This window comes from Neoarius graeffei, chromosome 5, assembly GCF_027579695.1.
Source record: "Neoarius graeffei isolate fNeoGra1 chromosome 5, fNeoGra1.pri, whole genome shotgun sequence".
Lineage (NCBI taxonomy): Eukaryota > Metazoa > Chordata > Actinopteri > Siluriformes > Ariidae > Neoarius > Neoarius graeffei.
In genome coordinates, this window is record NC_083573.1 from 104645449 (window position 1) to 104717537 (window position 72089).

Below are 72089 nucleotides of genomic sequence, written 5' to 3' on the forward strand. Positions count from 1 at the left end.
TATAACTTCAACAAAACAAACTTCATGTCAAAACTATAATGAATTTCTTGGTTACACAGTTGTACTTTATTGTCATGCTCCGCCCCGGACATCCACTCCGGAGATTACGGATCTCTCACACCAGTGCCGATCCGGATCCAGGAGAGGAATTCCGCCAGAACGTTTTGTTTGCTACTCTAGCTGGTTCTGTGCCGCTCTTGCTTCTCATGTTTTTTTTTTTTTTTTTGGTGTTGTTGTCTCTAGTTACTTATCTTGTTCATGTTTTTTGCACTAAGGGTTTTTTCTTGTTCATGGTGTTTTACACTAGCGTTTTTGTCTTTGCCTGTCTCGTGTTTTTGTCAAGTTGTTTGTCTCTTTTTGCCCTGACTATTTTTGCCATTTGTTTATTGTCCTGTTTGTTTACTTTTTTGCCACGCCCTTTCTTCTCTAGTTTAAATCATTGGATTCATTGGATTACTGTCTGTGTTCTGCTTTTGGATCCTAATTCCACCAATCCTAACACTTTATGACTCTATAGGACACAGTTATAGAAGTGAATTATTTATAATCAAACTATCTGTTATCACCCAGATGAGGATTTTGAGTCCAGATGAAGATTTTGAGTCACCACTTTTGGGTCCACATGAGGATTCTGAGTCACCCATTTTGAGTCCACATGAGGATTTTGAGTCACCCCTTTTGAGTCCAGATGAGGATTTTGAGTCAGAAATTTGAGTCCAGATGAGGATTTTTCATTACCCCTTTTGAGTCCAGATGAGGATTTTGAGTCACCTCTTTGGGTCCAAATGAGGATTTTGAGTCACCCCTTTTGAGTCCAGATGAGGATTTTGAATCACCCCTTTTGAGTCCAGATGAGGATTTTGAGTCACCCCTTTTGAGTCCAGATGAGGATTTTGAGTCACCTCTTTGGGTCCAGATGAGGATTTTGAGTCACCTCTTTGGGTCCACATGAGGATTTTGAGTCACCCCTTTTGAGTCCAGATGAGGATTTTGAGTCACCTCTTTGGGTCCAAATGAGGATTTTGAGTCACCCCTTTTGAGTCCAGATGAGGATTTTGAATCACCCCTTTTGAGTCCAGATGAGGATTTTGAGTCACCTCTTTGGGTCCAGATGAGGATTTTGAGTCACCCCCTTTTGAGTCCAGATGAGGATTTTGAGTCAGAAATTTGAGTCCAGATGAGGATTTTTCATTACCCCTTTTGAGTCCAGATGAGGATTTTGAGTCACCTCTTTGGGTCCAAATGAGGATTTTGAGTCACCCCTTTTGAGTCCAGATGAGGATTTTGAATCACCCCTTTTGAGTCCAGATGAGGATTTTGAGTCACCCCTTTTGAGTCCAGATGAGGATTTTGAGTCACCTCTTTGGGTCCAGATGAGGATTTTGAGTCACCTCTTTGGGTCCACATGAGGATTTTGAGTCACCCCTTTTGAGTCCAGATGAGGATTTTGAGTCGCCCCCTTTGAGTCCAGATGAGGATTTTGAGTTGCCCTCTTTGGGTCCAGATGAGGATTTTGAGTCACCCCCTTTGAGTCCAGATGAGGATTTTGAGTCACCTCGTTGGGTCCACATGAGGATTTTGAGTCACCCCTTTTGAGTCCAGATGAGGATTTTGAGTTGCCCTCTTTGGGTCCAGATGAGGATTTTGAGTCACCCCCTTTGAGTCCAGATGAGGATTTTGAGTCACCTCTTTGGGTCCATATGAGGATTTTGAGTCACCCCTTTTGAGTCCAGATGATGAGTTTGAGTCACCCCTTTTGAGTCCAGATGAGGATTTTGAGTCACCCCTTTTGAGTCCAGATGAGGATTTTGAGTCAGAAATTTGAGTCCAGATGAGGATTTTGCATTACTCCTTTTAAGTCCAGATGAGGATTTTGAGTCACCTCTTTGGGTCCAGATGATGATTTTGAGTTGCCCCCTTTGAGTCCAGATGAGGATTTTGGGTCACCCCCACAGACATGTGGAGAACATGCAAACTCCACACAGAAAGGCCCCCATTGGCCACTGGGCTCAAACCCAGAACCTTCTTGCTGTGAAGTGACAGTGCAAACCACTACACCATCATGCCACCCAGGACATTACCTCTTGACAATATGGATTTAAAATAACATCACCACAGTTCTTGAAGGGAAACTAATCAGCAGTTTGGGAGCTGAGAGACTTCATGTAGTGTGCACTACCTAGCGATGTCCTGTTTGTACTGATCCTGGGTCTGACTTTGGATTTTACATGAATGCAGCTGAGAGCTTTACAGTAAAATAAACAAGCATTTTTGAACAATTTCCAATTTTTTTTTCACCTGACGTGACTTAACTATTAGCACTGAGATGTGTGTGTGTGTGTGTGTGTTCAGAATAAAACACAAGCACTGTGTCATGATAAACAGCAAGTGTTTTATTCCTCTTATACCTCAGCAAATTGACTCAGAGTAAAATTCTTTCTTTGTTAAAAAAAGTATACTGTCCATTTTATCTGTTTATAGTTACATTTGATGTCACAGCTATAAACAGTCCTTTCCTCACCAGCCTCACCTTTTTCTCTCTTTTAAAGTGAATGTAATGCTTTGTTGTAATTGTCAGATGCACAAGGGAGGTGGATGTAGGTGCAGAAGTGTTTGTTAAAATACAGTGCGATATATACATGAAGTGCATCAAACACACCCAAAAGCAAACAGTCCAAAGCAGCAGGCAAGGTCATAAATGAGAAAACAGACAAAGGGTCAATCGAGGCGCAAACAGGATGTCAGAGGTAAAATGGGAATGAGAACTAGAACCAGGAACAGGAGTCGAGAAACCAGGAAAATCACAAACACGGGAAACAAGGCTCGGTAATGCGCACTGAACGTGACGTAATACTTTGCGTCGCATTACCATCAGTGTAGTCCTTAAATAGCCCAACACTTTGTTCACGAATTGAGAACAGGTGCGCCTTGTTCATGGCACGTGTGCCGGAGCTTACTCAGCACGCGCAGCCCGAGGCAAGCCTTTTGGTGCATGCGCCACAGCGCACAGGACCAACAGTAATGCTTTAAAATGAGTATATATCATTAGTAATGACCACTATTAATTAATAAAGTGGGGGGGAATAATATTAATTATTTGTTATTTTATTATCAAGCACAAAACTATTGATAAATCACAGCTTCCGGATCCCAGAAAAAGGCAGCCTTGCTTCAGGGCTAATCTCTCATGATGTCACACATCGAACCCCGGTTATTCAGGTCATTTCCGTTCATCTGACTCCGTGCTTATTTACTCGCTGAAATTGGATATCTTTGCTGGAATATTACAAAAATAACGATGTGAAAGAAAGCACTGTGTTGTGTTTGAATGTTCAAATCCATATACAGCAGGACATTCAGGTCACGAATTTCCGAGAAATGACACAAAGCTAAAGCGACAGTGGGTGAAGTTTGTGCAAATGAAGCGGGCAGATTTCATGTTGCCTACTAATAATATAATAAATCTGATTTATCAAGTGTTCATCACCACCAGAATGACCACATGGGAATTATTAGAGCAAAAAAGAAACCCATTTATTTAATAAATGACATTTGATCTGCTATTTGGACAGTTTGTGGGTTCCCCTATTATCGCCCACTTCATACTTTCTTTCAGTTATTACACTGAATAAGTGTAAAAATTATATTTCTCCCCTCCTAGAACTGCCACCTTATTGTGGTGGAGGGGTTTGTGTGCTTGAATGATCCTAGGAGCTATGTTGTCGGGGGCATTATGCCCCTGTTAGGGTTTCCCAAGGCAGACAGGTCCTAGGTGACAGGCCAGACCAAGAGCAGTTCACCAAAAAAAAAAAACCCCTATGGAGAAAAAATCCAGGACCGTGACGTCGCCCGGTAGGACGCAGCCGGGGCCCCACCCTGGAGCCAGGCCCGGGGTTGGGGCTCGTATGCGAGCGCTTGGTGGCCGGGCCTTTGCCCATGGGGCCCGGCCGGGCTCAGCCCGAAGAGGTGACGTGGGCCCGACCTCCTGTGGGTTCACCACCCACAGAGGTAGCAGTAGGGGTTTGGTGCAGTGTGGATTGGGTGGCAGTCGAAGGCAGGGGCCTCGACGACCTGATCCCCGGACACAGCGGCTGGCTGTTGGGACATGGAATGTCACTTCGCTGGGGGGGAAGGAGCCTGAGCTTGTGCGGGAGGTTGAGAGGTACCGGCTAGAGATAGTCGGGCTCACCTCCACGCACAGCTTGGGCTCTGGAACCCAGCTCCTCGAGAGGGGCTGGACTTTCCACTTCTCTGGAGTCGCCCGTGGTGAGCGGCGGCGGGCTGGTGTGGGCTTCCTTATAGCTCCCCAGCTCAGCCGCCATGTGTTGGAGTTTACCCCAGTGAACGAGAGGGTCGCCTCTCTGCGCCTTCGGATTGGGGAGAGGGCTCTTGCTGTTGTTTGTGCCTACGGGCCAAATAGCAGTATAGAGTATCCAGCCTTCTTGGAGTCCCTGGGAGAGGTACTGAGGGGTGCTCAGACTGGGGACTCCATTGTGTTACTGGGGGACTTCAATGCTCACGTGGGTGATGACAGTGACACCTGGAGGGGCGTGGTTGGGAGGAACGGCCTCCCCGATCTGAACCCGAGTGGTGTTTTGTTATTGGACTTCTGTGCTAGTCACAGTTTGTCCATAACGAACACCATGTTCGAGCATAGGGGGGTCCATAAGTGCACGTGGCACCAGGACACCTTAGGTCGGAGGTCGATGATCGACTTTGTAGTCGTGTCATCTGATCTCCGACCCTATGTCTTGGACACTCGGGTGAAGAGAGGGGCTGAGTTGTCAACTGATCACCACCTGGTGGTGAGTTGGATCCGCTGGCGGAGGAGGAAGCTGGACAGACCTGGCAGGCCCAAACGTATGGTGAGGGTCTGCTGGGAACGTCTGGCCGAGCACTCTGTTGGGGAGGTCTTTAACTCCCACCTCCGGGAGAGCTTTTCCCAGCTTCCGAGGGAGGCGGGGGACATTGAGTCTGAGTGGACCATGTTCTCTACCTCCATTGTGGATGCAGCTGTTCGGAGCTGTGGCCGCAAGGTCTCCGGTGCCTGTCGTGGCGGCAATCCCCGAACCCGGTGGTGGACACCGGAAGTAAGGGATGCCGTCAAGCTGAAGAAGGAGTCCTATCGGGCCATGTTGACCTCCAGGACTCCTGAGGCAGCCGACGGGTATCGGCAGGCCAGGCGTGCTGCAGCTCGGGCAGTTGCGGAGGCAAAAACTCGGAACTGGGAGGAGTTCGGGGAGGCCATGGAGAAGGACTATCGGTCGGCCTCGAAGAAATTCTGGCAAACCGTCCGGCGCCTCAGGAGGGGGAAGCAGTACTCTGCCAACACTGTTTACAGTGCGGGTGGGGAGCTGTTGACCTCGATTGGGGACATTGTCGGGCGGTGGAAGGAATACTTTGAGGATCTCCTCAATCCCACCGTCATGTCTTCCACTGAGGAGACTGAGGCTGATGACTCAGAGGTGGACTCGTCCATTACCCAAGCCGAAGTCACTGAGGTGGTTTGCAAGCTCCTCGGTGGCAAGGCACCAGGGGTGGATGAGATCCGCCCTGAGTATCTCAAGTCTCTGGATGTTGTGGGGCTGTCTTGGTTGACACGCCTCTGCAACATCGCGTGGCGGTCGGGGACAGTGCCTCTGGAGTGGCAGACTGGGGTGGTGGTCCCTCTTTTTAAGAAAGGGGACCGGAGAGTGTGCTCCAATTATAGGGGAATCACACTTCTCAGCCTCCCAGGGAAAGTTTACTCCAGGGTACTGGAGAGGAGAATTCGACCAATAGTCGAACCTCGGATCCAGGAGGAACAATGCGGTTTTCGTCCTGGTCGCGGAACACTGGACCAGCTCTATACCCTTCATAGGGTGCTCGAGGGTTCATGGGAGTTTGCCCAACCAGTCCACATGTGCTTTGTGGATCTGGAGAAGGCATTCGACCGTGTCCCCCGTGGTATTCTGTGGGGGGTGCTTCGGGAGTATGGGGTTCGGGGCTCTTTGCTAAGGGCTGTCCGGTCCCTGTACGAACGGAGCAGGAGTCTGGTTCGCATTGCCGGCAGTAAGTCAGACCTGTTCCCGGTGCATGTTGGACTCCGTCAGGGCTGCCCTTTGTCACCGGTTCTGTTCATAATTTTTATGGACAGAATTTCTAGGCGCAGCCAGGGGCCGGAAGGAATCCTGTTTGGGAACCACAGGATTTCATCTCTGCTTTTTGCGGATGATGTTGTCCTGTTGGCTTCTTCAAACCAGGACCTTCAGCATGCACTGGGGCGGTTTGCAGTCGAGTGTGAAGCGGCTGGGATGAGAATCAGCACCTCCAAGTCCGAGGCCATGGTTCTCGACCGGAAAAGGGTGGCTTGCCCTCTCCAGGTTGGTGGAGAAGTCCTGCCTCAAGTGGAGGAGTTTAAGTATCTCGGGATCTTGTTCACGAGTGAGGGAAGGATGGAGCGTGAGATCGACAGGCGGATCGGTGCAGCCTCCGCAGTGATGCGGTCACTTTACCGGTCCGTCGTGGTGAAGAAGGAGCTGAGCCAAAAGGCGAAGCTCTCAATTTACCGGTCGATCTACGTTCCGACTCTCACCTATGGTCATGAGCTTTGGGTAATGACAGAAAGAACAAGATCACGGATACAAGCGGCTGAAATGAGTTTCCTTCGCAGGGTGGCTGGGCGCTCCCTTAGAGATAGGGTGAGAAGCACAGTCACTCGGGAGGAGCTCGGAGTAGAGCCGCTGCTCCTCCACATCGAGAGGAACCAGCTGAGGTGGCTCGGGCATCTTTTTCGGATGCCTCCTGGACGCCTCCCTGGGGAGGTGTTCCAGGCATGTCCCCCCGGGAGGAGGCCCCAGGGAAGACCCAGGACACGCTGGAGGGACTATGTCTCTCGGCTGGCCTGGGAACGCCTCGGTGTTCTTCCCGAGGAGCTGGCCGAGGTGTCTGGGGAAAGGGAAGTTTGGGCTTCCATGCTTAGACTGCTGCCTCCGCGACCCGGTCCTGGATAAGCGGAAGAAGACGAGACGAATTATATTTCTGCATTTATTGAGGTACATGTAAATGTTTTCCCTATATTTTGCAGCAGCCAGCTTAAAATAAAAATCCACAGTTTACAATTCTCTCTGGCTGGTGGTGCACTATCGGCAGTGAGCAGGACTGTCGTGAACTGAGTGAACCAACATCTATTTCTCATCTTGGGAGCTTGAAAAGATAACCATTTACTCTGGAATATCCTTGAGAATCATCTGCCCCTTCAGCCGACATATCTCATCTCATCATCTCTAGCCGCTTTATCCTGTTCTACAGGGTCACAGGCAAGCTGGAGCCTATCCCAACTGACTACGGGCGAAAGGCGGGGTACACCCTGGACAAGTCGCCAGGTCATCACAGGGCTGACACAGACACACAACCATTCACACTCACATTCACATCTACGGTCAATTTAGAGTCACCAGTTAACCTAACCTGCATGTCTTTGGACTGTGGGGGAAACCGGAGCACCCAGAGGAAACCCATGCAGACACGGGGAGAACATGCAAACTCCACACAGAAAGGCCCTCGCTGGCCATGGGGCTCGAACCAGGACCTTCTTGCTGTGAGGCGACAACGCTAACCACTACGCCACCGTGCCGCCCCTCATCCTTCTTCTTCTTATCCTTTTTACGTCTGTTTGAAACACTACTAGTGCATCAGACGGTGCATGTGAGTTTGTAGCCACCTCCTCCAATAGTTTCTATCTAGAGTGTCACTGGCCAAAAGGCCCCAGTCCTTCAAATTGGCAACCACTAACTCCTTCCATGACTTTCTCGGTCAGCCCTTCTTCCATTTCCCAGCCACTTGCAGGTTTGTGATGTCTTTGATGGTTTGGGAGCTGTGATGGACATGGCCAAACCATTGAAGGCGCCTGTATCTGATCTCCGAGAAGAGATCAGCCAGGCCCAACTTCTGGCGAAGGTCTTCACTACTGGTGTTAACACCCAGCTTAATGTGGCACATCCAATGCAGCATAGCTCTTTCATTATGCTCCAGGCACCTAAGATCCTCCTTTTTAATCGGCCAGCACGCATAGGCATATAGCATTGCGCTACGAATGTAGGAGTTGTAGACTCTGCCACAAATGCTCCAAGATACACTCCGAGATGACAGGAGGGGCAGGAGCTCTCTGAATTTCTTCCAGGCTGACCTAGTTCGCATTATAGTGGCAAGCTCACAGCCACTGCCAGCACATAGATTGTCACCAAGGTAACAGAAAGAATATAACATATAAGAATTCTAATCACTATCAGAATTCTGTCCAAAATGTGATTCCATATCGAGACTTGTCTAACAACTACTGTGCATGGGAACAAAATTGAAACCTGGATTGTTAAGCGTGTGATGTCATGCACCCTTTCAGGATCTTCTGGTTCAGTCTCAGCAGATTTCATGAAAACCGGCTGGTTTTATTGATTTTCCATTAATTTATGGCCTTTTGGATCAGCTATGGTATGAAAACACATGATCAATCAACATAATGATTGTTGCTTTGTACAAGGAAAAAAAAATGTGGTTTAGGGGCATTACATTCACTTCAATAAGACAAAAAATGCAAATTGTCATGTTGCCAAGAAACCAAAGAAGTGTAAATTCACTTGTTTTTTTTTTTTTACTTTTTTTTTAACTAAAGCTTGAACATTTCACATTCAAATGCAATGCTTCTGCTGTTTTCTGTTTTTACATTCAAAATAAAACAATTAACTTCCTGTCTCGTCTCGTCTTCTTCCGCTTATCCGGGGCCGGGTCGCAGAGGCAGCAGTCTGAGCATGGAAGCACAAATTTCCCTTTCCCCAGACACCTCGGCCAGCTCCTCGGGAAGAACACCGAGGCGTTCCCAGGCCAGCCGAGAGACATAGTCCCTCCAGCATGTCCTGGGTCTTCCCCAGGGCCTCCTCCCGGGGGGACATGCCTGGAACACCTCCCCAGGGAGGTGTCCAGGAGGCATCTGAAAGAGATGCCCTAGCCACCTCAGCTGATTCCTCTCGATGTGGAGGAGCAGTGGCTCTACTCCAAGCTCCTCCCGAGTGACTGTGCTTCTCACCCTATCTCTCAGGGAGCACCCAGCCACCCTGCGAAGGAAACTCATTTTGGCCGCTTGTATCCGTGATCTTGTTCTTTCGGTCATTACCCAAAGCTCATGACCATAGGTGAGAGTCGGAACGCAGATCGACCGGTAAATCGAGAGCTTCGCCTTTTGGCTCAGCTCCTTCACCACAATGGACCGGTAAAGTGACCGCATCACTGCGGAGGCCACACCGATCCGCCTGTCGATCTCATGCTCTATCCTTCCCTCACTCGTGAACAAGATTCTGAGATACTTAAACTCCTCCACTTGAGGCAGGACTTCTCCACCAACCTGGAGAGGGCAAGCCACCCTTTTCCGGTCAAGAACCATGGCTTTGGACTTGGAGGTGCTGATTCTCATCTCAGCCGCTTCACACTCGACTGCAAACTGCCCCAGTGCATGCTGAAGGTCCTGGTTTGAAGAAGCCAACAGGACAACATCAACTGCAAAAAGCAGAGATGAAATCCTGTGGTTCCCAAAGAGGATTCCTTCCAGCCCCTGGCTGCACCTAGAAATTCTGTCCATAAAGATTATGAACAGAACTGATGACAAAGGGCAGTCCTGCCGGAGTCCAACATGCACTGGGAACAGGTCTGACTTACTGCCGGGAATGTGAACCAGACTCCTGCTCCATTCGTACAGGGACCGGACAGCACTTAGCAAAGAGCCCTGAACCCCATACTCCCAAAGCACCCCCCACAGAATACCACAAGGGACAAAGTCGAATGCCTTCTCCAGATCCACAAAGCACATGTGGACTGGTTGGGCAAACTCCCATGAACCCTAGAGCACCCTATGAAGGATATAGAGCTGGTCCAGTGTTCTGCGACCAGGACAAAAACCACATTGTTCCTCCTGGATCTGAGGTTCAACTATTGACTGAATTCTCCTCTCCAGTACCCTGGAGTAAACCTTCCCTGGGAGGCTGAGAAGTGTGATTCCCCGATAATTGGAGAACACTCTCTGGTCCCCTTTCTTAAAAAGAGGGACCACCACCCCAGTCTGCCACTCTAGAGGCACTGTCCCCGACCACCACACGATGTTGCAGAGGCGTGTCAGCCAAGACAGCCCCACAACATCCAGAGACTTGAGATACTTGGGGCAGATCTTGCCACCAAGGAGCTTGCTAACCACCTCAGTGAGTTCGGCTTGGGTAATGGACGAGTCCACCTCTGAGTCATCAGCCTCCACTTCCTCAATGGAAGATGTCCTCGAAGCATTCCTTCCACCACCCGACAATATCCCCAGTCGAAGTCAACAGCTCCCCACCAGCACTGTAAACAATGTTGGTAGAGTACTGCTTCCCCCTCCTGAGGCGCCGGACAGTTTGCCAGAATTTCTTAGAGGCTGACCGATAGTCCTCCTCCATGGCCTCAACGAACTCCTCCCAGTTCCGAGTTTTTGCCTCCGCAACTGCCCGAGCTGCGGCACGCCTGGCCTGCCGATACCCATCAGCTGCCTCAGGAGTCCCGGAGGCCAACATGGTCTGATAGGACTCCTTCTTCAGCTTGACGGCATCCCTTACTTCCAGTGTCCACCACCGGGTTCGGGGATTGCCGCCACGACAGGCACCGGAGACCTTGCGGCCACAGCTCTGAACAGCCGCGTCGACAATGGAGGCAGAGAACATGGTCCACTCAGACTCAATGTCCCCCGCCTCCCTCGGAAGCTGGGAGAAGCTCTCCCGGAGGTGGGAGTTAAAGACCTCCCCGACAGAGTGCTCGGCCAGACGTTCCCAGCAGACCCTCACCATACGTTTGGGCCTGCCAGGTCTGTCCGGCTTCCTCCTCTGCCAGCGGATCCAACTCACCACCAGGTGGTGATCAGTTGACAACTCAGCCCCTCTCTTCACCCAAGTGTCCAAGACATAGGGCCGGAGATCAGATGAAACGACTACAAAGTCGATCATCGACCTCCGACCTAAGGTGTCCTGGTGCCACGTGCACTTATGGACACCCCTATGCTCGAACATGGTGTTCGTTATGGACAAACCGTGACTAGCACAGAAGTCCAATAACAAAACACCACTCGGGTTCAGATCGGGGAGGCCGTTCCTCCCAACCACGCCCCTCCAGGTGTCACTGTCATCTCCCACGTGAGCATTGAAGTCCCCCAGTAACACAATGGAGTCCCCAGTCTGAGCACTCCTCAGTACCTCTCCCAGGGACTCCAAGAAGGCCGGATACTCTATACTGCTATTCAGCCCATAGGCACAAACAACAGCAAGAGCCCTCTCCCCGATCCGAAGGCACAGAGAGGCGACCCTCTCATTCACTAGGGTAAAATCCAACACATGGCGGCTGAGCTGGGGAGCCCACACCAGCTCGCCGCTGTTCACCATGGGCGACTCCAGAGAAGTGGAGAGTCCAGCCCCTCTTGAGGAGCTGGGTTCTGGAGCCCAAGCTGTGCGTGGAGGTGAGCCCGACTATCTCTAGCCAGTACTGCTCAACCTCCCGCACAAGCTCAGGCTCTTTCCCCCCCAGCAAAGTGACATTCCATGTCCCAACAGCTAGTCGTTGTGTTCGGGGATCAGGTCATCGAGGCCCCTGCCTTCGACTGCCGCCCAATCCACACTGCACCAGTCCTCTATGGCTACCTCTGTGGGTGGTGAACCCACAGGAGGTCGGGCCCATGTCACCACTTCGGGCTGAGCCCGGCCGGGCCCCGTGGGCAAAGGCCCAGCCACCAAGCGCTCACATACGAGCCCCAACCCCGGGCCTGGCTCCAGGGTGGGGCCCCAGCTGTGCCATACCGGGTGACGTCACGGTCCTTGATCGATTGTTATCCATAAGGGGTTTTGGTGAACTGCTCTTAGTCTGGCCTGTCACCTAGGAACTGTCTGCCTTGGGAGACCCTAACAGGGGCGTAATGCCCCCGACAACATAGCTCCTAGGATCATTCAAGCACACAAACCCCTCCACCACAATAAGGTGGCAGTTCTAGGAGGGGTAACTTCCCACCGATAGTTATTAATATTTTGAATGAATGAATAAATAAGTATATAAAAAAGAGGAGGGGGAAGGGTGTGTATGGTGTATATGTACATAGAGTGGTAGATGAGTTTAGTTGTGCAGAAGAAATCTAATCACTTGCTGTGAGAGTAGAGTGATGGGTATCAGGACCCCAGCTTTTGAGAAATATGTGTCCCTGAAGTCTCAGAGAGTACATTATCATTTCTATCTGCAAAATTCCCCAGATCCTCTCAATCCATATGATGTGTTGGGGGTCTGGATTCAATCACTTAATTGTAATACATTTGATTACTGCTGTTAATCATATTAGCAGGTGGTTTTTTTTTTCTCTACTCTCAAAACCAGCTGGGGATAAGCCCAGTCATGCCACCTTTGGATCTCTTGTGAGATTCTGATGAAATATTAAACTTCTGATTCTGTAGATATCAGAAACCTTAAAGTCACAGCTTCTCCTCTGACTGTTACAAAGTGCTGACACTGGAGACTCCTTCCACATGTTACATCAATAAACATCTCTATACTTTGAGAAAACTTCTCCACATCAATGATTTAACAATAACATTGTGGGTGGCATGGACGTGTAGTGGTTATCACTGTCTACTCACAGCAAGAAGGTTCCAGATTTGAACCTCTGTGTGGGTTTCGTCCGGGTGCTCCGGTTTCCTCTACAGTACAAAGACATGTAGATTAGGTAATATACCCAGCCACTGGGGGTGTACAAGACAGTGCATACTTAGTGCCAGTCCCAAGCCTGGATAGATCGGGGAGGGCTCCGTCAGGAAGCGCATCTGGTGTAAAACCTACGCCAAATTTGAAGACCCAGTGTTAGATTAGTGTGAGCTAAACTGATAATTAACCTTCCTATAATAAAGTAAATTATTAACATATAAAACCAAACACATTAATTATAGATAACCTGCGATTTGGAGTTGCACTAATATCAGAGCTGCTGTTCTCGAAAATGAATCAACACCTTCTCTTCTGACCAATCACAATCCATAATAAAACAGCGCTGTGGTGTAAATGTTATTGAGCACTGAAACAGTTTTGTCAAAACAGTGAGAAATTTGTAAGAAAATTGCAAATATTTTATTGTGATTAATAGATTTCAGTCTCAACAACAACAACATGTGAAACTCCATTTCTAGACCATTGTGACCTTCAGTTAAAAACAAAAACATCTGAAAGAAAACTTTCAGAAAATCTGAAACATCTGATAAGTGATTACGCTGTACAAAAACAACCTTTCTGGCCTTCACTCTCATTGGTCGGAGCATCTCATTTGCATAAAATTCAATTCTGCTGAACTTCTCCATAATTCCGGCCACTTTACTCGGCTGGTGTTATTTCACCTCATCATTCTCAGAACTGCTGGACAGACATCGTCTCTGTAGCGTAAATAGATAGATAGATAGATAGATAGATAGATAGATAGATAGATAGATAGATAGAGTTAGGTCCATAAATATTTGGACAGAGGCGACATTTTTCTAATTTTGGTTCTGTACATTACTACAATGAATTGTGAACAAAACAATTCAGATGCAGTTGAAGTTCAGACTTTCAGCTTTAATTCAGTGGGTTGAACAAAATGATTGCATAAAAATGTGAGGAACTAAAGCATTTTTTAAAACACAATCCCTTCATTTAAGGGGCTCAAAAGTAATTGGACAAATTAAATAATTGTAAATAAAATGTTCATTTCTAATACTTGGTTGAAAACCCTTTGTTGGCAATGACTGCCTGAAGTCTTGAACTCATGGACATCACCAGACGCTGTGTTTCCTCCTTTTTAATGCCCTGCCAGGCCTTTACTGCACCGGTTTTCAGTTGCTGTCTGTTTGTGGGCCTTTCTGTCTGAAGTTTAGTCTTTAACAAGTGAAATGCATGCTCAATTGGGTTGAGATCAGGTGACTGACTTGGCCATTCAAGAATATTCCACTTCTTTGCTTTAATAAACTCCTGGGTTGCTTTGGCTTTATGTTTTGGGTCATTGTCCATCTGTATTATGAAACACCGACCAATCAGTTTGGCTGGATTTGAGCACACAGTATGTCTCTGAATACCTCAGAATTCATCCGGCTGCTTCTGTCCTGTGTCACATCATCAATAAACACTAGTGACCCAGTGCCACTGGCAGCCATGCATGCCCAAGCCATCACACTGCCTCCGCCGTGTTTTACAGATGATGTGATATGCTTTGGATCATGAGCTGTACCACGCCTTCGCCATACTTTTTTCTTTCCATCATTCTGGTAGAGGTTGATCTTGGTTTCACCTGTCCAAAGAATGTTCTTCCAGAACTGTGCTGGCTTTTTTAGATGTTTTTTTTAGCAAAGTCCAATCTAGCCTTTTTATTCTTGAGGCTTATGAGTGGCTTGCACCGTGCAGTGAATCCTCTGTATTTACTTTCATACAGTCTTCTCTTTATGGTAGATTTGGATATTGATACGCCTACCTCCTGGAGAGTGTTGTTCACTTGGTTGGCTGTTGTGAAGGGGTTTCTCTTCACCATGGAAATTATTCTGTGATCATCCACCACTGTTGTCTTCTGTGAGTGTCCAGGTCTTTTTGCATTGATGAGTTCACCAGTGCTTTCTTTCTTTCTTTCTCAGGATGTACCAAACTGTAGATTTTGCCACTCCTAATATTGTAGCAATTTCTCGGATGGGTTTTTTCTGTTTTCGCAGCTTAAGGATGGCTTGTTTCACCTGCATGGAGAGCTCCTTTGACTGCATGTTTTCTTCACAGCAAAATCTTCCAAATGCAAGCACCTCACCTCAAATCAACTCCAGGCCTTTTATCTGCTTAACTGAGAATGACATAACGAAGGAATTGCCCACACCTGCCCATGAAATAACCTTTGAGTCAATTGTCCAATTACTTTTGGTCCCTTTAAAAACAGGGTGGCACATGTTAAGGAGCTGAAACTCCTAAACCCTTCATCCAATTTCAATATGGATACCCTCAAATGAAAGCTGAAAGTCTGGACTTTATGCCCATGTCCATTATATAACTATAACTTGAATATGTTTCAGTAAACAGGTAAAAAAAAACCAAAATTTGTGTCAGTGTCCAAATATATATGGACCTAACTGTAGATAGATAGATAGATAGATAGATAGATAGATAGATAGATAGATAGATAGATAGATAGATAGATAGATAGAGTTATAGGTTTTATATATATTTGAGAAACTGATGAAGTTTCATGTTGTGAAAAAAATCATGTTTGGTGATGGTGAGATTTCGAGCATTGTTCTGTTTTAATCAGGAGGTGGGTATCTCTCATATCTCTCAGTGTTAACCGCAGGCTCTCCAATTAGCACACAGCTCATAACGAAGAAGAGAGAAGCACCTCAGGCACCCTTACATCTGCACAGTCATTTACACGACAGTTTTTGAAAGCTTTTAATATTTTGCACACACACACACACACACACACACACACACACGCCTACCACTTTCATAGGAACTTGTTGATTTTAAGATCCCTGTTCTTGGCTATAGGAGTGGAACCTAGTGTGTTTTTCTGCTGTTGCATGCTGAGATGCTTTTCTGCTCACCACGGTTGTAAACAGCGATTATATGAGTTACTATATCCTTCCTGGCAAAAATGTTCTTCTGACCTCTCTTATCAGCAAGGCATTTGTTTACTTTCCACCCACAGAACTGCCGCTCAGTCACGCAATGTTTTTTGTTTTTCACACCATTTTTTTCTGTCTAAACTCTTGAGACTGTTGTGTGTGAAAACCCCAGGAGATCAACAGTTTCTGAAATACTCAAACCAGTCTATCTGAATTACTCAAACCAACACCCATGCCACAGTGAAAGAAAGCCACACTTTGAGATCAGAGTTTTTCCCATTCTGATGTTTGAACATCGTGAACATTAACTGAAGCTCTTGATTTGTATCTGCGTGATTTGATGCACCGTGCTGCTGTCGAGGGATCGGCTCATTAGGGAACTGCAGAAAAGAATGGGTGGATGGATGGGTGTTCCTAATAAAGTGGCCAGTGTGTGATTATAGTTCATATGAAATTCATTTTGATGATATTCACTTACGTAAGAGTTAAAGTCTTGTGTTTTTGTTGCACTGCCCAGAGACAGAGTGAGGTGGACCTTATTGTCCGTTCTCATTGAAATGCATGTTGTGTGTGTGTGTGTGTGTGTGTGTGTGTGTGTGTGTGTGTGCATTCTGCAGGGATGCTTCGGGATGAGATCAAGGCATTCGAGGAAAAAACAATTAATTCTCTGAACAACCTGCAGGGAAAATTCAAAAATTGAACTAATGTTTGATTAGGTACACTATACAGCCAAAAGTATGTGCACCCTGACCACATAATTGTCTATAATACTGTATCTTTGGACAGGACCCAAGGCTGTTCCAGCATGACAATGCTCCTGTGCACAAAACGAAGGTGTGTTAAGGTTGAAGTGAAGAACCTGAGTGTCCTGCACAGAGCCCTGACTGAACCCAACCCCACTGAACACCTTTGGGATGAACTGGAACTGGAACTGGAGCCTTTTCAGCTAACATCAGCACCTGACCTCAGTAATGCTCTTGTAGCTGAACTAAATGATCACAAATCCCCAAAGCCACGCCCCAAAATCTAGTCAAAAGCCTTCCCAGACCTCAGAATGGAGCGCATTAGAACAGCAATGGAATGAGATGTCCAACAAGGACATAATGGGTATGATGGTTATGTGTCCACAAGCTTCTGACCATATAGTGTATAATGATGTCTGATTATAGTGTTTAATTACTAAACACATTTTCATCTCCCTAGTGAGAAAGGTTCATGAAATGTCTGAAATGCATTTACACCACGGCGCTGTTTTATTCTGGATTGTAATTGGGTCAGAAGAGAAGGTGTTGATTAATTTTCGATAACAGCAGCTCTGACAGTAGTGCAGCTCCAAATCGCAGGTTTATTTATAATTAATGTGCTCATTCTAATGTGTTATTGTTTCCATAGTAACAGCTCGTTCGGAGGATGTTTATTTATGTTACATTTCTGGAAGGAGTCTCCAGTATCAGAGGTAAAGCTGTAACTTTAAGTTTTCCGACATCTTCAGAATCAGAACAGACGAGTTTACACTTCTTGCACTTTCTTAGGAATGTGACAAGCTGTGTTTTGTTGTTGTTGTTTGTTTGTTTGTTTGTTTGTTTGTTTGACTTATTCACTTCAAGAGCAAATAAAGAGAAGCTGGTGAAGGAACTACCTTTTATAACTGCTATAACATAAACGAGGACAGGCACAGAACTTTAATTGTAACTAGAAACAGATAAAAATTGTGATGTGTCGTTCTTAATACAGTAATAGGAAATATGTTGTAGGACATGAGGAGTAAAATACTCAGGAACATGCTTTTATTTGGAAAATTATAGAAAAACAAATGTCAAGCTGGTAGCGATAACTCCGCTTCATCAAACCACACTGTCACTGATGATTTTCCTGGAACAGCACAACACTGAGTGTTTTATTTCTTATATATCTGAGCTAAAATTAAACCTAGAGTAAAACTGAACTCACTAGTAACCCGAGCTAATTGATCTGTGCTCTTTAAAAAGCCTGGATGGGATTTCTGCAGAGAAAAAATAATTGTTTATTAAAATTATTAATATTGCATTTGATTGACTCCATAAATGAATCCATTTTAAAAAGGACTTATTTCTGATGGGGATTTGAGAGAAATTCAGAGAAACGGAGACATTTGGCTGCTTGATGTTTTCTCCTCAAATCCTGACCTGCTTCCTGTGAGAGTGCTGTTCCCTCAGTGGGGTTCATCTGGACTGACGTCGCCGTCATGGAGACGGATTCACACGTCAGATGTGCCGCTCAATGCTCTGCACAGATACAACCCTGATTCCAAAAAAGTTGGGACAAAGTACAAATTGTAAATAAAAAACGGAATGCAATGATGTGGAAGTTTCAAAATTCCATATTTTATTCAGAATAGAACATAGAGGACATATCAAATGTTTAAACTGAGAAAATGTATCATTTAAAGAAAAAATTAGGTGATTTTAAATTTCATGACAACAACACATCTCAAAAAAGTTGGGACAAGGCCATGTTTCCCACTGTGAGACATCCCCTTTTCTCTTTACAACAGTCTGTAAACGTCTGGGGACTGAGGAGACAAGTTGCTCAAGTTTAGGGATAGGAATGTTAACCCATTCTTGTCTAATGTAGGATTCTAGTTGCTCAACTGTCTTAGGTCTTTTTTGTCGTATCTTCTGTTTTATGATGCGCCAAATGTTTTCTATGGGTGAAAGATCTGGACTGCAGGCTGGCCAGTTCAGTACCCAGACCCTTCTTCTACACAGCCATGATGCTGTGATTGATGCAGTCTGTTGTTTGGCATTGTCATGTTGGTAAATGCAAGGTCTTCCCTGAAAGAGACGTCATCTGGATGGGAACATATGTTGCTCTAGAAGCTGGATATACCTTTCAGCATTGATGGTGTCTTTCCAGATGTGTAAGCTGCCCATGCCACACGCACTAATGCAACCCCATACCATCAGAGATGCAGGCTTCTGAACTGAGCGCTGATAACAACTTGGGTCATCCTTCTCCTCTTTAGTCCGAATGACACGGCGTCCCTGATTTCCATAAAGAACTTCAAATTTTGATTTGTCTGACCACAGAACAGTTTTCCACTTTGCCACAGTCCATTTTAAATGAGCCTTGGCCCAGAGAAGACGTCTGCACTTCTGGATCATGTTTAGATACGGCTTCTTCTTTGAACTATAGAGTTTTAGCTGGCAACGGCCGATGGCACGGTGAATTGTGTTCACAGATAATGTTCTCTGGAAATATTCCTGAGCCCATTTTGTGATTTCCAATATAAGCATGCCTGTATGTGATGCAGTGCCGTCTAAGGGCCCGAAGATCACGGGCACCCAGTATGGTTTTCCGGCCTTGACCCTTACGCACAGAGATTCTTCCAGATTCTCTGAATCTTTTGATGATATTATGCACTGTAGATGATGATATGTTCAAACTCTTTGCAATTTTACACTGTCAAACTCCTTTCTGATATTGCTCCACTATTTTTCGGCGCATAATTAGGGGGATTGGTGATCCTCTTCCCATCTTTACTTCTGAGAGCCACTGCCACTCCAAGATGCTCTTTTTATACCCAGTCATGTTAATGACCTATTGCCAATTGACCTAATGAGTTGCAATTTGGTCCTCCAGCTGTTCCTTTTTTGTACCTTTAACTTTTCCAGCCTCTTATTGCCCCTGTCCCAACTTTTTTGAGATGTGTTGCTGTCATGAAATTTCAAATGAGCCAATATTTGGCATGAAATTTCAAAATGTCTCACTTTCAACATTTGATATGTTGTCTATGTTCTATTGTGAATACAATATCAGTTTTTGAGATTTGTAAACTATTGCATTCTGCTTTTATTTACAATTTGTACTTTGTCCCAACTTTTTTGGAATCGGGGTTGTATATCAATGTTGTTCATTTTAAACTTTTTATACAATATATTAATGCAGCGGGCGGCATGGTGGTGTAGTGGTTAACGCTGTCGCCTCACAGCAAGAAGGTCTGGGTTCGAGCCCCGTGGCCGGCGAGGGCCTTTCTGTGCGGAGTTTGCATGTTCTCCCCGTGTCCACGTGGGTTTCCTCCGGGTGCTCCGGTTTCCCCCACAGTCCAAAGACATGCAGGTTAGGTTAACTGGTGACTCTAAATTGACCGTAGGTGTGAATGTGAGTGTGAATGGTTGTCTGTGTCTATGTGCCAGCCCTGTGATGACCTGGCGACTTGTCCAGGGTGTACCCCGCCTTTCGCCCGTAGTCAGCTGGGATAGGCTCCAGCTTGCCTGCGACCCTGTAGAACAGGATAAAGCGGCTAGAGATAATGAGATGAGATATTAATGCAGCATTTTTCATTCAGTGCAGTAAAACATGAACGATTCTGGTCATTTAAACACAGGAGGGTCGACATTAAAGAAAAACTTTCAACAAAAAACACAAACCATAAAGATAATGATTCAAACCTATCAGGATGAATGAGTGCTTCCTGTGACCTTGATCTGACCTCAGTATACGACTACTGTATGGTCAAGTTCACATTAGTGATGATGAGAGGTCCGATTTTCCTGAACATCAGTTTAGCGATCAGATTTTCTTGAAAATTAGTTTAGAGATCAGATTTTCCTGAATGTTAGTTTTAAAGATCAGATTTTCCTGAACGTCAGTTTAGAGATCAGATTTTCCTGAACGTTAGGTTAGAGATCAGATATTCAGGAACATTAGTTTAGAGATCAGATGTTCTTGAAAATTTGTTTTTACTTCAGCCAACACCTTTTCGGACATGTAAACTCAAAACGGCTTAGCTCGTCCTTGTTTGTATCTTTGTTTTGTTTTCTTTTGGTTTGATTTTGATATTATATTATTATTACCAATATTATTTATGGTTTATTTTCTAATTTAGTGGCTTTTTACATGTTCTTGTCGCAAATGCTGTTTTGCTTTTCTTGTTTTCTGTTTATTTATTCATTGTTTGTTTACATGTTCGAAATAAACTATCATCAAATCAAATCAAATCAGATTTTCCTGAAGATCAGTTAAGAGATCAGACTTTCCTGAAGATCAGTTAAGAGATCAGATTTTCCTGAAGATCAGTTTAGAGATCAGATTTTCTTGAAAATTCGTTTAGAGATCTGATTTTCCTGAATGTTAGGTTAGAGATCAGATATTCAGGAACATTAGTTTAAAGATCAGATTTTCCTATTCATTAGTTTAGAGATCAGATTTTCTTGAAATTTAATTTAGAGATCAGATTTTCTTGAATGTTAATTTAGAGGTCAGATTTTCCTGATCATTAGTTTAGAGATCAGACTTTCTTGAACATCAGTTTTGAGATCAGATTTTCCTGAAAGTTAGTTTAGAGGTCTGATTTTCCTGAACATTAGTTTAGAGATCAGATTTTCTTGAAAGTTATTTTAGGGGTCAGATTTTCTTGAACAGTAGTTTGGAAATCTGCTTTTTTCCCTGAATGTTATTTTAGCGGTCTGATTTTCCTGAACATTTATTTTGAGCTCAGATTTTCCTGAACATTAGTTTATAGATCAGATTTTCCTGAAAGTTAGTTTAGAGATCAGATTTTCTTGAACATTAATTTGGATATCTGTTTTTCCTGAACATTAGTTTTGAAATCAGAATTTCCTGAACATTAGTTTGGAGATCTGATTTCCTGAATATTAGTTTAGAGATCAGATTTTCCAGAACATTCATTTAGAGAGCTGATTTTTCTTGAAAACTGGTTTAGAGATCAGATTTTTCCTGAACATTAGTTTAGAGATCAGATTTTCTTGAATATTAGTTTAGAGATCAGAATTTTCTGAACACTAGTTTAGACATCAGATTTTCCTGAACAGTAGTTTAGAGAGCTGATTTTCCTTAATGTTAGTTTAGAGATCAGATTTTTTTTTTCCTGAATATTAGTTTAGAGATCAGATTTTCCTGAACATTCATTTAGAGAGCTGATTTTTCTTGAAAACTGGTTTAGAGATCAGATTTTTTTCCCTGAACATTAGTTTAGAGATCAGATTTTCTTGAACATTAGGTTAGAGATCAGATTTTCCTGAACACTAGTTTAGAGATCAGATTTTCCTGAACACTAGTTTAGACATCAGATTTTCCTGAACACTAGTTTAGACATCAGATTTTCCTGAACACTAGTTTAGACATCAGATTTTCCTGAACATCAGTTTAGAGAGCTGATTTTCATTAACATTAGTTTAGAGATCAGATTTTCCCTGAACATTAGTTTCAAGATTAGATTTTCTTGAACATTAGTTTAGAGATCAGATTTTCTTGAACATTAGTTTAGAGATCAGATTTTGTGAGCACACTCTGCACCTCCCTCTGTGTGCATTTCCGTGGTGTCCATGTAGCTGAGACAGATATGTCTCTGTTTAATGATGGTACATGTCTCTGTTTTTTTTCTCCAGTCCACACAGATGAGAGTTTCCTTGGTGACACGGTGAATCATTAAAAAATGCATTTTATTCTAATCAATACATCTGACAAAATAGAACGTTTCATATCAGATTCCATCACCCGTGGTTTTTTGCTCCAATAAAAAGTACTCTGTGTGTATGCGTGTGTGTGTGAGAATTGTGCTGCACTTTAGAGTTGCTATCACTACCAGCTGGTAATTTCAACTATGTGTCGAGTGTGAAGCTCGTTTCTATCATTAAAGAAAAGCTTAACACTCCTGATGATAAATTAGCACTGTGGTTCCTGTTAGCGTCCACTCACTGCTACACATATAGTGGATATAAAAAGTGTAAAATGATTGGTTTTTCTGATGTAAAAAAATGAGATCACGATAAACAATTTCAAAACTTTTCCCACCTTTAATGTAACCTATAACGTGTACAATTCAATTGAAAAAGAAATACATCTGTTAGGGCGGAAAAACAAAAAATAAAAAACATACAATAAGCTGGTTGCATAAGTGCACACCCTTAAACTAATACTTTGTTGAAGCACCTTTTCATTTATTTAGAACATTCAGCCTTTTGGGGTTCATACCTGCTATCAATTAAAATGACTCTGATTAACCACAAATAAAGTTCAGACATTTACTGTACTCAGTTGCATCCTCCAGTAAAAGCCATGTGAGCTTACAAAGCATCAAAGGGATCTCATTGTTGAAAGCTATCAGTCAGGAGAAGGGTAGAAAAAAAATTCCATGGCATTAGATATACCATGGAGCACAGTGAAGACCGTCATCAAGAAGTGGAGAAAATATGGGACAACAGTGACATTACCGAGAACTGGACGTCCCTCCAAACTTGATGAAAAGACAAGACAAAAACTGGTCAGGGAGGCTGCCGAGAGGCCTACAGCAACACTGAAGGAGCCGCAGGAATTTCTGGCAAGTACTGGTTGTGTACTACATGTGACAACAATCTCCCGTATTCTCCATATGTCTGGACGATGAGGTAGGGTCAAAGAAAAACATCCAGGCCCAGCTAAATTTTGCAAAAAAACAAAAAAACATCAACTCTCCCGAAAGCATATGGGAAAATGTGTTATGGTCTGATGAAACCGAGGTTGAACATTTTGGCCACAATTCCTAAAGGTATGTTTGGCGCAAAAACAACACTGCACATCACCAAAGAACACCATACCCACGGTAAAGCATGGTGGTGGCAGCATCCACGGGCGCAGATAGAGGGGGGACGGGGGGGATTCGTCCCACCCAAATTTAAATTCACCTCGTTCGGTCCCCCCCACTTATAGGGAGGAAAAAATGTCTATGCTGTCTTTCTTTGCATAAGGCAAACCTCACGGAAAAATCAAAAGACTAATTACCATTCGGTTTATTGAGGTGCACAGCAGTACATACATAGTTGCAACTGCGCAGACTGCACAGGTTGCGAGCTCGAGCTTGGTTGCTATGGTTACCCACAACAAGTTTGACAGGCATATCGGGGACAGCTCCTCCTAGTTCAGGACCCCAACACTGCATGATGAAGGGTGCCAAAAGGCAGAAAATGATTGCATCATTTTTTTCAAAAAAAAAAAAAACGACTGTAAGTAAACTGTGCCTTACTTTATCATATCACCTTGCAATTTTTTGATAGTCTGTTCAAAGTAATGTCGTAGTGAAAGTAAAATTGTACGGAGTAGAGAAGCCTTTCTGGTAGCCTCCTTCTTTCGGTGGCAGCCTGTAGATACAGTGCTCAGAAGGCAGTTTTAATGTTTAATCTGGCGTTCCCTGCCATAATTTCAGTGAGCATATTGTTTCATAAGGAAACTTTGCGAAGAGTTGTTGACTGACTGCCACTCACGCAACACACAGGCATAGTTAGAAAGTCAGGATGCACTGGTTTACACTTTACACACACACACGTAGCCCAGCCTCTCGCTATGTTTAACAGTTGGAACTTAGCGGTTTTAAAACTAGTTTTGCAGTTTTGCAATTTCTGTGCGTGATGATAATGTGTAAACTTTGGATTTCCATAGGCTATGTTAAAATGTTATCATTGTCCTGGCCTGCAGGTAGTTCCTGGTGATGGCAGTGAGGGAGGTGAAATAACATGTATACACACTACCGTTCAAAAGTTTGGGGTCACCCAGACAATTTTGTGTTTCCCATGAAAAGTCACACTTTTATTTACCACCATAAGTTGTAAAATGAATAGAAAATATAGTCAAGACATTTTTCTGGCCATTTTGAGCATTTAATCGACTCCACAAAAGTGATGCTCCAGAAACTCAATCTGCTCAAAGGAAGGTCAGTTTTATAGCTTCTCTAAAGAGCTCAACTGTTTTCAGCTGTGCTAACATGATTGTACAAGGGTTTTCTAATCATCCATTAGCCTTCTGAGGCAATGAGCAAACACATTGTACCATTAGAACACTGGAGTGATAGTTGCTGGAAATGGGCCTCTATACATCTATGGAGATATTGCACCAAAAACCAGACATTTGCAGCTAGAATAGTCATTTACCACATTAGCAATGTATAGAGTGGATTTCTGATTAGTTTAAAGTGATCTTCATTGAAAAGAACAGTGCTTTTCTTTCAAAAATAAGGACATTTCAAAGTGACCCCAAACTTTTGAACGGTAGTGTGTGTGTATATATATATATATATATATATATATATATATATATATATATATATATATATATATATATATACACACAAAATAGAATCATTTGCTGACAGTTCAGTCCCCCCCAGTTCAAAAATCCTATCTGCGCCCCTGGCAGCATCATGTTTTTGGTTGCTTTTCTTTAGCTGGAACAGTGGCTTTAGTCAAGGTGGAGGGAATTATGAACAGTTCTAAATACCAGTCAATTTTGGCCCAAAACCTTCAGGTGTCTGCTAGAAAGATGAAGATGAAGAGGAATTTCATCTTTCAGCACAACAATGACTCCACAAAAGTTTTGGAGTGGCTCAGCCAGAGTCCAGACCTAAATCCAATTGAAAATCTGTGGGGTGACCTGAAGAGGGCTGTGCACAAGAGATGCCCTCACAATCTGACAGATTTAGAGCGCTTTTGCAAGGAAGAGTGGGCAAATATTGCCAAGTCTAGATGTGGCAGGCTGGTAGACTCTGACCCAAAAAGACTGAATGCTGTAAATAAATCAAAAGGTGCTTCAACAAAATATCAGTTTAAGGGTGTGCACACTTATCCAACCAGCTTATTGTATGTTTTTTTTTTTTTTAATGTTTTTCCCCCTCTCAGCCCTGTGATGACCTGGCGACTTGTCCAGGGTGTACCCCGCCTTTTGCCCATAGTCAGCTGGGATAGGCTCCAGCTTGCCTGCAACCCTGTAGAACAGGATAAAATGGCTAGAGATAATGAGATGAGATGAGATGAGATGAGATATCTTTTTCCCACCAAACAGATTTGTTTGTTTTTCAATTTAACTGTACAGGTTATAGGTCACATGAAAGTCAGGAAATTTTTGAAATTATTTATCATGCTCTCATATTTTTACATCAGAAAAACATCATTTTTACAGGGTGTGTACACTTTTTATATCCACTGTATGTACAGTATTAGCATTTTTAACTGAATCAGCATCTTTGTAAGAATGTTTATATACTATTTAAAAGATTCACAATGTAATTGAAGTAGATTTTTCTCCATATGTTTTATATTACTGCAAAACACGTTAACCTGTGAGTATGAATTCATCTTCCTCAGGTTAAACCATGCAAATTTATTCTTTTTAGCTTTGTACAGACATCAAATCATCAGCAAATTAGCAAGTTGAAAATACTTCTCATTAGCTCTAATTTATTTTTCGCCATACTGTTACAGGAAAATAATCAGCTTTATGTTGGTAACAGTAACTTTATCACAACACCCTATAATAGTTTGAACAAGACTGTGTTTTTTCCTTACACAAGTAATGTTAAGAAAGTAGCAACCTGAGCAAGAGTTACTCAGAGTAACATTGTAGAGGTGTTTAAATTAGTGAAGGCGATGTCCAATGCTGTAGTATGCTCTGGTCCCATCCCAATGTGATGTGGTGATGTAGCTTACAGCAGGTTATGGTCGCTGAACTTCTCAGTTCAGAAAACAATGTGGGCTTTATAGATAATTGGTGTAGTTTTGAAGGCAATGCTGGCTTGTTAGGGCGGGACGCTATCCATCCCGCTCAGGAAGGTGCTGCTCTCATTTCTCAGAGAATAGCTGATAGTCTCAGACCAGGCTGAGTTAACTTGTGACAATCCAGAGCTAAGACTAGGGAGAAGACAAACAAGCTAAACTGACCATCTGCTAGCTGCACAGAGTCATCACTCAGATTCTACTATATTGAGATTGTGTCTGTTCCCTGAGCTAAACAAAAATGTAGAAAGCTTTTTCTAATTAACATAAAATTAGCTCATACTGAATGTACAACCAGCACATTTGATCTGAAACTAGACTGTTAAACTAAAACTCTTATTGTTAATGACATTATTCCTAATCAGGAGTTTAATGTACTGTGTTTAACAAAAATGTGGATCAATTCAAATGAATATTAAATGAAGCTACACCTGCTGGATAGTTATGTACACCAGCCTCATCGAACTGGCAGAGGAGGAGTTGTATGTTTCTGCAAAGCCAGATGACAGACATTGCTATCAGTTTGTTGATGTAAATGGTGATTTTTCTATGCATACTAAGGTAAAGTTTGGTGTTATCAGATCAATTATCAGATCTTATAAGATCCAAGAAAAAAAATCTGTGGCACAGCAATTATACGCATATCTACATAGGGACAACGTTCATGAAATGTATCAGTCAGGATTTGGACCTCATTATAACACAGAGACAGCATTGGTTAAAGTAGTAAATGACCTACTATTGGCATCTGATCAGGGCTGTGTGTCCCTGCTTGTGTTGCTTGACCTTAGTGCAGCCTTTGCCACCACTGATCCTACCATTCTTCTTGATAGACTAGAAAATGTTGTTGGAGTTAAGGGAACAGCCCTCTCCTGACTCAGGTCTTATTCATATGATTGTTATCAGATTGTTAATGTAAATTGTGATTTTTTTTCCCCAGATGCATACTAAGGTAATGCATGGTGTTCCACAAGGTTCTGTCTTAGGCCCACCACTTTTTCCTTTATATACTAGTGCATCTCAAAAAACTAGAATACCATGAAAAAGTTCCTTTTTTTCATAATTTAATTCAAAAAGGTAAACTTTCATATATTCTATATTCATTACATGTAAAGTGAAATATTTAAAGTCTTTTTTTGTTTTAATTTTGATGATTATGGCTTATAGCTCATGAAAATCAGAAATCCAGTATCTCAAATTATTAGAATATTCCCTAAGATCAATCAAAAAAAGGATTTACAATACAGAAATGTCCAACTTCTGAAAAGTATATTCATTTCTACACTCAATACTTGGTTGGGGCTCCTTTACCATTAATTACTGTATCAATGCGGTGTGGCATGGAGGTGATCAGTCTGTGGCACTGCTGAGGTGTTATTGAAGCCCAGGTTGCTTTGATAGTGGCCTTCAGCGTATCTGTATTTTTGGGTCGGGTGTTTCTCATCTTTCTCTTGACAATACCCCATAGATTCTCTATGGGGTTCAGGTCAGACAAGTTGGCTGGCCAATCAAACACAGTAATATCATGGTCAGCAAACCATTTGGTAGTAGTTTTGGCACTGTGGGTAGGTGCTAAGTCTTGCTGGAAAAGGAAATCAGCATCTCCAAAAAGCTCGTCAGCAGATGGAAGCATGAACTGCTCTAAAATCTCCTGGTAGATGGCAGTGTTGACTTTGGACTTGATAAAATACAGTGGACCAACACCAGCAGATGACATGGCACCCCAAATCATCACAGACTGTGGAAACTTCACACTGGGCTTCAAACACCTTGGATTCTGTGCCTCTCCACTCTTCCTCCAGACTCTAGAACCGTGATTTCCAAATTAAATGTAAAATGTACTTTCATCTGAAAAGAGGACTTTGGACCACTGAGCAACAGTCCATTTATTTCTCTCCTTAGCCCAGATAAGACACTTCTGACATTGTCTCTGGCTCAGGAGTAGCTTGATATTAGGAATGCAAAAGTTGTATCCCCTTTCTTGAAGATGTCTGTTTGTGATGGGTCTTGATACACTGACACCAGCCTCAGTCCACTCCTTGTGAAGCTCTCCCAAGTTCTTGAATCAACTTTTCTTGACAATCCTCTCAAGACTGCGGCCATCCCTGTTGCTTGTGCACCTTTTCCAGCCACCCTTTTCAGCAATGACCTTTTGTGGCTTACCCTCCTTGTGGAGGGCATCAGTGATCATCTTCTGGACAACAGTCAAGTCAGCAGTCTTCCCCATGATTGTGGTTGTGTGTACTGAACTAGACCGAGAGATACACTGTGTTCATACTGTTTTACTCAAACTCGAAATGAAATATTCTAATATTTTGAGATTTTTTTATGTTTTTGTACTGTATGCCATATGGATTAAAATTAAAATAGAAAAATGCTTGAAACATTTTAGTTTATGTGTAATGAGTCTATAATATATAACATTTTCACTTTCTTAAATAACTGATGGAAAATATTGAACTTTTTCACAATATTCTAATTTTTTGAGATGCACTAGTATGTTACCTCTACTGTAGGTGATATTATTTGTAAGTATGGTATTAGCTTCCACTGTTATGCTGATGACACACAGTTGTATGTTTCTGCAAAACCAGATGAGAGACTTAGACTTAGACTTTCTTTATTGTCATTCAGATTTGCATTAAACAATACACATCAGAATGAGATTTCGTTGCTTTGGCTCAGTGTAGTACAGAACGAAACAGCAGCAAGTATATTACCTAAAAAAAAAAAATATATATATATATATATATATATATATATATATATATATATATATATGCTATAGATCCATTTTGATTGTTTTCAGAAAAATGACATTTATTTGCCCAGACCCATAAATTTTGCAAATATTTAATTTATCCTGTTATAATAGACAGCTGGTTCAGTCTGAACATTTTCAACAATAATTGACAAATCTAACAACAATGTTATTGATTATAAATCCAAAGTTTATTATATATTTTTTTCAAAACGCTATAAATCCATTCATTTTTTCTGTCTTTCTGTTTTTAAAACAAGAGAACATGCTGTAAATATATAATATCAGGAACTTTCATCGTACAATTTATAATAAAATCAAATAAATTATCTCATCTCATTATCTCTAGCCGCTTTATCCTTCTACAGGGTCGCAGGCAAGCTGGAGCCTATCCCAGCTGACTACGGGCGAAAGGCGGGGTACACCCTGGACAAGTCGCCAGGTCATCACAGGGCTGACACATAGACACAGACAACCATTCACACTCACATTCACACCTATGGTCAATTTAGAGTCATCAGTTAACCTAACCTGCATGTCTTTGGACTGTGGGGGAAACCGGAGCACCCGGAGGAAACCCACGCGGACACGGGGAGAACATGCAAACTCCACACAGAAAGGCCCTCGCCGGCCCCGGGGCTCGAACCCAGGACCTTCTTGCTGTGAGGCGACAGCGCTAACCACTACACCACCGTGCCGCCCCAAATAAATTATATAAACACTTAAATAACATTCATTCATTTATGTTTAATCTTACATTTTAAGACTGTCCACCACAGAAAACAACTAACTAAATAACGAATGGCCAGTTAGTTCAATTTTTTAAATGCAATCCATTCAAAGTGCCACCTTAAATAACATGACAAAACCACTAATTAAATAACAATAATCAACACTGATAAAAATACAGTAGAGCCCTGTCCTGTTCAACCTTACCAGGTTTGTCATAAAATTTCTCAAAATTCATGACTACCGTAGGTCATCGGGTGTTAATTTATCTGCATGGCAAAAGTTTTTGGCAGCAGTGTGCTTACATCCAACGGCAGGAATCAGCCCGCCACCAGAATTGTGAATTTTCTTAGTTTGCTCTCGTTCATGGTTATCTTTGTTGAAACGATGTCTTCTACCACCTGGTGTAGGTCTCATAGGTTCTTCAGAACCATCAAAAGTATTAACAACCACCATTTACAAAAGTTATTTGTGCTCAAGAAGCTACACAAGCAAACAAAACTCCTCGCTTCAGGGCACCGCCATATGGGATAGTGTAGAACACTGACCGAACTCTGATTGGTCTAGAGGAAATGTCGCACTCAGCCAAAAAACAGGTGTAGCACTTATCGGGTTTTGGAGAGAAACTACAATTTGTAGCACATATAAACAAGGAAATATGGTGATTTGGCATGAAACATTAATGGAGCAGTGAATAGGCTCAGTACACAGCAGAATAGCGTGACGAACTCGTTTTTTTTTTAATTTGGCGTTTATCGCATTTTGGAAAAGAGCTCTTCATATTATATATATATATATATATATATATATATATATATATATATATATATCACGGGCGATTGCTCTAAGACAACGAGGGAGGCTCAGCCTCCTCTAAAAATGACGAACATCGTGTAGGATGAATTGCGCTAGGCTTATGTTATAGCCGACCTTATAACATTGCTATTTCAGATCCAGAATCATAAAAATATATGTGCTCAACCCAGTACAGTGCGAAATCATTCCCTTATAACGTTAATGTGCGCGTGAGTTTTTCCCCCTCGTGACAACGCAATGCAGCCCAGCCTCAGTGCACTTCAATGGCATTTGGAGCTCTGCGCTTTTCAATCTCAAAATGCAAGACGATTATTGGACAAATACTGTGAAAATGCCCGCCCACTGAGTCTCACGGACTCCCAGCCTCAGTGGACTTCAATGGCATTTGGGAGCTCTGCGCTTTTCAATCTCAAAATGCAAGACGGTTATTGGACAAATACTGCAAAAATGCCCGCCTACGGACTCCCAGCCTCACAGTGGGAGGGACATGGCAGTTTCCGCGAGGAGACTGGTGATTGGTGAAAGCGGACGGATATTTTCTTTGATTGACAGCTCGTTTCAAATATAGACAGGCAGCGGTGAATTTCAGTTCAGTCCCATGCGGATTCGCAAGTGCTGTGGTGTATTGTAAGAGATCAGCTTACATTTCGATTTCATTCATTACATATGGTTTCTACCAGCTTTTTTAGTTTGTATATATTTTCATTGTAAATAAAGTGTAAATATAGTGTTGTCAAGTTTGCTATCTTAGTTCCAGAAATTTCGTTTATTTGAGTGACTGAACTTGAACTTGATGGGGCTAGTCAGCTAGCAAGAAAGCTGCGCATGGATGCCAAGCATTGCTGATTTAATTTTGGCGAAGCCATTTGCCAGTCTTCCTTTCGAGGAAAAAATTAAAATTAAAGAGCAGGGTAGACCAACGCCTCAAATTGACTTGGTGAAAAAGGTAGGGAATAATACTCGTTCCTTTCAGCTCTCCTGGTACGAGAAAGTGAATTGGCTAACAGCAAGTGACCCACATCAACAACAGTAAATAGGCTACTTTAGTAATATGTCATGGATGGACCAAAAATATAGAATCTATTTAAAATGTCTATACTGAGTATATTATATTGGAATATATATTTTTCTGGATATGAATTAAACACAGCTACAATTTGGAAAACATTTTTAAACAAAAACGCAGCCGAGAACATTTCACACTACAGACCTGGATTAAAAGTGAAGGGTTATCAAAATTGTCAATAAAACATTTCTCAGTCAAAATAAGTAAAATATAGGGAAAGTGTCATTGAATGAAATGTGTGGCACCCAGCTCTACTGCTGAGGTTCCTGACAAAGAGCTGCTTTCAATAATGATCAATTTTTAAACAACATGCCACAATTTTAAAATATAAAATGTTAAAATATCCCCCCCCCCAACATCACCATCATGTATATTGGACAGTAGGCTAATGGGCCAAAAGAACCTGTTATTTCACAGTTTGTGACGCTGCCAACAATCAGCCAGATCAAAGGCAAGAGTATGGGCAAAATTGATGTTTTTTCTTTTAAAATCTGGAAATATCGTAACCGACCAGCCTCCCCTGTTTGAAAGACTACCAGCCACCACTGATATATATATATATATATATATATATATATATATATATATATATAAGAAAACTGTGTATAAAATCCTATATACAATATAAAGTGTATTGCCTGAAGATAAAGTATATTGCCTAGGTGGTTGTGGGGGGATTAATTTGGTTCAATAATCTTATGGCATGTGGGAAAAAGCTGTTGTAGAACCTGGCTGTTCTACTCCGGAGGCTGCATAGGCTCTTTCCAGAAACCAGCAGTGAGAACAGTCCATAGTGGGGGTGAGAGGTGTCTCTGCTGATGTTGCGAGCCCTGGTCAGGCAGCGTTTTTCTGCAATATCCTGTATCGGAGGAAGTGAAGTCGCGATGATTTTCTCTGCTGTCTTCACCACCCTCTGCAGGGACTTCCAGTCAGAGGCCCTGCAGGCTCCTGACCAGACAGAGATGCAGCAAGTCAGTATACTCTCTATAGTGACTCTCTAGAAGGTGGTGAGAATTGGAGGGGGGAGATGTGCCTTCTTCATCCAGTGCAGAAAGTGCATGCACTTCTGAGCCCTCTTTACAAGGGCCCCGGTGTGATAGGACCAGGTCAAAGTGTCTGTTATCTGCACCCCCAGGAACTTTGTGCTGCTGACTCTCTCCACTGCTGTGTCATTGATGATGAGTGGTGTGTGAGTGGGCCGGCTCCTCCTGAAGTTGATGATGTTCTCCTTGGTTTTGGTGACATTCAGGACCAGGTTGTTGGTTTTGCACCAGTCCACTAGGTGTATCATCTCCTCTCTGTAGGCCACGTCATTGTCACCCTGGATAAGGCCCACTACTGTTGTGTTGTCTGCAAACTTCACGATATGGTTAGTAGTGGACCTGGGACAGCAGTCATGGGTCATCAGGGTGAACAGCAGCAGGCTCAGGGCACAGCCCTGAGGGGACCCGGTGCTCAGGGAGATGGCACTGGAGGTGTTGTTGCCCACCTGCACAGACTGACATCTGTTGGTGAGAAAGTCAAGCAACCAGTTATACAGGGGGGAGCTGAAACCAAGAGGGGCCAGTTTGCTCAACAGGTGTTGTGGGATGATAGTATTGAACACCGAGCTGAAGTCCAAAAACAACATCTGCACATGTGTGTCCTTCCTTTCCAGATGTTCTAAGCTCAGATGGAGTACAGAGGAGATGGCGTCCTCTGTGGAGCGATTAGGGCAATAAGCAAACTGGTACGGGTCGAATGGGGGGGGGGGGGGAGTCTGGAGACAATGTGGTCCTTTACCAGCCTTTTGAAGCATTTCATCATTATACGGGTGAGTGCTACAGGGTGGTAATAATTGAGGGAGGAGATTATGGGTTTTTTAGGCACCGGGATGATTGTAGCAGTCTTTATACATGTTGGTACCACAGCCTGGATCAGCGAGGTGTTGAAGATGTCTGTGAGAACCCCAGCCAGCTGATTAGCACATTCTTTGAGCACCCATCCTAGTATGCCATCAGGACTGGCTGCTTTCCATGTGTTCACTCTCCTCAGGGTTCTGTGGACATTAGCTGTGTCCAGACTGATCGGCTGCTCATCAGGGGGAGGAATAAATTTCCTCACAGGAGTGGTGTTGAGTGCCTCAAACCTCCCAAAGAAGTTATTGAGTTTGTTGAGAAAGTTGATGTTGTTGTCGCAGGGGGGAGGAGTAGCTTTGTAGTCTGTGATGACTTGGATACCCTGCCACATTCATCTGGTGTTTGTGGGGTCATGGAAGAAGTCTTGCACTTTCTGGCCATGGGCATGCTTTGCAGCTCTTATGGCATGGTTCAGGTTGGCTCTAGGTGTTCTGAGTGCCACCATGTCGCCAGATTTAAAAGTGTCATTCCATGCTTTCAGCATTGTGCATACCTCTCTGGTCATCCAGGGTTTCTCGTTGGCCCATGATAAATAAAAGGGCCTGCATTTAACAGTCAGTAGTTCTACATCAGTAGAGCAGTGACTTGAGACTATCTTCCTGTTGTTGCACCAGTTATTGTTGGTGTATATGCAAACACCGCCACCCCAGGATTTACCCGTAAGAGAGCAGCATCTGTCTGACCGGAATGTTGTCTCTATGCTAACGGCGGCGTCTGGGATGGATGGTTTTAACCATGTCTCTGTGAGAATTATGGCGCAGCAGTCTCTCACCTCCCGTTTTGTTGTTAATTCCAGCTTCAGGTAGTCCAGTTTGTTCTCTAAAGAGTGGACATTAAACAGCAGGGTGGAAGGAATCAGCATTCTACACGGGTTAGCCTTTAGCTTAGCTGTTAGCCCCCCTCAGCATCCCCGCTTCCGCTTTCTGTCACACCATCTCCGTCTCCTCCGCTGGCAGACTCCTCTGGTACGAGGTTCCACTGCTCCATAGGCCGCTGGATGTAGCCGACGTAGCAGTCCAAGGCTATGGAGAAGATCCAGAGTGGTCACCTCTACAAGTACTCCGCTGCCGGATTCACATAGATCTAGAATTGCCTGACAGTTGTATGCTGGTCTGGGGTAACTACATTGCTGACTTCCATTAAAATAACTGGTTGGGATATCTGCCGTTATATCTCCACTATCATGAGCCATTCCAGCTGCAGCCAAGCAGGGCACCGCCATCTTGAAGACACCAGCTTAATAAAACTGAGGAATGTTTAAAGGACACCAGATGCTTATTAACTTCTGTCTGCTTAACTCTAACAAGAAAGAAATACTTGTACTAGGACCACATGCAGCTAGAAGTAGGTTTTCTGATTATACAGTAACTCTGGGTGACCTTTCTGCTTCTTCATGTGCAGGAGTAAAAAACCTTTGTGTGATCATTGAATCCAGTCTTTCATTTGAAACTAATATCGATGACATTACCCTGATAGCTTTCTTTCATCTCAGAAATATTGCTAAGATAAGAAATAAAATGTCACTATATGATGCAGAAAAACCTGTTCATGCTTTTGTTACCTTTAGGTTGGATTACTGTAATGCCTTACTGTCTGGATGTTCCAATAAGTGCAGAGACAAGCTCCAGTTAGTTCAAAATGCAGCAGCAAGAGTCTTTGCTAGAACTAGAAAATATGACCACATCACCCCTGTCTTATCCACACTGCATTGGCTCCCAATCAAATGTTGCATTGATTATAAAATAGCACTATTGACCTACAGTAACCTGAGTGAACTTCAGGTCCTTTATGATCCGCCATGCCTACTAATAGCAAAAGGTGCAGGCTCTTTGTTGGAACATCATATACCGGTAGTGAAGGCTACATCAGGGGCAGAGCCTTTTCTTACAAAGCCCCACAGTTATGGAACAGCCTTCCAAGTAGTGCTTGGGACTCAGACACAGTCTCAGTGTTTAAGTCTAGGCTGAAAACATATCTGTTTAGACAAGCCTTTTGTTAATAGCTTTTTTTTATTAAGTAAAGGAGAAGATCTAGAAGGTCCTCAGGCATAGAGTGTTTTGGTAAACTGGAATGTAGTTTGTCTTACCAGAGTCCCTGCTTGCACTCAGCACATGGTGTACACTGTTTTTAACCATTACTTGACAATTAGCATACCTAATAATCTCTCTCTCTCTCTCTCTCTCTCTCTCTCTCATGACACATGCCTCTCCTGAGATACCAGTGATCCTGCCCTTTCTTCTCTTCAGTCCTGCCTGATCCATTCTGATGCCCTACTTCTGGCTGGAGTCTCATCACATTGCCTCTGTGGAGGACGGCCCCATATGGACAGTCGAAAATTGCACTTGGAAGACGGCTCTGGACATTTAAAGTAATACATTTATGGCTGAGGACTACAATCACCTTGATAACTTTCGGACTTCAGTTGTCATGAACAGTTTTGCACTCAAGTTTCCATCAATTAACAGTTTATACCGTAACTTCAACAAAGCAGACTTCATGTTAAAACTATCATGAATTTCCTGGTTACACAGTCCTGGCGACTTGTTCAGCATATACCCCGCCTCTTGCCCATAGTCAGCTGGGATAGGCTCCAGCTTACCTGTGACCATGTAGAACAGGATAAGCGGCTACAGATAATGGAATGGAATGGTTACACAGTTACTTTGTGACTCTCTAGGGCATAGTTATAAAACTGAGTTATTTATAATCACACTATCTGTTATCACCCAGATGAGGATTTTGAGTCACCCCTTTGAGTCCAGATGAGGACTTTGAGTCACCCCTTTTTAATCCAGATGAGGATTTTGAGTCATCTCTTTGAGTCCAGGTGAGGATTTTGAGTCACCCCTTTGAGTCCAGATGAGGATTTTGAGTCACCCCTTTGAGTCCAGATGAGGATTTTGAGTCACCCCTTTGAGTCCAGATGAGGATTTTGAGTCCCAAGGAGGATTTTGAGTCATCCCTTTGAGTCCAGATGAGGATTTTGAATCATCCCTTTTGAGTCCAGATGAGGAATTTAAGTCACCCCTTTTGAGTCCAGATGAGGATTTTGAGTCACCCCTTTTGAGTCCAAATGAGGATTCTGAGTCACCCCTTTGAGTCTAGATGAGGATTTTGCATCACCTCTTTGAGTCCAGGTGAGGATTTTGAGTCACCTCTTTGAGTCCAGATGAGGATTTTGAGTCACCCCTTTTGAGTCCAAATGAGGATTCTGAGTCACCCCTTTGAGTCTAGATGAGGATTTTGCATCACCTCTTGGAGTCCAGATGAGGATTTTGAGTCACCCCTTTTGAGTCCAGATGAGGATTTTGAATCACCCCTTTCAAGTCCAAATAAGGATTTTGAGTCACCCTTTTTGAGTCCAAATGAGGCTTTTGAGTCACTCCTTTTGAGTCCAGATGAGGATTTTGAATCACCCCTTTCGAGTCCAAATGAGGATTTTGAGTCACCCTTTTTGAGTCTAAGTGAGGATTTTGAGTCACCCCTCACCCCTTTTTGAGTCTGGTTCCTCTCAAGGGTTCTTCCTCATGAGGGAGTTTTTCCTCACCACCTTCAACGCAGTCTTGTTCCTTAGAGGTAAATGTAAAAATGTGTACATGTAAACTGTATCTCTGAAATGTACTGTATATATTTCTGCAAAGCTGCTTTGTGACAGTGTCCATTGTTAAAAGTGTTATACAAATGTAATTGAATTTACAGATATACTATACAAATATAATTAAATTAACATGTATTAATTAACATTTGTTTAAATGTTAATTAAGAGGATAATTAAAGTGTTGTTCATGTCATTTGTTGTTGCTTAATTTTCTTCACTGATGGAAGAACATTATTTAATTCCACATGCTGATTTTTCCTCTTTTTTGATGTATTATTTTTAAAAAAGTGTTATTTACTTCATGTTGTTATGACTGAAGGAACATAAATGTACAAATTAATGTGAGGTTCATGTTTTATTCATGTTGAGTAACGTGTCAAACAATGTCAGTTCAGTGAGCCTTTAGGTAAAGTGTTTGCATAATTCTGAAAAATCTTTTTTTGTGTGTGCTTTAAGTGTTGTACACTACTACTACTACTACTAATAATAATAATACAATTTAATTTATATAGTGCTATTCTCACACCCAAAGTTGCTTTACAATTTAACAAAAACAAGCAAACAAACACAGAAAAATAAAAGAAGAATAATCCCAGAGTCCTCCACCAGCTGATGAACAGGGTTTAATTCCAGTGGCGTCGCTGCTCATAGTCCCACTGAAGGCCTACGCAGGTCCGTTCCACACAGCCTGTACAACCGCAATGCCACCAGACAACACCATTCAGCTCGAGCAGTCCCAAGTCCACTCAGAAGAATGATGAGACACACCCTTCACCATCAGTCAGTACGTTTACATGCACGTCCAAATCGAGCTGCTGTTGGTAATCGAGCAAAGGGTCCCAGCAGGGGTGCCAGAGAAATCCAATCCTACATGCACAAGTGAAATCGGGCTATTGTGCAAGGTGCATTGTGCACCCGAGCCACACGTGGCGCTACACGCCCCATCGTGTTGGTACACTTCCGGTTGTCGTCATGAAGAAGAGCTATAGTGTTGCCAGATACTGCTGACGTTTTCCAGCCCAAAACATGTTCAAATCCGCTAAAATGCACTTAAAACCCCCAATCTGGCAACACTAGCAGTTCCGTGTTTAAGCTGTTAGGCTTGCTCTAACAGACTATGGCTACAAACTGTCCGGCGCAGACCACTGTTTTGTAAGACAACTTATTTTGCACAATAATATTTTTCTAAAGTCCATTTTTTGCTTACAAAAAAATATTTTTTTTTGCTTACAATTTAACTTATGTCTTAATAAACACACAAAAAGTTCAATTGTTTTGTTTTTATTGACATTCTTCAGATGTTGGACATATATACACACACACACAAATACAATGACTTGTTTATGTACACAATTCACAGCTATGCAACAGCTGTACAGATGTATTTGGTGATACAGTAAGTGAGCTAAATTTTAACAGTGCAAACAATGCCACAAAAAGAAAAGATTCATGCCGTTGTCATGATTCGTTGTCATGCCGACCGAGGCTGTTGTGTTTCCCGCTTGTGGTCTCGTCACTCGTCACTTCCGGAAGTAGCTCGACAACTAGCTCGATAGGGTATACATGCACAAAGTAGCTCGGCAGAAATCGCATAAACTAGGTCGTGTAGCTCGATTCCGAGAAATCAAGTTCGGTTCAATTTCAGCCGAATTAAGGTGTATACATGGCATTTTGAACTTCGATTTCAGTCGAGCAACGACAGAAATTCGATTCTCTCTATGTGCATGTAAACGTAGTGAGTGAGAACAACGGACAGGAAGCAGTCTGTAGTAGTGAGTGGGAGGGAACACACATCATGCATGGTGGATCAAGGCCTGGGAAAACCTGCCAGTCAAGACTGGGACTGGAACTCCATCACAACTGGAAACCAAAAGCAGCAGAACAATCAAACAGAAAAAATGAACTTAAACATCCAAACGCCACCAATTACAACACAGAACAAACAAACAAATAAATTAAATGAAAAAGAAAACCATACAAAAGGCCACTATATAAAATTCAGACAAAAATGAAAAAAAGAAAAAAGATAAAATAAGTGCAGCGTTCTCTCAAATGGAAATAGAAAATGAGAAAAAATAATAAATTAAAAGTTAACCTTTATTGATGAGGAGGGAAATGAAAGATAACAAATAGTAAATTTGGTAACAAGTGTTGCCAGGCAAAACAAACCTCGTCCGGCAGCACTTATTTTATACCTATATGTTGATAACGGTAATATTTCTCAATCATCAGCTGTCAGGTTATAGTCCTATGAAAATCCATGACCTTGAGTTTGGCATTTCAGAGTCATTCAAGATCAAAGGTCATGGTGCCAAATGAAAGCCCATATGGTACTCCCTATAAGTTGATAACGGTAAATATCTGTCTACCATCAACCGTTTTCAAGTTACAGCCCTCTGAAAATACATGACCTTGAGTTTGACTTTTCAAGTCACTCAAAGTCAAAGATCATGGTGCCAAATGAAAGGCCATATGGGAGTTCCTATATGCTCATAATAGTAAACATCTGTCTATCGGCAAACGTTTTTGAGTTATAATGGAAAATATGTTATTTTGACCGAAAGGTTGACCTTTCCAGTGACCTTGACCTTCACCTTGACCCGATCACTCCCAAAATTTAATCAGGTAATCCACGGACCATTGCCCACCTACCTGAAAATTTGAAGTCAATCGGTGCAACCGTCTAGACCAGGGGTGTCCAAACTGATCCATAAAGGGCCTTGTGGCTGCAGGTTTTCATTCCAGCCATGCAGCAGCACACCTGATTTGGCTCATTCAATCAACTGAACTGTCTTCACACAGTCAAATACTTGCAGCCACACCCACCCTTGATTAAAGGGTGGGTGTGTCAGTTGATTGAATAAGCCAAATCAGGTGTGCTGCTGCATGGCTGGAATGAAAACCTGCAGCCACACGGCCCTTTATGGATCAGTTTGGACACCCCTGGTCTAGACACTAGATGGTTAACAGACAGACACACAAACAAACAAACAAACAAACTGATTACAATACTTCACCCCACTTACTCCATCACAGGTGAGGTAATAAATAAATAAATAAATAGATAGACGGACAGACAGACAGACAGACAGACAGATAGATAGATAGATAGATAGAAATATTCTTTAAACCCAAAAAATAAATTATAAATAAAAATAAAGATAAAAATATATACAGTTTGTGGAAAAAAAGCTGACACAGTGAAGCGATCGCTGCATGTCTGAACCAGAGTCGGCGTGCCAGGTCTCCAGAAAGCTGAGGCTGTGATGTTCGACAGTTCTGCGATTGTCTCCTTTGAAAAATCCATTTCAGTGCATTAGCACAAGATGTAATTGGCGGCAAGAGTTTGTCTGATTGCACACATTGATTCACCCTCCAGGTTTGAAATTAAATTAAAGACAGACTGAGGGCAAATACAGAGGAGACAATTCCATACAAGATTCAAGCTAATGCTCTTTTCAGTCCTCAGGGAAAAAAAAAAAAAAAACACAAAAAAAACCCCAAACAAAAAAACGATCTCTTCAACACTCATGTGAAATATGATTAGAAATCAGATCTTTTGGGCTACACTAATGAATATTTGTCTGTGAGCAGTGAGGACAGGTTTGCAGTTCTGATGCGTATCGACTTCACTGAAGCGGCCTACAGGAAGATGAGGTAATGAGGATACACTGTTATAGATGCACATCCTGTATATGGTATCATTCCGCTAACAGGCTTTAAAGCTGAGGCTCTCTGCGTTAGACACGTCCGATCACTATCTACAGCAGAGTATCTGACATAGTACGAGTGATATCCAGTATATTCTCGTAAAATGGGATTTTAGACAGAAAGTCTCTTACAATTCAGTTTTAGTGGCTGATGTTTAGACAAACAGTTGCTTTGGCTGTTTTTTAGCCACGTCATGTCCCAGTTTGCTTTACTGCATTATCCGCATGTACGTGTATCGTTAAAAATAAATCCAGGACTAGATTTAGCTGTACAGCACTTAAAGTGATGATACATAGGGCAACTTTTTGGGCAATGTTGCCGGGCAACCAGGTTTGACACAGGGCATCTAATTAGGGCAACAGACAATTGGCAACTATCAATCAGATAAGAGCAAATCTGTTGCCAGGGAGACAGACACCGCAAAGATGGACACTTAAACATTTGTCACTTTTGTCTCGGCTTCAGCCTTTATTTATTTCGCTCAAGTAAGGATCACTTCTGGAACAAAACTGAATAGATCCTCTGGTCAAAAGATAATTCGCCATTAACATTTATAAGTCAAAATAACTACATTATTCTGTTAATAATAATAAACACTTTTTAAATCTCTTTAAAAATGTTACTAGCCTCAATCACATATGCTATAACTAATAACTGACACATACATCACAAAAACATCATCGTTTAATTCTCATCTCAGCAAAAAAGACAAAAGGACACGGAGCATGAGATGCTGCTGATAGAGGTCTGCGCGGGTCGGATTTTTCAGTCCCGCTCCCGCCCTCGCCCGCAAAGAATTATGATTTTCAGTCCCGCTCCCGCCCACAAAAAAATTATGATTTTCAGTCCCGCTCCCGCCCGCAAATCCCGCATGATGCAGACGTTCGCGTTATTTCTCAGGAAAGTTCTTGTCTTGACACAGCGTGATGGTGCCCCGCCCCCTACTTTGAGTGGATTTGAGCATAAATATCTACAGCTCACGTTCGTTATTATTCACCTTGTTTCTGAATTCAGCATATAGTGTCTCTAATAATAATAATTACTGTTGTCAAGCAATTAAAATATTTAATCACGAATCTCACATTTTTATCACATGAGAAACCATTGTAATTCTCTGATCAACATCAAAAAGTGAATGGGCTTGCTTTGTACCAATGGTGTTTTATTTTTTTTTCTTTTTATTGCAAAGCAGAGCTAGTAAGAGAAGTGAATTAATTTACTGCTTGAGTTAGTCTACAACTCTACTCAGAGAGACAGGTTACACAGTGATGGTAGGCTTGACTCAATGCTATCCCAGAAATCCTTCCTGTAATATGCAAATTTGGTCGCCTCTGATTGGACAGCCAAATTTGCATATTACAGGAAGGATTTCTGGGATAGCATTGAGTCAAGCCTACCGTCACTGTGTAACCTGTCTCTCTGATTAAAGTTGTAGACTAACACAAGCAGTAAATCACTTCACTCATGGTTCTTTTGCTAGCTGGGTGTGAACTGTGAGTTATTAGAGTGATCAATGGCAAATTTAAGATACTATTCCTCACTCAATCTGATTCTCTGCAGATTTAGGCATCTTAAAATGTTTTTATTAATGTTAAATAAAATATCCAGCACAAATTATATATGATAGATATAAATTAATAATTTATAAATTTTATTTCAAACACATTTTTAGTTAGCGGGACTGCAGCTTATCACTGCTCCTGCCCGCGCCGCATATGTGCACTTCCGGTCCTGCCCTCACCCACAGTGAGCTTTCAAAATTTGTCCCGCACTGCTTTGCGGCGGGTCCTGCGGGACCCCCGCGGGAGTGCAGGGCTCTAGCTGCTGAGGAGGAAAAGGGCGTGGCAGAGCTCCTGAAAGGCTTTCTTTCTTTTTTACATACCAAAGTTTGTACTATTTCGCTCTCGGGTTCCACAAGTAGTCGTGCTCTGGATGTGGATTAGATCAGACGATAAATTTGACAATCTCGATTACAACTCACACACAAAAAAAAAGAATAAATAAATAAATAAAAATCATGAGCTGCCCATCACTTTTAACTTGATGCAAGAGAGCTAATGTTATCCCTACAGAGCTAGCGATAACTTTCAGCTAACTATGTTAGCAAAAACCACTGCTAATTACCTAAATCCTATTCAATATCTATGCAGCGGTGGTTACGGCGCTCACAGCAGTTTACACTTAGCTGAAAAAAATAAATCGATGTCTTAATTCCAACCTGAGCGTAAAAATAGACATCTGTTGGTTCAGCTTTTGATGAGGTAAATTCACCACTTTGGGTTCACACAGAACATAAAAACTTACTACCATAAAAAGATATAAGTTGTCTATCTTTCTTCTTCTTCACTCCACTGCCGCCATCTTTATTGAAAATTTCAGAAGCCCTCACTCAGGTGGTCATGTGATTCATTGCTAGCACTCTGATTGGATGAACTTAACTATAAAAAAATAAAGTTGCCCAAAAACTATCAAACTCGTTCCGATAGAAATGATGTTGCCCAATCTCAATGGGAAAGGGTCGAAGCACAATTGCCTGGCAACACTGCCCAAAAAGTTGCCCCATCTATCATCAGCCTTAGATTTACATCTATCTTAAATGCGCTTTATAAATACACTTCAAGCAGAACACGGAATAGCAAACAATACAATATCAAAGCACTTTTATAAAAGGTTTAGCTAATATTCTTCCATACGATGATGTATTTAAGACCTACTACCTGTCAGTTCTTTGCAGGCGGTGCTATATTAAAAGCGTCTGTGGTAGCGAGGGTGTGGTCGAGCATCACTTGTGAACAGTGAGGAGTCAGGCTGAACCAGGCGGTAACGTGATGAGTTACACCTGCCAAGCTGTCTGTTAATGTGTTGTCTCTGTGTGTCTTCCAGATAGCGAGTAATGAGAGAGAGAGATGTGTGTTCTCCAACACATGGTTGTGTTTGTTTGTGTGTGTGGTCAAAGCAGTGAAAAGTGCCCGATAAGATAAATAATAAAACACACTTTGAACTGTTGCGCCTGTCTCCCAGTTCCTCATTCAAAGTCAAAGTCCCTTCCATGCCAGAATCTGGTCTTCCCAGGCATTCTCCTGTCCATGGGCGTCGCCACCATTGAATGTGAAGGGGACGTGTCCCCCTCACATTTCATAACTCTTCGTGTGGACCCCCCACATTTAACATAAAATATGAGTTCACCCAGCGCCGTTTCTATTGCTTCGTGAAAGAATCCATTCCACTTGATCGATAAGAGAATACACAGACCACTGAAAATCCACTCCGGGTTTTCTGGGCGTTACCTACAACAACTCACCGCGCGCGAGTGAATCTCAGCGCGAGCAGAGACATGTTGGTGCAGCTGCTCGAGAGTGGAGGAGGTGACATCAGCCACATTGCCACCTCACAATGTCTGGCTTTTGCTGAAACCTTATTCTTCTGTTATCTGCTCTCAAAATTAACCCTAGGCCATGTTAAATTAATGTTCAACTAAACAATGAAATAAGCTTAGCCTAATGGTGTATTCTTGGGTGATGGTGAATTGTTTGCAGTATTTGCTCCCTCCTCAGACACAATGGACATAAGGACATTCTTTACAAAGCAGCAGAAAGTCAGAATTTCCCCACAGGACAGGTTTTTTTTTGTCCCAATGGAAATGTTAGTGCAGTTAGCTGGCTAGTCAATGTTAGGAGATGTATCAGCTAGCTTAACGTTAGCTATCATTTAATTCAAACCCAGTAGGCCTGCCTTACTGTAATGCCAAGAATGAGGTCAAGTCTGCTCTGATGATATTTATTGATTCCTTGTTTTGTCTGGTCTTTGGCAGTTTTCTGGAAAGTAAGATGGGAAATCAGTGTATGGGGAAGGAATAGTAGAAAGGAAAGCAATGGAGAGAGATGGATGTTATTCCAGGCGGATTGTGAAGGAAAGGGAGATAAAAGTTATGAAGTGGTAGAAATTGTGGTGGCACCAATGTAAGAAGGAGTTATAGCTATAAGTCTATTTGTTATACTGATCTGTAAATGCTATTGTAGCACCACCATTGCATGTAGGTTGACAAAACTGCACTTGTTCATTGTGTGAAGTTCTCTTTTATGTGTCGTTGCTTGACACAGTGTGATTTTGTGTTATGAAGACTGCATGATGCCATGCCATTTTTGTTGAGTATCACTAAATCGGAAAAAAGTAAAATGCACCCACTAAAGTCACTGTTGGTGGTGAACAAAATTGCACCTGTTCATTGTGTGAAGTTGTTTTTTGTGTCACCGTTGCTCGACACAGTGTGATTTTGTGTTATGAAGTTTGCATGATGCCATGTCATGCCTGTTCATTGTGTGAGATTATGAATATTCTTATTTTTAAACAGACAGTTGAGTGTCACTATTGCTTGGCACAGTGGCATGGTGTGTTACATCTAAAACTAAATAAAAAAGGAAACACAAAATAAAAAGTAAAATGCACCCATAAAGTCATTGTTGGTGATAAACTGTGTCACATTCATCTCATTATCTTCGGCAGAGCAGTGGGTTTAAAAACAGGCTGATGAATATATGGACGAGTTGAATGAGGACTTATTGTTGACTTATTGTCTAAAATAGTCATTGAATTAAGTGACTTTTGTAGGTAAAATTAGGTGTTTAACAACCTGTTAAAAATACACCAGAATGCAGGAAATGGCATCTAATTAATTAATAAATGTTCTGGGGGAGGACCCCCCACCAGTGTGTCCCCCCCCCACATTAAAAATGCTTCTGACGCCCCTGCTCCTGTCCCAGTACTAACCAACTCTTTTGAGGTGTATGGGTGCAGCGCCGATCTCCATAGCCCTCGGCCTCTCACCTATTGAGGTATTTCACCCACGTGACCAAGTCACGTGATGCAGCCATTTTGGATGGCACGCTTAAGTCCTTCAGTGCAAGGCGGTATGAGATGGTGGAGACCTTTGCACATTTTAACAAGAAAGTAAGCTGTGATTCGTGTTAAATTGGATCTGTCTTTTATCACAAACACTGTACCCAGCCTTGGTATGGAGCCAAGGTTGTCGACAGAAGTCAACAGTTTGATGAAGGATGACCCCAGCAGTTTGAAACGGTACAAGGTAGGCTATGTTCACAACACTTTCTTGTTACTCGGGGGATCCGAGATCCCCTGAAACAGACATGAGATCCTTTGAAAACATGATTTGGGAAATGTTGGGGGGTCTCTAAAATATTGGCAAAATGATGTTTATTGACATAGCAATCGTGTGTAACGGGAAGCATTTGCATATCCGAAGTGTTGTGTTTACATGACAACGACTGCTGCTGCCAGGTTGGTTGTTGAGTAGTCTGATTGTTTTTTTTTCTTGCGTGTGGTATCATTGTTGACACGAGGTTGTTTTTTGAACATGCCAATGCGGACACGATTTCCCCTGATGAGTTATGACTTCAGACGCGATGCGTGTGTGGAGGTGTGGAGTCCGCGTGATATGTGCGTAAGATAGGCTTCTCATGTGTTTGGAGATCCACGCTCTTTTTTCTTTTTTTTCCTCTTTCTTTCTTTTTACTTAATTTCCCTGTTTATTTCTGTGTCCCGTTTCTTTCTAGCCTCTGTTATTGCATTTTATGTCTGATGTCTGCTACATGCAACCCTAGACAAATTAACACTGCCTTGTTTCACTGCTCAGATGGGTTAACAAACACTGACCCATTTACTTTTTGCTATATATTTTATCAAAATTGCGTTAACTGAAACTAACCTGAAATGAAATGATCACTGCAAAGTCTGGAGTACTCTGGCTCCCAATCCTGTCTCTTCACAGTTGTAATCCCTCTTGTTTGGGTCAGTAGTAAACCGGTAGTTATGTGTCGGTCGCGAACGATCCGGTTCAAAGAGCCGGCTCTTTGAAGTGAACGACAGGAGCCGGCTCTTCGGTGGGAGCCGAGTTTGGGAGCTGAAAGAGCCGGCTCCTTATAGTAAGAAGAGCCAAAAGAGCCGAAATTCCCATCACTAGAAACCGGCAAAAGGAGCGTCCTGCACGCTGTCCCTGTCTGTTGTGGCAGCCCACAGCACAACAAGCAAACACCATGGTTATTTATAGAGTGCGTACTGACAAATTAATCTATTCTAGGTGTCTGTAACACGTTTTTTTTTCAAGCCGGTTCTCCCTCTCTGTCTGCAGCGTTAGTATGTAGCTTGACGTTCAAAATGGCAGACACCAGGGCGTCACGTGACCCTGTGACGTCAGGTGAAATACCTCAATACAGTTAGGGTAACAGTGGGGGGCGTGTCCTCTGGTAACCAGAAGAATTTGACTTCCCCACGCACATCTGTATTGAAGCATGCCTTGCCAGATGGCAGTAGGTACCATTTTTATGATGGTCTTTGGTATGAACCAACTGCAAGTAGAACTCATGATCTCCTGGTTGAGAGGCAGACACTCTAACCACTAGGCCAGCTCATGGTCAGTTCACCATTACCCCAGCATAAAAACTGTTACAGCCCTTTATTCCTGTTTTTTTGCAGATGATGATGATGATGATCTCCTCTTGGACCATCTGAATTGGACCGCCAATTCGTTTCAAATGTGAAATGAAATGAAAATCAGCACCTCCAAGTATGAAGCCATGGTTCTGTTCCTGAAAAGACCTGGACGCTCCTTTCAGATGAGCGGAGACACCTTGCCCTTAGAAAAGGAGTTTAAGTATCATATTGAGGAGAGGTGGAAAAAAAGAGTGTCAGAAGCAGTAGTGATCCAGTCGCTGTCTTGTTCTGTGGTGCTGAAATTGTTGGTAGGGTCTGAAATCATAAGGTTGGGAGTACAGGTTGTGAAAATGAGGTTCTGGACTTCCAGGGTTCCAAGGCAGCCTTGGAATAGACCTGCTGTTCATCCAAATTGACAGGAGCTCAGACTACAATTGTATCAGGCATGTGTCAGTAGATGGAGACACCATGGCAGATCCAGGACTTGATGGAACGTTTGGGGAGATATCTGCCAGGAGGAGCTGGAATCTGAGCAACCACCAACAGGAAACTCAAAAGGAAAATAAATCAGTTGATTCTTTATATTTTCAAAAATGTATGTTTATTCAGCTTTTCTAATCAGAAGGGTAGGATGGGTCTCTGCTTGAACTGCATTGTGGGTTCTTCATGTCTTCTCAACCACTGAGTAGAGCGCTGTGTAAAAATCATGGTACAATAGATGTTTATGAAATTGGCTGTTTTTCACATACACAAATGAGACACGAACCCTAGTGTTTGGAATACTGTCTATATTCCCTACATCCTCATCAGCCATTTCTGAGATTTTCAGGTTTCTTAAAGGACATGGGACATGAAACATAAATGCATGCTATATCAGTTTCTTTCCATTAAAAATATGAAATAATTGCATCAACAAATACAAAATTATCTATTAAATTCAGCAAAATCGTTATATTTGTGATGATTATATGGTATTTCTGCTCGAGCTCCGATATGCATATTTTACAACCGGAAGAGCCGCTGTCACGTGATCATACGTCACAAAAACTTTCGGGTACAGCACAAGCGGGTAGATGAATATGGAGAAGTGTGAATCGTGATGATGACGAATGCGACAAAATAGTTTTTGTGTCTTGGATGACAAGAAAATTGTTTCATTTTTAGAGTGTTTAACGTACATTGAACATCATGGTGTATTGCGACCTCCCAGTCAGTCAGACGTGCTGTTACTCCTGTTAGCAATGTAGCTAGGCTCAGTATGGCCAATGGTATTTTTGGGGGCTGTAGTTAGATGCGACCAAACTCTTCCATGTTTTTCCTGTTTACATAGGTTTATATGACCAGTGACATGAAACAAAGTTCAGTTACACAAATTGAAACGTGGCGATTTTCTATGCTATGGAAAGTCCGCACTATAATGACAGGCGTACTAACACCTTCTGTGTGCTTCGGCAGCGCATTGATACCTTCATTCGGAGTTGTACCATTATTTTTTAGACAGGGTGGAGGGACCAGGGCATTCGCCCGCCTGGCCGTGCCTGACGAGGAGCGCTCTCGGCCGGCTTGGGAGGCAGACGGCAGCCCCTCCTGGAAGTGTGGTTTTACCATGGGCCTCATGCGGAAAAATGTCGAGGTGCATTCGCTAAGCAACTGAAAGCCAAGGTAAGGATTAGTATTATAATTTTGGGTGTATCAATTATTGATTATCATAATTCTGACTCGTTTCGCCATTTTGAATGTTTTCATCTCGGACTCTGGAAGCATTGTATCTCAATCAATCTCGAAAAATATCAGCAAAAAAAAACGAGCTTGCAACAGACTTTAGCTAGATCTATGATGAACTTTCAATGTATGATACAAAAATAATACTTCTTTCAACAGATCATTAGCCTTTGAGCAGAATTGTTTTTAACTTACCAGGAAGTGTTATCGAGCCGACCGCTTTCAGTTTCATGGGGATTGAATGAACTCTCACTCTCAGAATCATCTGACCCGTCAGAGTAAAGACAAGATCCATGTTCATGTGAATTTCCAGCTATCGGTTCGAATTGATAGGGTCTAACTTCACATCTCTGTGAAACATCGGGAATGTCACTGTCGATGGTGTCCATTTCGGTAACCTGTTTACATTAGATTCCCAAGCGCTGGCTCCTTGGAAAGTTTTTGTGATGTCACGGGTCACGTGACCACCTAGCTCATTAACGAATCATTGTTTTACGCTGATGTATAAAAAAGTTGAATAATGTGATGATTTTCACATTTTTGATGCCCTGCAGTGATTTAGATGGCATTTCTTATGTCCTTTATACATAATTATACCCAGAAAAAAATCCATGTCCCATGTCCTTTAAGGCCAATTTATGCTGACAACCCAGTCCTCGCAGATGGCGTTGCAGATGGCATCTATGAAGCCCCCCCCCCTTTGCAGACGCTCTGCGCGCACCTCCCAAAAATTGTGACCACCGCAGACAGCGTCGCAGACAAGAGGGCTCTTATTGGTCCACTCTACATCCGCTGTACACGCACTTCCGCTTCCCTACTTTCCCGGTTTGGTTTGTTTTCACAACCGCCATTTTTAAAAACACAAGCGAAGATGGAGCAGCACGAAGAGCGGTTGATCGAGGAAGTGAGGAAGTACGTACATCTATACGACTCCAGTTCTAGTCATTATAAGTAACCGGAGGATAAACACTCCACTAACCACACCCACCAACTACTCCTAGCGATTTTGCGACTTTGCGCCCCCTTGCGTTGTGGCGGTGAATAACATCGCGCACGCCTGTTACTCCCCGCTCAACGATAAATTACAACTGTCTGCGAAAAGCTATCTGCAAAAGCCTTGTCGCAAGAGCATGCAGAGGCCTTTACTCATCCCGAGGCTGTGTCCTTGGCTTGCCTAATTGTTTGTATACACCAGCATATTTAGGACAAACTATGAGATAATATAGCAGTGTCCCGGTGTGTTTCACGTCCCCAAATTGCTGAGGATTTTAAATAAATCACAGATGTGAGTGTGAGTGGAAACACACACAGTACAGCTCGTCCACTCTAGACAGAATTCAGGGGTTTTTATTCCTCGGGTATTCAAGTCCCGTTCAAGGTTCCTGCAGTCTGCTAAAATATTAATGCTTCCCACTTTTTTCCCTTCTGCAGTGTGAATAATGGAAGACGGTCACACTGGCCTGGCGGTGTTTTTGGCCGAAACACACACATACCTACACACACACTCAGAGCTGACCATGACCCAGTGTTGTTTCTCTCATCCACTATTTCGTCATTATTTAGCTACATGTTCAGCAACATCGTCGCGTATGAACAAAAAATATTTAATGCAAGTCTTTGCATTTCCTTTCACAGTGTGTTTTTGTGACTAAGTGTCACTGACATTGCACTTGGGGAAAAACACACTCATGAATTATTTCTGTCTAAATATTTGCTGATTTGAGTCATTCTCTGGTCTCATTTTTTTTCCAATATGGCTGAATTTATTTCAAATGACATTTCAGTGGAGATCACACCCAGTTTTTTATGACTACTGTTTAATATTGAGGTATGAAGTCTCAGGGAAGGAGGTGTGGTCTCTGTGTCTCAGTCTCAGTGAAGGAGGTGTGGTCTCTGTGGCTCAGTCTCAGTGAAGGAGGCGTGGTCTTTCTCTGCCAGTCTCAGTGAAGGAGGCGTGGTCTTTCTCTGTCAGTTTCAGTGAAGGAGGCGTGGTCTTTCTCTGTCAGTCTCAGTGAAGGAGGCGTGGTCTTTCTCTGTCAGTCTCAGTGAAGGAGGCATGGGCTTTCTGTCTGTCAGTTTCAGTGAAGGAAGCATGGTCTTTCTGTCTGTCAGTTTCAGCAAAGGAGGTGTGGCCTCTGTGTCTCAGTCTCAGTGAAGGGGGTGTGGTGTCTGTGTCAGTCTCAGTGAAGGAGGTGTGGCCTTTGTTTAAGTATCAGTGAGGAAGGCGTGGACTCTCTGTCTATCAGTCAGTGAATGAGGCATAGTCTCTCTCTGTCAGTCTCAGTGAAGGAGGCGTGGTCTTTGTCAGTTTCAGTGAAGGAGGCGTGGTCTTTCTCGGTCAGTCTCAGTGAAGGAGGTGTGGTCTTTGTCAGTCTCAGTGAAGGAGGCGTGGTCTTCGTCTGTCAGTTTCAGTGAAGGAAGCGTGGTCTTTCTGTCTGTCAGTTTCAGCAAAGGAGGTGTGGCCTCTGTGTCTCAGTCTCAGTGAAGGGGGTGTGGTGTCTGTGTCAGTCTCAGTGAAGGAGGTGTGGCCTTTGTTTAAATATCAGTGAGGAAGGCGTGGACTCTCTGTCTATCAGTCAGTGAATGAGGCATAGTCTCTCTCTGTCAGTCTCAGTGAAGGAGGCGTGGTCTTTGTCAGTTTCAGTGAAGGAGGCGTGGTCTTTCTCGGTCAGTCTCAGTGAAGGAGGTGTGGTCTTTGTCAGTCTCAGTGAAGGAGGCGTGGTCTTCGTCTGTCAGTTTCAGTGAAGGAGGCATGGTCTTTCTGTCTGTCAGTTTCAGTGAAGGAGGCGTGGTCTTTCTCTGTCAGTCTCAGTGAAGGAGGCGTGGTCTTTCTCTGTCAGTCTCAGTGAAGGAGTCATGGGCTTTCTGTCTGTCAGTTTCAGTGAAGGAGGTGTGGCCTCTGTGTCTCAGTCTCAGTGAAGGGGGTGTGGTGTCTGTGTCAGTCTCAGTGAAGGAGGTGTGGCCTTTGTTTAAATATCAGTGAGGAAGGCGTGGACTCTCTGTCTATCAGTCAGTGAATGAGGCATAGTCTCTCTCTGTCAGTCTCAGTGAAGGAGGCGTGGTCTTTGTCAGTTTCAGTGAAGGAGGCGTGGTCTTTCTCGGTCAGTCTCAGTGAAGGAGGTGTGGTCTTTGTCAGTCTCAGTGAAGGAGGCGTGGTCTTCGTCTGTCAGTTTCAGTGAAGGAGGCATGGTCTTTCTGTCTGTCAGTTTCAGTGAAGGAGGCGTGGTCTTTCTCTGTCAGTCTCAGTGAAGGAGGCGTGGTCTTTCTCTGTCAGTCTCAGTGAAGGAGGCATGGGCTTTCTGTCTGTCAGTTTCAGTGAAGGAAGCGTGGTCTTTCTGTCTGTCAGTTTCAGCAAAGGAGGTGTGGCCTCTGTGTCTCAGTCTCAGTGAAGGGGGTGTGGTGTCTGTGTCAGTCTCAGTGAAGGAGGTGTGGCCTTTGTTTAAGTATCAGTGACGAAGGCGTGGAGACTCTGTCTATCAGTCAGTGAATGAGGCATAGTCTCTCTCTGTCAGTCTCAGTGAAGGAGGTGTGGCCTCAGTGTCTTAGTCTCAGTGAAGGAGGCATGGCCTTTGTTGAAGTATCAGTGAGGTAGGCGTGGCCTCTGTGTCTCAGTCTTGGTGAAGGAGGCATGACCTCTGTGTCTTCGTCTGAATAAAGGAAGTGGGGCCTTTGTATAAGTGTCAGTGAAGGAGGCATGGTCTCTCTGTCTATCAGTCTTTGTGAAGGAGGTGTGGCCTCAGTGTCAGTCTCAGTGAAGGAGGCGCGGCCTCTGTGCATCAGTGTCAGTGAAGGAGACATGAAGTTAGGGAGGCTTGGCCTCTGTGTATCAGTGAAGGAATGGTTTATACCTTTATAGTGCAAGAACCTAAACTGAACATAGATTGTTCTTCAAAATAAACAGCTGACCTGAGAACATCATGCAGTTTTATGCAGAGTTAAGGGGAAAGCAACATGATTTATGCTATCAGTACATTTTTTATGCTATCTTCACTAATCTCACCCTGATTGAACTCATCATTTAATCATTAAGCCTCTCCAGGAGACAGGAAGCACAGTTTTCAGCAACAGCAGCAGCAGCAGAAATGTGTAGATGTGAAATCAGCTGCAATATTGCGGGATCCACTTGTTCACTCCTGTAACACACACACTCAAGTTTCTGCACACAAAGAACCAACACAGTCTTTTTGTTGTGAAACTGCTGAATTCGACATGGCAGCAACACTGTGTGTTTTTGGCCTGGAGGTGAGAGTGAGACACTCACAATGAGTTCATGATGCTCAGAGAGACAAAACAGGGACTGGTGTGTTTATACCGGTATCCAGTCATTCAAAGTGTCTCTGCACACAGACACACAATGCTCATGTCTGCTAGCAGGCTAGATCATTAGCAAGCCGATATGACTCCGGTAAATGAAGTAAATGTGTACCTCTCTAAGGACACCACATCGACCATAGACCCGAACAAGTCAGGTGGAAATTATGGTTTTGTTGCATTTTAGTTCCAAAACAGATTAGCTAGCTCCCTTGCTAAAGATACCAATCAGCTATATCATTAACACTACTGACAGGTGAAGAAGTGAATAACATTGGTTATCTCATTACAGTGGAAGCAGGAAAAAGGTGCAAGCATAGTGTAAGGATCTGAGCGACTTCGACAATGGCCAAATTGTGATGGCTAGACGACTGGGTTTGAAAAAGTGAATGCTGACAGCTTTCTGTTTTAACCAGCATTAACTTTTTCAGCAGTTTTGTGACAGTAGCTGTTCTGTGGGATTGAACCATATGGGCTAGCCTTCATGCCCTATGAGCCTTTGACACCCATGACCCTGTCACCGGTTGTCCTTTGGATCCTTGGACCACTTTTGTTCGGTACTAACCACTGCATACCAGGAACACCTCACAAGATGTGTCATTTTGGAGATGCTCTCAGACCCAGTCATATCGCCATCACAATTTGTCAAAGTTGCTCAGATCCTTACGCTCGCCCATTTTTCCTGCTTCCAACACATCAACTTCAAGAACTGACTGTTCTCTTGCTGCCTAATATGGTATATCCCACACCTTGACAGGTGCCACTGGAATTAGATATTTAAATAATATTGGCTGGTGTTGAGTGGTATCCATCCATCCATTATCTGTAGCCGCTTATCCTGTTCAACAGGGTTGCAGGCAAGCTGGAGCCTATCCCAGCTGACTATGGGTGAGAGGTGGGGTACACCCTGGACAAGTCACCAGGTCATTGCAGGGCTGACACAGAGACAAACAACCATTCACACCTATGGTCAATTTAGAGCCACCAATTAACCTAACCTGCATGTCTTTGGGGGAAACCAGAGCACCCGGAGGAAACTCATACAGACACAGGGAGAACATACAAAGTCCACACAGAAAGGCCCCCATCAGCCATTGGGCTTGAACCCAGAACCTTCTTGCTGTGAGGCAACAGTGCTAACCACTACAACACCGTGCCACCCTGTGTTGAGTGGTATAATCAAATATATTCCATTCAGCTAGCAATATTGAACAAGTCAAAGATGAGTAGCTGAATGGAATATATCTGATAGACCACACAAAAAAGCCAGCTGATATTATTATTATTATTATTATTATTATTATTTATACACATTCCTTTCGGGTGTTCAACGCATCTTTCTCTTTCAAAATTCTCTCAAAATCTTACATATTTAATGAAGGAAACCTGGCAGCCATATTTGTTTACAAATTGTCACAGGCATTTGCTAGTGCGAAAGTTTTACATCTCCGATGTGTGACATCGTGTTGTCTTGACGACCATGCAATATTGTAAACCATATTCAATGCTCATTCTCCACTGGATAGAGTGATGTAATACACATAGGATAAGCAATATGCTAACTATATTGCATGCTATCAAACCAAATGAATGAAATCTCATCTCATTACCCCTAGCCGCTTTATCCTGTTCTACAGGGTCGCAGGCAAGCTGGAGCCTATCCCAGCTGACTACGGGCGAAAGGCGGGGTACACCCTGGACAAGTCGCCAGGTCATCACAGGGCTGACACATAGACACAGACAACCATTCACACTCACATTCACACCTACGCTCAATTTAGAGTCACCAGTTAACCTAACCTGCATGTCTTTGGACTGTGGGGGAAACCGGAGCACCTGGAGGAAACACACGCGGACACGGGGAGAACATGCAAACTCCGCACAGAAAGGCCCTCGCCGGCCACGGGGCTCGAACCCGGACCTTCTTGCTGTGAGGCGACAGCACTAACCACTACACCACCGTGCCGCCCTGAAGGAAATAGAACACATGCTTTTATTCCATCAAAAAAGTGTCCTGTATGTGTAATAATCAATGTTATTCACTTCACCTGTCATTGGTCATAATGTTATGGTTAAAAATTGCTTTTATGTATACATGGAGTTAGAGTTGAACAATTTACAAAGGTAAATATATTGATTTTTAAAAATATATTATCAGATTGGAAAATTTCATCATCTTTTTTTCTGTAAAAAAAAAGAAATCTACCGTTAAAAGAAGTGGCTAAAAAAATCCCAGCAAAGAGTTTCTTAAAAAAATGGAATTAAAAGAATACAAACATAAAATATGTTACAAATAAGCAAAAAAAAAAAATTGGAATGACACACTCTAACATGGACTGAAAGCTACTGAATTCAAATCACAGACTTCCAATTTTATTTTTTTTTTTTACATAGAATAATTAATGAGGGCGGCACGGTGGTGTAGTGGTTAGCGCTGTCGCCTCACAGCAAGAAGGTCCGGGTTCGAGCCCCGTGGCCGGCGAGGGCCTTTCTGTGCGGAGTTTGCATGTTCTCCCCGTGTCCGCGTGGGTTTCCTCCGGGTGCTCCGGTTTCCCCCACAGTCCAAAGACATGCAGGTTAGGTTAACTGGTGACTCTAAATTGACCGTAGGTGTGAATGTGAGTGTGAATGGTTGTCTGTGTCTATGTGTCAGCCCGGTGATGACCTGGCGACTTGTCCAGGGTGTACCCCGCGTTTCTCCCGTAGTCAGCTGGGATAGGCTCCAACTTGCCTGCGACCCTGTAGAACAGGATAAAGCGGCTACAGATAATGAGATGAGATGAGAATAATTAATGAATTTATCTCCACGTGGCCCTACATTCTTCACTATTTTTTCCTGCTTCACCATGACACAATTCAAGATACTACGGCATGCATCACATGGTGGGCTTTCCCCGTTAGCACAAGGCATTGTGGGATACAAATTTGAAACAGGAGAGAAAAATGGAGGACGTGAGTGTGCGAATGAAACGTGAAAAACCGACTACAGTAACGGAAAGCGAGAAGAAAAGACGTTATGTTATATACAAAGGAAAGGAAACGCAGAACCAAACTAATAAATATGGGCGCTCAGCGAGCACCTCGGTGTGATCAGCTGTTCGTTTAGTGACAGAATGATGGAACTGTCAGTGCACGCTCAAAGGGAAACCTGTAGATGGCAGTAATGCAACACTGTGGATGCCAGCTGCCGTAAAACCCAAAAGAAGAAGAAGAAGGTAAACCTGCGCATGCGCACACGGACTTCCTCTGTCTGCTTGACTGCGCCAAGCGAGCAATTTCATGCACATTATTTGCTTTAATCCCCTCAAATTAAATAACTTCCCAGCCACAGAATGGCCTGATATTATGTGAGATATTACAGAAATAAACATAAACACAATAACCAAATTTCAGAGGGAACTAAATTTCACTGATTTTATGAAATCGAAAGGCCATCTAGCTTTAAGATGTCAACTTATTGTATTATGTTGCTTTACTAACATACTAGCTAGTTATGAATACATCTTGGTTCGCTTGTCAATTAGCAAGCTGAGATGACTGTAAAATTCGAAGATGTGGAAAAAAAAACAGAATGGAAATCTCCTTAACATAGCAGCTGATAGATGTTTGCTATACTTACTGCTAACTTCTGTAAATTGCTGACCAATTAGCAAACCAACTAGTTTAAAGTGAGTCCAAGAAAATGTCATGGTATCTGATAGAGAGTCTCTATTTATTAGCTATTTGAAATTCAATAATGACCCGGTACATAGTTCAAAGGAATTTTAGTGTGTAAAACCTCAAGAAAATTAAAGGCTGGTTGGTGGAGCTTTGATAATTTACTCTGCTAGGTAGATACAGTGGCATACAAAAGTTTGGGCACCCTTACTGAAAATATCTGTTACTGTGAATAGTTAAGTAAGCAGAAGATGAACTGATCACCAAAAGGCATAAAGGTAAAGACGAGTCATTTCTTTTCAGCGTTTTCTGCAAGATTTGTGTATTATTTTTGTTTTGTACAATTGGAGAGTGAAAAAAGAAAAGGAACACCATGTGAAAGTTTGGGCACCCCAATACATTTGAGTTCTCAGGTAACTTTTACCAAGGTTCTAGACCTTAATTAGCTTATTGAGCTGTGGCTTGTTCAAATTCTTCATTAGGAAAGGTCAGATGATGCAGATTTCAAAGCTGCATAAATTTTCTGACTCCTCAAACTTGTCCCTAAAATCAACAGCCATAGGCTCCTCTAAGCAACTCCCTCGCATTCTGAATAATAAAATAATTGATGCTCACAAAGCAGGAGAAGGCTACAAGAACGTAGCAAAGTGTTTTCAGGTAGCTGTTTCCACAGATTGTAATGTTATCAAGAAATGGCAGTTAACAGAAACAGTGGAGATCAAGGTGAGGTCTGGAAGATGAAGAAAAATTTCTGAAAGAACTGCTCGTTGGATTGCTAGAAAGGCAAATAAAACTCCTGTTTTACTGCAAAAGACCTTCAGAAAGATTTAGCAGACCCTGGAGTGGTGGTGCACTGTTCTACTATGCAGCGACACCTGAACAAATATGACCTTCATGGAAGAGTCATCAGAAGAAAACCGTTCCTGCATCCTAGCCACAAAATTCAGCGTCTGAAGTTTGCAAATAAAAATCTAAATAAGCCTGATGCATTTTGGAAACAAGTCCTGTGGACTGATGAAATCAAAATAGAACTGTAGCATTCCCTATGTGTGGGTGGAGCACAGAGGACGGCAGGACAGAGATCAGGTTTAACACTTGGCTTTATTGCCACACTTTTCAGTCCAACAATAATCGCTCTAGCACAGACACACACAACTGGCGTCTGGTTCAGGGATGAGCTCCTTCCGCTCTCGCTCTCCCTCCTCATATAGGGCGCGGTCACTGGGAAGACACACAAACACAGGTTAATTGCTCTCAGGTGTAGTGATTCTGCCACTTACCTTCCCTGACTCCGCCCTCCTGTCACAGACCGGCGCTTGACCACGCCCCCGCTGCCACATACCCCCACCGCCGGACTCAGGCCGGGCGCCCGTCCGGCCTGCAGCCGACTCCCCCCCCCCCCCCCCCTTGACGGGAGAGGAAGTCCGCCACGACCATCTGTGCCCCCAGCCTGTGGACCACCTTGAAGTTGAAGGGTTGGAGTGCCAGATACCAACAGGTGATCCGCGCGTTGGCATCCTTCATGCGGTGGAGCCACTGGAGGGGCGCGTGGTCCGAACAGAGGGTGAAAGGGCGCCCCAGCAGGTAGTAACGGAGGGTGAGGACCGCCCACTTGATCGCCAGGCACTCCTTTTCAATCGTGCTGTAGCGCCCCTCACGCACTGACAGCTTCCGACTGATGTAAAGGACCGGGCGTTCCTCCCCCTCCACCTGCTGGGACAAAACGGCCCCCAGCCCTCTGTCCGACGTATCCCTCTGTAACATAAAAGGGAGAGAGAAGTCAGAGGAGTGTAAAAGTGGCCCCCCACACAGTGCAGCCTTTACCTCAGAGAAAGCCCACTGACACTGCTCCGTCCACTGGACCGGATCTGGCGCCCCCTTTTTAGTGAGGTCAGTCAGCGAGCTGGTGACGTCCGAATAATTAGGTATAAACCTACGATAGTAGCCAGCCAGCCCCAGGAACTGTCTCACCCCCTTTTTGTTCTTGGGCCTCGGGCAGGCCGCAATCGCTGCTGTCTTATTAATTTGGGGACGCACCTGCCCGTTGCCCAAGTGGAAGCCCAGATACCGTACTTCCACCTGCCCAATCGCACACTTCTTTGGGTTGGCAGTGAGTCCCACCCGCCTCAGCGACCTAAGGACGGCCCTCAGGTGTTGCAGGTGCCGTTGCCAGTCATTACTATAAATGATAATATCGTCTAAATACGCGGCCGCATAGGTGGCATGGGGCCGGAGGACCCTGTCCATCAGCCGCTGAAACATAGCGGGCGCCCCAAACAGCCCAAACGGAAGTGTGACGAACTGGTGTAAGCCGAACGGTGTGGAAAAGGCCGTTTTCTCCCGGGATAATGGAGTCAGGGGGATCTGCCAATATCCCTTCGTCAAATCCAGTGTCGAGTAAAAGCGAGCCGTGCCTAGTCGATCGAGCAGCTCATCAATACGAGGCATTGGGTACGCGTCAAATTTAGACACCACGTTGACTTTTCTATAGTCCACACAGAACTGGACCGAGCCGTCGGCCTTGGGAACCAAGACCACCGGGCTGCTCCAGTCACTGTGGGACTCCTCGACGATGCCCATTTCGAGCATGGCCTGAAATTCTTCCCGAACCACCTTTTTTTTGTGTTCGGGTAGCCTGTAAGGGCGGCTACGCACTACCACCCCCGGGGGCGTCTCTATGTGGTGTTCTATGAGGTTAGTGCGACCAGACAGGGGCGAGAACAAATCCGAAAACTCGGCCTGCAACTGGGCGACCTCCGTGAGTTGGGTCAGGGAGAGGTGGTCTCCACAGGGGACCAGAGAGGTACGTGATGCCAATGTCCCTTTTTGAACCTCTGGCCCCAGCTCCGCCTTCTCCAGAACTACCGACACCAACGCCATGGGGACCTCCTCGTTCCAGAGTTTAAGCAGATTGAGGTGGTAGATCTGTAGCGCCCCACCCCTGTCTGTTTGCCTCACCTCATAGTCGACGTCCCCGACTCGCCGTGTGACCTCAAAGGGCCCTTGCCACTTGGCGATCAATTTGGAGCTCGACATGGGCAACAGTACGAGTACTTTATCTCCTGGTGTGAACTCTCTAACTCTCTTGTTGTACAGGCGGGCTTGCCGTTCCTGGGCCTGCCGCAAATTCTCCTGAGTTAGGTGGGTGAGCGTGTGGAGTTTTGCGTGCAGGTCCATAACGTACTGAATTTCGTTCTTACTTTGTGAAGGTCCTTCCTCCCAATTTTCCCGCAGCATGTCCAGGATGCCGCGCGGCTTACGCCCATATAATAATTCGAACGGGGAGAACCCCGTGGAGGCTTGGGGGACCTCTCGCACTGAGAACAGCAAGGGTTCGAGCCACTTATCCCAATTACGTGCGTCCTCACTTACGAATTTCTTAATAATATTTTTGAGGGTGCGGTTGAACCGTTCCACTAAACCGTCCGTTTGTGGGTGATATACGCTGGTGCGGATCGGCTTAATCCCCAATAACCCATACAGTTCGCGCAGTGTTCGTGACATAAACGTAGTGCCTTGGTCAGTCAGAATCTCTTTCGGGAGTCCAACTCAGGAGATGACGCGGAAGAGTGCCTCTGCAATACTGCGTGCTGAGATATTGCGCAGAGGCACTGCTTCCGGGTATCGTGTTGCATAGTCCACCAGAACTAATATAAAGCGGTACCCTTGTGCTGACCGATCTAAAGGCCCGACGAGATCCATCCCAATTCTCTCAAGCGGGGTCTTGATTAAGGGTAGAGGGCGCAAAGGCGCTTTTGGAATGGCCGCTGGATTTACTAACTGGCATTCGCGGCATGCCGTACACCACCTACGGACATCGCCGCGAATCCCCGGCCAATAGAATCGGGCCATTATTCGGGCTAGTGTTTTATCCTGCCCTAAGTGTGCAGCCATGGGATTAAAGTGAGCCGCCTGGAATACCAATTCCCGGCGGCTCTTTGGAATCAAAAGCTGCGTGACTCGCTCTTTAGTTTGAGTGTCCTGCGTCACTCGGTATAATCTATCCTTCATAATCGCGAAGTAGGGGAAGGACGGGGTGGCGTTCAGCGGGAGCGTTTGTCCATCGATTACTCTCACTTGGTCAAACGCATGCCGCAGAGTCTCGTCTCGCGACTGCTCTAATGGGAAATCCGCGAGGGATTCCCCAAGAGAGAGAGGAGGAGCCAGCGGCTCCTCACTCTGACGCGGAGATGACGTAGACGGCTCTGTAACAGCTGCTCCTGCCAAAGCGACACCGGGACCTCCCCCTGTCAATTGGCAGGACCCACTCTCTACTAGGCACGTCATTAAACCCCGAAATCCCGGCCAATCAGTCCCCAAAATTAAAGAGTGGGTAAGGCGAGGATTAACCGCCGCCTTCACTATAAATTTTTCCCCTCTGAAAATAATGTGGACCGACACCAAAGGGTAGCGGTGAACATCCCCGTGCACACACAACACCTTCACCCCTTGTGCTCCCCCCAATGCCTCGTTTTGAACCAGGCTTTGGCGAATTGAGGTCTGATTACAACCAGAATCCACCAACGCCTGATATGTAGCCCCTTGGATACTCACCGGTATGCGATACGCTCCGGCCCGATCGAGGGCGGCCTCTGGCGCGTCGGGGATCTGAACCACCACGCCCACTTCCATTGCTGTGCACTGCTGTTGAAAGTGGCCCGGTTCCCCGCAGCGCCAGCAAACCGGCCCGGGCTTTCCCTCTGCACCGGTGACCTGGGGCTCACTCACCTGAGGTGGGGGAGAGACAGACACAGAAGGGAGAAATGGGAGGGCACCACGGGTGCTGCGGGCTGGCTGGGGTGGTGCCGGCCCCCGCCTCCGCGGTGGGGGAATGGGGCGAGGACGGGACACAGGAGGAGGGGGAGAGAGAGAGAGAGAAGAGGAGAGAAGAGATGATGTCATCTGCTGTCCTGCCGCCGGGACAGCCGCCAGATGATCCTCCGCCAGCTCGACTGCCTGATGCAGCGACGCCGGGCGGTGGCACTGGACCCACTCCGCGGTTCCTGCTGGTAGGCGGGCGATGAACTGTTCCAGTACCACCTGGTCGACGATTCCCTCAGCGTCGCGATCGTTGGCCCTCAGCCACCGCCAGCAGGCGTCCCAGAGCTGCTGGCCGAACGCAAACGGCCGGCCGACTTCCTCCAATTGCAGCGCGCGGAAGCGCTGGCGCTGTTGTTCCGGTGTGCGCCCCACGCGCTGGAGGACTGCCCGGCGGAGGTCCGCGTACGCCATCCGGCGGTCGGCGGGGAGCTGTAGCGCGGCCAGCTGTGCCTCTCCCATGAGCAGGGGGAGGAGGCGCACCGCGTGCTGCTCCATCGGCCACCCCGAGGCTTCAGCGACCTGTTCAAACAACGTGAGGAACACCTCGGGGTCATCCTGCGGGCCCATCTTGGTGACAGTGAGGGGAGACGGGCCCGCAGCCGGAGCGCTGGTGGGCCCCGCCGACGCAAGGAGATGCCGGAACGCCTTGCGATCTTCCTGCTGGGCCAGCACCAGGGCTTTGAAGCGCCGCTCTTGTTCCTTTCGGAGTGTGACGAGTGCCTGGTGCTGGCTTTGCTGAGCCGTGGCGAGGGCGTGGACCAGGTCGGAGAACGGGGAGGATTCCATGGGGCTGCTGGGTTGGTGCTCCACTTTCCCGGGTTTCGGCACCACTGTAGCGTTCCCTATGTGTGGGTGGAGCACAGAGGATGGCAGGACAGAGATCAGGGGCTTTATTGCCACACTTTTCAGTCCAACAATAATTGCTCTAGCACAGACACACACACAATCGGCGTCTGGTTCAGGGATGAGCTCCTTCCGCTCTCACTCTCCCTCCTCATATAGGGCGCGGTCACTGGGAAGACACACAAACACAGGTTAATTGCTCTCAGGTGTAGTGATTCTGCCACTTACCTTCCCTGACTCCGCCCTCCTGTCACAGACCGGCGCTTGACCACACCCCCGCTGCCACAAGAACTTTTTGGCCACAATGTGCAAAGGTATGTTTGGAGAAAAAAGGGTGCCAAATTCCAGGAAAAGAACACCTCTCCAACTCTGAAGCATGGGTGTGGATTGATCATGCTTTGGGGTTGTGGTGCAGCCAGTGGCACAGGGCGCATTTCATTGGTCGAGGGAAGCATGGATTCGAATAAATACCAGCAAATTCTGGAAGCAAACATCACACCATCTGTAAAAAAGTTGAAGTTAAAAAGAGGACGGGTCCTACAATAAGACGATGATCCAAAACACACCTCAAAATCTACAATGGAATACCTCAAGAGGCACAAGCTGAAGGTTTTGCCCTGGCCCTCACAGTCCCCTGACCTAAACATCATTGAAAATCTGTGGATAGATCTCAAAAGAGCAGTGCATGCAAGACAGCCCAAGAAACTTGTAGGACTGGAAGCCTTTTGCAAGGACGAATGTGTGAAAATCCCCCAGGTAAGAACTGAAAGATTATTAGCTGGCTACAAAAAGTGTTTACAAGCTGTGATACTTGCCAAAGGGGGTGTTACTAGGTACTAACCATGCAGGGTGCCCAAACTTTTGCTTCGGGCCCTTTTCCTTTTTTGTCATTTTGAAAATGTAAAATATGAAAATAAAAAATTGTTTTTGCCTAAAATATAAAGGAAATGAGTCATCTTTAACTTTATGCCTTTTGGAGATCATTTCATCTTCAACTTGCTTAACTGTTCACAGTAACAGCAATTTTGACCAGGGGTGCACAAACTTTTGCATACCACTGTAATTAGCAAACCAGCTCATTATCATACTTACTAGGTTTTCTGCAAGTGAACAATAATGTATTTTTACACAGTTTGAATGAACTTAGCATGTAAAACATCAATAAAATGACATGGTAGCGAATGAAATTTCACTCCTATGCCCTGCTAACTAGATCATTTACAAACCGGCTAGTTAGTAGACCCGCTAACTATTTAGCAAGTTTATAACCACTGTACAATGTCTGAAGGAACTTTACTGTATAAAACCACAAAGATTGACAGCTAACAGAAAGCTGTTACTTTACCCTGTTCGCGTGAACCTGTTTGCTACAGGAGTTAGCCGTGTTTCTGCTTCTGTTTGAAGGTGGAGAAAATAGCACATCCACACACAAACATGCTTCCTATGAGCCTCTGTGTGCCTGAGTTCCAGGGCCGTGACAAATCAGAGCCAGTTCATGAAGGAATGCTGTTAAAAAGGCTCAATCTGGCCTAATTTGACTTTATTAAAGCACTCGGGTTGCTGTGATACAGAGCCACAGCTGAACATGGCCTATACATTACAGCTTATTAGCCTGATGTGGCTGGCTGTTATTTAGCGGCATGCTGTGAGCATCGCTTCCTGGTCCTCAATATTTCCTTGGTTAATTCTGTCACTACAGCTATATTGTTAGGCTTCCTGAGCTTTAAGATGAAGATGCTTTTATCTTAAGTGTCAGAGGACAACGTGTTACAGCAAGGCTGCTGAAGAACACCCAATTAAAGGGTCAAGAAAAATTGAGCATTATGAAGTGTCGATGCACGACTGGGTCTCGGGTTGTTGTGTGTTCAGTGCTGCAGCAAAATGCTTTCTTATGTGACAAGTCAAGCACATTTTTCATATTTCACATGGATTCATTCTGATGTTGTTCCTGGTCTGTCCAGGAAACACCTTTTGACAGATTCTAAAAATTTTGTTCTTTGTTTATACCGGTATATTAAAAACAACATTCATATTAATTTATACCAGAGAGCTGGTGAATTCTGGATTCTGACTAGTCAAAATTTCTACAACATGCCTCTTTCACAGAGATACACACAGGCCACACTTCCTACAGGTTATAACAGTTTTAAAATTTTTACCTCTGCCATCTTTCTTGGAAGTGGTTATGTTTTTGTCTCCGCTTGCCTGTTTGTTTGTTCCCAATGTAACTCAAAAAGTAGTGAACAGATTTGGATGAAATTTGGTGGAAAGGTGACCCATGAGCCAAGGAACAATGGATTAGATTTTGATGCAAATCTGAATATGTGGCTTGGTGGAAAGATGCACGCTACCAAGTGCCCTAGTTAAACCTTTGTTTACTTTGTGCGAATCAATGTTTTTGGAGCAGATATTGTAAGACTGTAGGATGAACCAGGAGCTATGGTATGAGTAAAACTTTATTGATCCCTTTGGGAGGGTTCCCTCAGGGAAATTAAGATTCCAGCAGCATCATTACAGACAAACAGAGAAAAGAAATAGAGAAAACTTCTAGATAAATTAAAATAATTAAGTATTTACATATACAAATATAAAAGAATAAGATATGGGGAAGAGAGGAAAGGGGGGAGACAGAGAGGGAAAAAGGGGGGCACAGGAGGAAAGATATTGCACTTTATATTGCACATTATTGTTAGGACTGAGACTGTTTTGGCCTCTAGAGGCCACTGTTATTTCCTTTTCTGGCCATGTTTGTTTTGGGCCTCTAGAGGTCACCACTGTGTTCTGTGTTTTGTTTTTGTCTTATTGCCTGTTTCCTGCCCCGCCCTGTCCTTAATTAGTTTGTGTATTTATACCCCTGAGTTCAGTCCTCTGGTCATGGAGTCTTTGTGCTGTTATGTTTAGCTCCAGTAACCTCTGTTCCGATTTCCTCGCCCGTGTCTTTGTGGTTTTTGTACTTCTCTTTCTTTTGAACTTTTTGGACTTTGTGTTTACCATTTTGGATACTCTGAGCGTTTGTATTTTTGCCTCTTCTTTTCTGGTTTTTTGGCTCTTTGTTTCTTTGAACTTTTTGGGTTTTTTTCCTGGTTATCTTCTGAGTGTTTGGATTATACTTTTGTTTTTGCCTTGGATTATAAATAGTGTAAATATTGTAAATAAACCTTTTGATACTTTTTTCTACTTCCGCCTCATGCCTCTGCATTTGAGTCATCCCCCTGGTGGTCTAGTGGGGGGTTGCTGGATTATCACACCAGCGAACTAGGTTCGAATCCCAGCAAAACCCTAACAATTATATTGCACATTGTCCGGTATTGCTTATTGCTAGGCTACTGCTCCTTCCCATCCTCTGTCCTCCTGTTACCCCTCCTCCCCCCCAGAGAGGAGTTCTACAGTCTGATGGCATGAGGGACAAAGGAGTTTCTGACTCTGTTCGTCCTGCACTTGGGAAGGAGCATTCTGTCACTGAACAGGCTCCTCTGGTTGCTGATGACAGTGTGCAGAGGGTGACTGGCATCATCCATGATGTTAAATAGTTTGTCCATAGACCTCTTCTCTGCCACTGTAACCAGAGAGTTCAGCTTCATGCCGACCACAGAGCCGGCCTGTCTGATCAGTTTGTCCAGCCTGGATGTGTCCTTCTTGGATGTGCTGCCCTCCCAGCACACCATGGTGTAAAACAGGACACTGGCGACCACAGACTGATAGAACATCCACAGGAGTTTCCTGCAGATGTTAAAGGACTGCAGCCTCCTAAGGAAGTACAGCCTGCTCTATCCCTTCCTGTATAAGTGATTGGTGGTGCAAGTCCAGTCCAGCTTGCCGTCCAGCCACAGCCTGAGATATTTGTAGGAATCCACAGCCTCCACCTTGACTCCCTTGATCAGAACTGGTCGTGACCTTGGTCTGGACCTCCCAAAGTCAATGACCAGCTCCTTGGTCTTTGAGGTGCTGAGCTGCAGATGGTTCCTGTTGCACCACACAGCAAAGTCCCTCACCAGGCTCCTATACTCCTCCTCTCTGTCGCCACTGATACACTCAATGATGGCTGTGTCGTTGGCAAACTTCTGAATGTGACACAGCTCCGAGTTACAGCAGAAGTCTGCGGTGTACAGGGTGAAGAGAAGAGGAGCCAGCACCATGCCCTGGGGTGCTCCAGTGCTGCTAATTACAGTGTCAGATGTGATGTCCTTCAGCCTGATGTACTGCGGCCTGTCAGTGAGGTAGCTGGAGATCCAGGTGACTAGGCAGGGGTCCACTCGCATCCTCTTCAGTTTGTCCTGAAGCAGTAGGGGCTGGATGGTGTTGAAGGCACTTGAGAAGTCCAAGAAGAGGATCCTCACTGTGCCATTTCCCTTATCCAGATGCGAGTGGGCTCGGTGTAGCAGGTAGAGAATAGAGTCTTCCACATCAACACCTGCCCAGTACGCAAACTGCAGACAGTCCTGGGCATGTTGTACCTGGGGTCTGAGGAGGCTGAGGAAGAGCCGCTCCAATGTCTTCATCAGATGTGAAGTGAGTGCCACCAGTTGGAAGTCATTCAGCTCACTGGGCCGATTCTTTTTGGGAACTGGAACGATACATGATGTCTTCCAGAGGGTTGGCACTCTACCGAGCTGCAGGCTGAGGTTGAAGATGCGTTGGAGTGGTTCACCCAGTTCAGCAGCGCAGGTCTTCAGTAGTCATGGACACACCTTGTCCGGGCCTACTGCTTTCCTGGGGTGAAGCTTCCTCAGTTGACCTCTGACCTTGTCTGCAGTAATGCATGGAGGAGTCTGTGTTGAGGTGGGGGAGAAGGGGGCTGCTGTGATGACTGGGGGGAGGTGTGTTGAGAGAAGAAGGAGAGATGGCTGCAGTGAGGGAGAGGGTGGGGGTACGTGGGCTGGTTGAACCGATTGAAGGAGTCATTCAACTCATTCACCCTCTCCACTGTCCTCTCAACGACTCTGGTCTTTGTATTGTGGCTTGTGATGGTTTTCACACCTTCCCAGACCTCCCTCATGCTGTTCTCCTTCAGCTTCTGCTCCACCTTTCTCCTGTAGCTGTCCTTAGCTTCCCTCATGCAGCGTTTCACCTCCTGCTGTGCTGTTTTCATCGCCTCCCTATCCCTGCTCCTGAAGGCGGCCTTCTTCCTGTTGAGGACAGCTTTGACTTCCTGTGTTACCCATGGCTTGTTATTAGGGTAACACCGTACAGTCTTAGTGGGGGAGACCACGTCTGCACAGAAGTTGAGGTAATCTGTCAGACAGTGTGTCAGCCCCTCTATGTCCTCACAGTGTGGGTTAAGCAGCACATCCCAGTCCATGATGTCATAGCAGTCTCTGAGGGCATCTTCCATTTCAGAGGACCACCTCCTGATGGAGCTAGTTGTTGCAGGCTGCCTTTGAACCAGGGGGGTGTACTTCAGCTGTAGACAAACCAGGTTGTGGTCAGACTTCCCTCGTGGGGGTTGGGGTGTGACTCTGTATGCATCCCTCACATTAGCATACAGCAAGTCAATTGTCCTGTTGTTCCTTTTTGGACAATCCACAGCCTGGTAAAAAGCAGCCAAAGTAGAGTCCAAAGTAGCATGATTAAAGTCCCCAGAAATGATGATAAATGCCTCAGGGTGCTGTGGCTGCAGCCTTGCTGTGACAGAGTGAATCCTGTCACGTGAAGTGGCTGCATCTACCTTCAGAGGGATGTAAACACAGATGGTGATCACGTGACTGAACTCCCTTGGCAGATAATACGGCCGCAGGCTAACGGCTAGCAGCTCCAAGTCTGGGCAACATAAAACTGTCCTTACAGAGATATATCCCGGGATACACCAGCAGTTGTTAACATAAATGATGAGTCCCCCACCTTTGCTTTTCCCGCATGTGTTAGTGTCTCTGTCAACTCTCACAGCAGTGAATCCCCGCAGGTCCACGTTAGCATCCAGTACAAGGTGTGTTAGCCATGTCTCCGTAAAGATAAATAAGCTGCTCTCCCGGTAAATCTGCTGGTTGGTCAGAGTGGATAGCTCGTCGACTTTATTCGGCAGCGAGTTCACATTCCCCATGATAATGGAGGGAATGGGTGGTTTGTAGTGCTGCTGGTTGTCCGCTAGCCTAGCCTTTAGCTTAGCTCCAGCTTTGCAGCCCCTAGGTTTCCTCCTCAACTCGGCTGGGATGGGGTGTCGTATCCCGGCTCGTACCATTGTTTTCAAGGCCAGCAGCTCCTCTCTCAAATAAGTGAGAAAACTGGCTCCTGGTTGCGTGTTAAAGTTAAAAATATCCATGTGATATAAGTAAAACACACTATGTCTTCGTAAGAAGAGCAAAAAAGTAAAAAAAAGGTGGAAAAAAAAGAGGTTTAAAGAGCTAAAAACTACAGAGCTACTGGAGAGGCAGCCGTCTCAGACAGCACCCATACACTATGGTAAGAGTAAGGCAGTGTTTCTCAACTGGTAGGTTGAGGGTCATGGGTTCTTTATGACTGGGTCACAGACTGTTGGGAAGAATAAAACATTGCTGAGTGCAAATGATAACAAAATGGAAAACCATGGAAAAATGTGACAATAAAGCAAACTGTTGTTTCAAAAGAGTTAATAATAATGAGACCTTCAGTAATGGTGTTGCTCACTCCGGCTCTGTCTAGTCCAAAAGGAATGATCTAAAGTAGGCCACCTTGCGCAATAAACATTGTAAGCTATATACACTCTATACAAGCTATATATAGAAACTATATCCACCCTAGGAATACCGACCTATTTGCCAGAAAGAATTCAAAATGGTGAGGAATTGACCGAGAATAAGCAATTTTTGTTGAACTGCTCATTAAGGCTTAATTGGTCCATAACTTCATTAATAATTGTAACAAAGCAAATCTGGGTAGAAGTTATATGCACCCTAGGTCCCCCTATCTTCATACCAGAAAGAATCAAAATCGGTGAAGAATTGAGGGAGAAGAAGCAATTTGTGTGGAAACTGCTTGTTAGGGATTGATTAATTACTCCATATCTTCATTATTAATTGCAATAATGCAAATTTGGGTAGAAGCTATATGGACCCCAGGCAGACCTACTTTCCTGCCAAAAAGAATAAAAATCAGTGAACTGAGAGAGAAGAAGTGATTTTTGTGAAATATGGACGCCGCCGGATGGACGCTGGACAACACATGATGGCATAAACTCATCACCTGTTGGCCAGATGAGCTAATAAAGGAATTATTATTGGAATAAAGGAATATTTTATCATATCATGTTGTGTGTCCCATCAAATTCTCTCAATTTTGGTGCTAATTCATGTGTAAACACTTGGTGCTAACATTGATAAACAGAGTAAAATTTCTTCTTCCTATAAAGTCAGGTTCGTATGCCAGGACCTGGTCTTCCCAGGCAGTCTCCTGTCCCAGTACTAACCAGGATCTTAAAGGTCATAGGCAAGGGTCGGAGGTGGAATGTATTTTCTAGAAGAACGACCCAAAAAGCAAATTCAATCTTCCTGGTGTCTAATTTGCACCCTAAAATTGAATAAAACAGTTAAAATATACTGTTTTGCGCAAGTTCTGAAGGTTTGTTAACATCTCACTTTTACCTCCAGGGGACCTTCATCGTGACGTCATTCAAGGCAAACAGACTGGGAGCAGTTCTGTGTTTACTTGCAAACCGAGCACACGTGTACAGACTTTGGTCATGAGAGGTTGTGTAAAATGTCTGAAAGTGATAGAGATTTTGAAGTAGGAACTCTACAAATTGAATATCGAGAGGTGAAACCATAAATGTATGAATCTATGGCTGTTGCGAAGCCATAGTGGATATAGGTAATGATTACTTGACAGTGTGCTGATAGGCCACATTAGCCTGCCATCCGCGGTATTTCCTAGTGTCAATATATCGGGCCAGACATCTCATCTCGTATATCATTGATTTTTTTTTCAACTACCGAGCATTTAAATGAAAAAGGTAAAAGGTAAAAATGTTTACCTCCAATCTTCTCCATTTTGCTTGAGCGTTGCTAGTCTGTTTCTTCTTTGACTCCTTGATTTTGTGCTCGAATTTTGTCGGAACAGCGTCAGGTTTGAACCTTCTCTGTCCGACACTGACACCTAAACTCTCCAACAGATGGGGATTCTTCAAAACGTGATCAGAGCACAGAGTGGCGTATTTACCTGGCTGCCAACCCTCTCGCTTCATGCGCACAATCCACTCTCTCATCCTCTTCCAGAAAAAGCCAACCCTCTCGCTTCACGCGCACAATCCACTCTCTCCTCCTCTTCCAGAAAAAGCCAACCCTCTCGCTTCACGCGCACAATCCACTCTCTCCTCCTCTTCCGGAAAAAGCCAACCCTCTCGCTTCAGGCGCACAATCCACTCTCTCCTCCTCTTCTGGAAAAAGCCAACCCTCTCGCTTCAGGTGCACAATCCACTCTCTCCTCCTCTTCTGGAAAAAGCCAACCCTCTCACTTCATGCGCACAATCCATTCTCTCTGCCTCTTCTGGAAAAAGCCAACCCTCTCGCTTCACGCGCACAATCCACTCTCTCCTCCTCTTCCGGAAAAAGGCAACCCTCTCGCTTCACGTGCACAATCCACTCTCTCCTCCTCTTCCAGAAAAAGCCAACCCTCTCGCTTCACGCACACAATCCACTCTCTCCTCCTCTTCCAGAAAAAGCCAACCCTCTCGCTTCACGTGCACAATCCACTCTCTCTGCCTCTTCCAGAAAAAGCCAACCCTCTCGCTTCATGCGCACAATCAACTCTTTCCGCCTCTTCCAGAAAAAGGCAGCTCTCTCGCTTCATGTGCACAATCCACTCTCTCCGCCTCTTCCAGAAAAAGCCAACCCTCTCGCTTCAGGCGCACAATCCATTCTCTCTGCCTCTTCTGGAAAAAGCCAACCCTCTCGCTTCACGTGCACAATCCACTCTCTCCTCCTCTTCCGGAAAAAGGCAACCCTCTCGCTTCACGTGCACAATCCACTCTCTCCTCCTCTTCCAGAAAAAGCCAACCCTCTCGCTTCACGCACACAATCCACTCTCTCCTCCTCTTCCAGAAAAAGCCAACCCTCTCGCTTCACGTGCACAATCCACTCTCTCTGCCTCTTCCAGAAAAAGCCAACCCTCTCGCTTCATGCGCACAATCAACTCTTTCCGCCTCTTCCAGAAAAAGGCAGCTCTCTCGCTTCATGTGCACAATCCACTCTTTCCGCCTCTTCCAGAAAAAGGCAACCCTCTCGCTTCACATGCACAATCCACTCTCTCCTCCTCTTCCGGAAAAAGCCAACCCTCTCGCTTCACACACACAATCCACTCTTTCCTCCTCTTCTGGAAAAAGCCAACCCTCTCGCTTCACGCGCACAATTCACTCTTTCCTCCTCTTCTGGAAAAAGGCAGCCCTCTCGCTTCACGTGCACAATCCACTCTCTCCGCCTCTTCCAGAAAAAGCCAACCCTCTCGCTTCACGCACACAATCCACTCTTTCCTCCTCTTCCGAAAAAAGCCAACCCTCTCGCTTCACGCGCGCAATCCACTCTCTCCGCCTCTTCCGGAAAAAGCCAACCCTCTCACTTCACACGCGCAATCCACTCTCT